Raw genomic sequence first — 69,297 nt, 5'->3', positions numbered from 1 at the left:
CCAAAAATTGGGTTGCGTGGGTAAGGCCACCAGACCTTCATCGCCGCAGTCTTATGGACTATGTAAACACCTTCAAGCTCTCCCCCATCCTTGACCGTGAAGACAATCAAGACTGACCACCTCCTCCATTGGAGCTTCACTTGTAAGTTGTAACCCCACTCCATCCATGCCCCTAGAGGATGCTCTCACTAGAATCTTCTCCTTGTACCAAGCTCAGAACTTGGCTCGCCTTGGCTGCTCACAATTATGTTGCCCTCTTTTGACTGTCTCTCTCTCTCTCTCTCTCTCTCTCTCTCTCTCTCTCTCTCTCTCTCTCTCTCTCTCTCTCTCTCTCTCTCTCTCTCTCTCTCTATTCATTTAATTTCATTGTCCTAACTAATTCAATCGTAAGTCATTAACGACATTCTCTTTAGATTCTCTCTCTCTCTCTCTAGATTCATTTCATTTCATCATCGTAACTAATTCAATCATAAGACATTAACGTGAATCCATTGTGAGCTCCATGTCATGGAGACCTTGCCTCCATAGCCGCGAGCTATTGTCTCGTGCATGTGGCCTTCTTATGTTGCCGTTGCCCCCCCGCCCCGAGTCCCCACCACACACACACACACACACCTTTGATGCCTTGCATACGCTGCCTCACCTAGTGCCTTGTCCAAAACCTGTGTACACTGCTGCAAGCTGCTCGTTCGACCGTGCTGCACCCTCCACAACTGAGGCGCAACCCGAGTGTCAGAGCGGCACCCCATATGCACGGTGCAATCAAAGCATTGTAATTTGTGAGAGGAGTGCGCAGACACGAGAAGAGAGTGTGCACTGTGAAACTACGCAAAGGTGATAAGACTCAGAAGCACCTCTCTCCTACTCTCTCTTTGTCTCTTTCTCGCTGTGTCTCCATATCGCATAGTGCATTGACCGGAGGAAGGAGGTGCAGCCACGTGGCCAGGAAGGGAGCCGGAAACCCTCCCCCTTTCATTAATGACTAGTATGGCCGGCCGCCTCTTGCAGCCTCTCTCTCTCTCTCTCTCTCTCTCTCACACACACACACACACACACACACACAACCATCAGATCGCATGAGGTCCCCCCCCCCCCCCCCCCCCCCCCCAACCGACCCACCCACAAAAATCACAATCTCTCCCTCTCACTGATGAAGGACGCTAATCCTAACCTCGATATATTGTTGTAGACAAATACAACGTTGAAACTATAGGTTTCAAGTCACCTGTAAACACCCAAGTCCCCCTATTCTATAGGCAAAGATCAAGGCACCTCCATGCTCTTAACCTCCTGCAAGCCATGTCGACGACCATTGATTGGATGTAGCTATAGGTTGTCAAACCCCTCGCCAATTAGGCCCTCGTTAATGGGAAATCCTACATCTTTTCGGGTCATCCAATTATGATCATCATCATCATCACCTACGACGACATCAAAGTAGTGTAGGCTATGCATACGGAAGCAGCCACTTTTAGATCCAGATTTGTATGTTTGCAAAATTGATTTTTTCCAAACGCTGCTCTCTCCCTCTCTCTCTCTCTCTCTCTCTCTCTCTCACACACACACACACACACTCGTCAGCAAGAATAGATGGGCTGCTCTCTCTCTCTCTCTCTCTCTCTCTCTCTCTCTCTCTCTCTCTCTCTCTCTCTCTCTCTCTCTCTCAAAAAACGCAGCCATTTTTTGACCTAGTAGACAGCAGTCCACTCTTTTAATCATAACTTCTTCATCCGAACTCCGATTTGGGTGATCTATAGCCTCAATCGAAGAGCACGAAGTCCTCTACGCATTGATGTAAAGACAAAAATTTTCAGAGTTATGGAAGGCATTTCTGTAGCAGCATTTCCGAAGTGAACAGGTTCAACAAAATTGATTCTCATCTCCTATTTTACATACAATGTCTTCCGGCACTTGCAAGGGTTCTTCTTCTTCAACAAGGTCCACAACCATTGTGGAAAATGATCCAAAATCTCCTAAGTGTGGAGATAGCAACACAACCACCCAACCAACGACATCAGAAACCATGATCATGGCGTACTTGGTATCATTGCAAGAGACCGTAAACAAACAAGGCGAAGACTTACGAGCACTTGCAATGGAGAATGGCACACTAAGGGTACTTGTGGTTGAGAATGAGAATCTCAAGAGGACACTTGAGATGCAAACAACACGTTTGATGCAACTTGAAGAGGAAGTCAAGGAATGTAAATGCTCTCTTGTGGACTTGAATGCTTTGAAGGAGCGGATGAGCAAAGTAGAGCATGACCATGTATTGAAAGAGGAGAAATTTGACACTATGAGCCGGGATGTATGCGACATGAAAAATGTATGCACAAACAAGTCTTGGGCTGATGTATGTGGTAGCAATGTGGTTTCTAATTCCTCACTCATGCAAGCTATGGTTCAAACAAAGAATGTTGAGAATGTGGATGTGGAGGAGTTGAAGGAACGGGAGCGACGTTCCAAGAACATTGTTATTCGTGGAATTCCCGAAGAGAAGTTAGAGACACCTCCTTCTCTTGCCATTGTTATTGAAGATTTCTTCAAAACCCACTTTGGCATGTCCGGAGTTATGGTCTATGGAGCACATAGAGTGGGGAAGCAAGGAGCTTCTCGCTGGGGAGAATGGCCAATTGTATGCACCATGCCGGATGAGACCAAGCGAAAGATTATCCTTGATAATGGTTGAATCTATTTGAGGGATACAAAATGTTTTGTATGTGAAGATCGCACTATTAAGCAACAAAATATGCGTCGCAAGGCATATGAGGAAAAGAATAATAAAAACAAGGAGATCTCTCATGAAGAAAATGTGCCCAAGGAGGAGGCAAGTCTCTCAAGCAAATAGGGATGTGTGACCTATGAGACCGAGTTACAATTGAAAATATGCTTTTGGAATTGTAATGGATACCCATGGAATGCGGGGGTTGGCATTGATGAACTAACAAGCAAAGCCGATGTTGTACTTCTTGTTGAAACTTGGGAGCATGATACACAAAGGATTAATGGCTTGGAGCATTACAATGTACATTCATTGATGTGGTCAAAGAATCTCAAGCAAGGAAGAGGACAAGGAGGGTTAGCATGTATGGTTAAGAAAGGATTGGAAGATTTTGTATCAATTGTGAAAGATGACAAGTACAAACGTTATGTATGGCTGAAAATTATGACACCAAAAAGAGCACCCATTTTTGTAGCCGGTTGCTATATTCCTCATCATGATTCTCCCTTTTATGCTTGCATGGATAGAGATCAACCATTTTCTGATTTGGAAGAGGACATTGCTTATTTCAAAGGTGAAGGTGATGTTATTGTATTTGGGGATATGAATGCTCGCACAAAAACATTGCAACATGATACTCAACAATTTGATATGCCATACATTTCAAGGGAGTTGGAGGAAGTTCACTTGTATGATCGTACTTCAATGGATGAGAAAGAGCCGGATCACTATGGAAAGTTACTTTTACACATGTGTAATAGCACGGGTATGCTCATTGCCAATGGTGTATCTTTGTGGAGTGGAACCAATGGATTTACATGTAGGAGACATAATGGGGATAGTGTGATTGACTATATGCTACTCTCTGAAGCCATCATGTATCGCATAAAGAGTTTTATGTTTGGTCAATGGACCCCGGAATCCGACCATCGCACCCTATGTATTGACCTTTCATGTGGAGAAGCAACTAAGCATGATAATCTCAGCCAAAGGAAAGAGAGGTTATCACTATGTATGGATTTCAAACGGGCACCAATGTACATTGAAATGGTTGAGCAAAAATTATGGATGACAAAGCTTCAATGTGATGCACCATTGGAAACTAAATGGGAAGCTTTCAAGAAAGCTATTTTTTCTTGTGCGGAAGAATGCTTTGCCATAAAGCATCTCCATGGTATCAACAAAGATAGATCACGCAAAAGGTGGTTTGATAAAGAATGTCAAGATGCTCGAAAGTCCTTGATAAAGCTTGATGCAACTATGGACAAAGACAACTATCAAAGTCATTTGCATACATACAAGGCATTGATTCAAAAGAAGAGAAGAAGATGGGAAGTAAAGCAACAAGAATTTCAAGTCCAAGAAAAGGCACATGCATGTGGAAGATTTTGGAGAAACTTGAGAGGCAAGCGGGTTGAGAATTTTGGTAACTTGAGTCTAGTGGATATGTACACACATTGTAGGCAATTATATGAGCAAGCAAATACTTAAAAAATGCCATTTTATGGTTCACTCCCATGTATGCCGTCTTTTTTTACTATTGAGGATGTATGCGGTGGGCTTGAAAAGTTGGCCACTCGCAAAGCGGGAGATCTTCAAGGTATCAAGCCAGAGATGATCAAATGGACGGGAGATTTTACCCATGAGTGGATGTGTGATATGTTCAACCTTGCACTTCAACATGGTATGCCTTATGATTGGAGTACTAATTGGGTTAAGCCTTTGCATAAAGGAGGGGATGTAAAGAATGTAAGCAACTACCGGACTATAATGATTGGGTCTCTTATGGAAAAGTTGTTTGGGTGCATAATGGAGATGAAATTGAGTGATTGGGCTGAAGAGAATGACAAACGTGCAAAGGGACAAGCGGGTTTTCGTCGATGCCATAGCACCATTGATCATCTTGTCACTCTTCGTGTTCTCATGGAGGAAAGTCGGTTGAAAGGCAAGCGATTGTATTGTTGTTTTGTGGACTTTAAGAAAGCCTTTGATATGATTCCACGTAACAATTTGTGGAGAAGGATGGAAGAACTCCAAGTGCCAAGTGAGTTTATGCTTGCGGTTTCTCGAATCTATGAGAAGGTGATTTGTCAATTGCGCATGGGAAGAGAAATTTCAGAAATTTTTGTAAGCACTATTGGGGTTAAACAAGGATGTCCATTGTCACCAACTCTCTTTGGTCTATGCATCGATCAATTGGAACAAATGGTACTTGACTTTATGCAAGAAGAAGGCATTGAAGAGGTCACTATTTGCAATGCGGTAATCATGCTTTTGTTGTATGCGGATGATGTAGTGCTTCTAGCACACACTTTAGAAGATGCACAAAAGCTTATGGTTGTCCTTGAGAACTTTTGCTTGCATAGTGGGCTGATTGTAAATGAATCCAAAACAAAGGTTATGCTTGTGAAAACCAACCATAAGGAGAAGCCATGCATTGTGTACAACAACGAGACACTTGAAGTTGTTGAGAGCTTTAAGTACCTTGGCCTTGAGGTTCCATCCAATCACAAGTGGCATGAATGTGCTATGCGTCGTTTGGAAGCGGGAAAGAGAGCATATTATGCATTTGAGAACATGTGTAATGCGGGAAACATCAAGTGTTGGGTTCTCAAGAAGTATCTTTTTGATGCATTGGTGACACCGGTTCTTCTTTATGGATATTTGACCTCCGAGGACGATAATAAAATCTATCTATCTCTCTCTCTCTCTCTCTCTCTCTCTCTCTCTCAAAGCACTAGAAACAATGCTTGGGAAAAATGTGTCTCAGCTTAATATCGTGCCGTTTTCAATTTCAAAAATGCCGGTTGAGGGCAAGGGGAAAGGGAGAAATTCCGCCCCAAAATACAAAAATAGTGTAAAAACGAGAAGAAATTACCTAATTTTAAAACTTTTTCTCTCGACAAAATCAAGGAAAGGAATTTTGCATGTTTGAAAAAATGATTTTTCCTGAGCACTGACTGAAAGTCGTCTCTCTCTCTCTCATGCGCAGATACCAATGCAGACAGCTGAAAGTCGTCACCGACAAGAACAAATGGGTTGCTTTCTCTCTCTCTCTCTCTCTCTCTCTCTCTCTCTCTCTCTCTCTCTCTCTCTCTCTCTCTCTCTCTCTCTCTCTCTATCCCTCCATCAAAGCACTGGAAGCAGTGTTCAAGAAAAATGTGTCTCAACTTAATATCGTGCCGTTTTCAATTTCAAAAATGTTGGTCGAGAGCAAGGGGAAGGGAGAAATTCCGCCCCAAAATAGAGAAAATAGTATAAAAACGCGAAGAAATTACCTAATTTACTTTTTCTCTTGACAAAATCGAGGAAAGGAATTTTGCATGTTTGAAAAAATGATTTCTCCCGAGCACTGACTGAAAGTCGTCTCTCTCTCTCTCTCTCTCTCTCTCTCTCACATCGACTTCCTACAATTGCATGGGAAGCAAGCAAAAAAGTTCAAAAGACGCATAAAAGCAAGATCTTGAGCACGGGATGGATGCAAGACATAAAGAAGTGGTTTGGGAGATGGGATGCATTACACTTGCTACATGATGCTTCAATTGACTCTCAAGTGAATGAAGCTTTTCTACAACGCCAATGTATTACGGCTTGGGAGAAATCCGGTGGGTCACGCTTCATACATTACACCACCTATATTGCCCCCAACTACAAAACCATGTTCTTCGCTGAGAGAGGAAACCGTACTCACACTTACATTCTTGAGCCTATTCCCTTGTCCGCGATACGCACTATCGCAGCAATTCGGCTTAGCTCCCATTTCCTTCGATGCGAGATAGGGCGTTGGGGCAATGGAGAAGAGTCAAATCGATTGTGCACATTATGCTCACTGCAAGTTCGAGAGTCTGAGTACCACACACTACTAGAGTGCTCAGCTTTTGATCACATCCGAACTTGCTTCTCTCACATTTTCAGCCATAACTTAGACCTACACACTTTCCTCTCCCAGCTAAAGTGTGGGCTCTCCATTGCGACTCTCATCACTACAATTTTGGAACATCGAGAGTCACTCATCAGCCATACACATACTACATCACATGTAACTTTGGTCCCATAGGTCATATTTGACCTCCGAGGACGATAATAAAATCTATCTATCTATCTCTCTCTCTCTCTCTCTCTCTCTCTCTCTCTCTCTCTCTCTCTCTCTCTCTCTCTCTCTCTCTCTCTCTCTCTCTCATGCGTAGATACGAACGCAGATAGCTGAAAGTCGTCGCCGACAAGAACAGACGGGTTGCTTTCTCTCTCTCTCTCTCTCTCTCTCTCTCTCTCTCTCTCTCTCTCTCTCTCTCTCTCTCTCTCTCTCCCCCCCCTCTCTCTATCTCTCTATCAAAGCAATGGATCATTCCGCAGTCTGGAAGTCGTTTCTCTCTCTCTCTCTCTCTCTCTCTCATGTGCAGATACCAACGCATAGCTGGAAGTCTCTTTCTCTTCTCATGCGTAGATACCAACGCATAGCTGGAAGTCGTCTCTCTCTCTCATGCGCAACATTCTCTCTCTCTCTCTCTCTCTCTCTCTCTCTCTCTCTCTCTCTCTCTCTCTCTCTCTCTCTCTCTCTCTGTGTGCAAATGTCCGTTGATCACAGATGCACACCGGGTACACCAACCGGACAGACAGGTGGTGCCTCTACAGATCTCTCTCTCTCTCTCTCTCTCTCTCTCTCTCTCTCTCTCTCTCTCTCTCTCTCTCTCTCTCACACACACACACACACACACACACACACACACACAAATGCCGAGTCTTCAACGGGCAGCACCGGCTACAATCTGCAACTTTTTGAGCAAGGACGCTGTTAACCCTCACGGCTCACGGACACCCATCACCTACGATGGACGCGTATTATGTATTTGGTAGAGTCAGGTACCGGGCTTGTCGGACCAATAGGAAAAGGGTAAGAGTGATCGTCGATGAGAGGCGCACTCTAACTTGGACATGCTAGGGTTAGTTGGCTAAGCATGGGCGCCCAAGTGTGAATGGGGTGAGCTCCTATAAAAGCCAACTAAACCTAATTTTTACTCATTCTCTCATTTGTGCAATTGAAGAGTGCTCTTGCTCCATCTCCATCTTCTTCTTCTTCACCTCCTTGTGTGTGTGTGTGTGAGAGAGAGAGAGAGGGAGAGTGTGTGTGCGATCGAGCATTACGAAGGCACGACGGCGGCGAAGCGGTTGAGCGCGGCACGACTGCAGCTTCTTCTTCATCGCGGCGAGGAATCCACCACGAAGGCGAGCGTAGAGCTGTGAGTGACACACCCTTTGTTTTCTTGAGCTTGCTAGTTTAGGCTTGTTGTGTGCTTGGAGCCGTTTGTGGCTCGCATACGGTGTATTGGCAAGTCCCTTGCTTCGACAGTGCGGCAAGGAGCGCACATTTTTGGCGCCGTTGCCGGGGATATGCCCTACACTAAGCTCGGTTAGCACTTTACGCTTCCTTGTGGTGCAATTTCTATCATAGGAAAGGTAGGGAAGGAGTGTGTGGAGATTTCTGTTTTTTGCGTTTTCTGCATTTGCTGTCAAGTTTCAATTTCTGCTATTGTCTGCGTTTTTTCAATTTCCGCAATTTCTGCATTTTCAAGTTCGGCGTTTTCAATTTCTGCAATTTTTTGCATTTCTGCGTTTTTTTAATTTTCTGCAATTTCTGCAATTTCTGTTTTTTCAATTTCTGCGTTTTCTGAAATTTCTGCATATCTGCGTTTTCTGCAATTTCTGCATATCTGCGTTTTCAATTTCTGCAATTTTCTGCATTTCTGCGTTTTTTTAATTTTCTGCAATTTCTGCGTTTTTTCTGCAATTTCTGCAATTTCTTGCAATTCCTGCATTTCTGCATTTTTCAATTTTCTGCATATCTGGGTTTACTGCAATTTTTGCATATCTGCGTTTTCAATTTCTGTATTTTTTGCACCAAAAAGAAAAAAAATTTTAAAAAAAAAATTTCTCCAAAAAAAAAAAAATCTGGGAAAAAAAATATTTTCAAAAAAAAAAATCGGAAATAAAAAACGCGAGTGAGTGGGCGGCGAAATTTTTCGAAAATAAAAAACGTGACTCTTAAAACGGACGGGTTGGTTTGTATAAAAGATAGATCGGGATCGGGATCATTTCCCTGAGCCCGAGCCTAGGCCCAGGCCTCAATCTTATGATATATACTAGACTCACTCTTATATATATACCCTACTCCCTCAAGAGGGAATGAGAGGATGTGGGACAAGTCCTCCACTCTCCTCCTTTCTCTTCCCACTTGCACCCTTAGACTTTCTAGTTTGGGCCTAGTTCCCTACTGGAAATTGACAGTTTTAGGGATTCCGAGGGCATAGAGTGACCAAACGGAGGGCTGTAAAGCACGGCACGACCCTCTGACCGATACGCTCGTTTCGAGCTATCACACGGCCCATTCCACGACACGCTCTAAAAAATCTAGCAAAAAAACAAACAAAAAACACGCTAAAAACTAGTCACAAGACCTCCTAGAGCAGCTTTTTGACACCTTAGGGTATCAAAAGCACATGCACTTACGCTCTGGGCGGGTGCTAGAACACGAGCATATTGAGGGTGCCTCTGTTCATACGGACACCCATTACCCATCCACGATAAGCTCTAGACCCTCAGCGGGGACACAAGGTAGCACCACCCAAGACCCTAAAATAGCCGCTAGTGATTCCTCCTCCGACTCAGAAATCATGGAAGCATACCCTACCCAAAACACTGAGAGAGAAGGCCATGCACCTCCCGAAGCTCCACAGCCTAGTACTAGTATGTTTAGCCGTTTCATGGAAACATTAGGTAGAGCTACTCGCTCGGAACCTGATGCAAATGAAGCACACGAAGGGGGTGGGGAAGTGGACTCTCCTTTCACATCGCACGTGGACCCCACACCCCCAAAGAGTGTCCATGTGGATATCCTGCCAACTTCTTACCAAGAAGGCCCTGTTGAGCTGCCTCCTTCAGAAGTTCCCTCTAGAGTACCGTTGGTGACAAGTAAAACCACGGGGAGCAACATTGCTTCTACCTCACAAGAAACCGTTAACACGTCGACTCTAGAAGGATTGTTCATTAATGATCATTGGACATACGACCTCCACACTGAGGTGTTGACGGATCTACACTCTGGCCACGCCTACCATGTAGGATGGATAGAGATTGTACAATCCACCTCTAGTGCCACGAGCATCGAAGATCAACAGAAAATGATCTGTAATGTTATCCATGGCATTATTCAATCAGAAAGGCAAAACCGAGGGGTAAATATACTCTCAACTGGCCCCATGAGATTTTTGGATACGAGCAAGGCTCAACAGCCTACTCTATCACAAATGGAGACTCCTCTAATGAGCCCCATGGACCCATCTTACGTCATTTCACCTGGGGTCTCTATGCAATCTGAGCCTCCGAGCGAAAACTTTAGCTTCCCTAACTTGGCTCAACCCTCTATCAAGGAAAACACAGTGCTCACTCCAGGGATAAGCCTGACAGAGAATGTACCGATGACATCTATGGTTAGCGCAGTGCCACTACCTAGTGTCGTAGTACCTAATATGGGGCCTCGACCGTATGTGCCTCTAGCCCCTTATGCACACATGGCCCCCACACCTCCAATTGTACCACTTGCTTATGCTCCTCGAGTGCCGCTCCCTAGCTCTTATCCGAGTGGACCTATGCCCGGTTATGTTCCATATCCTACATCATCCACACATATGCCAACACCGGTACCCGTTCCTCTCCCACATATGATTCCAAGAGTACCTCCACCGGCCCTGCCTCCTCACATAGGTGACTTGGCAGCGTTTGCTCAAACCATAGGTCGATCTATCGCGGAAAATATGCGTCATGCATATGATAGAGAGCCTAGAAGTAAGGCAGTACAAATTGCCAAACTCATGCAAAAATTCAATGGGGATGAAGATGCTAGGAAACACATTGAAGTGTTTGAACAAGTATGTGATTCCTTAAGGGAACGCAACGAACTACATAAGTGCAATGCCTTAAGCTTGACATTAAGTGGGAAGGCTGGAGATTGGTATAGAACCCTAAGGGTGGACGAGAAAACAATCTACCCTACCCTTCGAAGGTTGTTTCTAAAGGAGTACATACGAGAAGGTGTGCTTTGGGGTGTAGCATCTCAGCTACAGAAGACCGAACATAAGGAAGGAGAGTCAGTAAGGGACTTCATTAGTCGTCTAAAGCACTTAAACTCTCGCTGCCCTGTAAATGAGCGCTTCAACAATAACCAACTACTTGATCGATTCATTCGAGGGTTGAGGAATGAAGGAATCTATAATGGACTAGTGATTAGAGGTATCACAACCTGGGAAGATGTCACTGCCAATGCAATCCAATTAGAGGACAACTTGATGATAGCAGGCATGAGGGTGTCTACCGACACGAGATCCACTAGCTCACAAGCCATTGAGTATGAACCCATGACTGCAAAGCCCATTGCCAATGAGCCAAAGGTATTTGAGACATTCTTGACAGACCTCACCAAGGCAATCCAAGAGTCTCTTAAGGATAATCGACCCCCTCAAAATAGTCACATGTATCCAAGAAGGGAGCAACAATGGTGTTCCATTTGCTTAGGTCCACATAGCACTAGTGAGTGCCCTACGTTTAGAGTAAAATTTAATGGAACTTGCAACGCATGTGGTAGGTATGGTCACCAAGCTAAGGATTGTTTAATGATCAAACGTATGATGGCAAATAGACCACCTGTAGCCTGGACGGATGCACCTCGAGCTCCTGTATTGATGCCTACTCCACCTGTTGAGCAACTACCGCAACACATGGTCCCTAGATCTCAAAATGTTGTACAAACTACACCGCTACCACCTCCTGTGCTAGGACCGCAGCCCCCGCATCCAAGAGTCGCCCCTATGAACCAAGTGGGTTGCGAGCCATCTAATGCTTATGCAGATGGCTGTGAGGAGGAAATAGACACTAGTATTGCCTATGGACTTGATACATTGGAAGAGTGTCCTATATACTACATGGAAGATTGTTGGGGGCAAGTCAAGCCGGTTTATCAAGCTGCTGCTCTCGCATCCAGAGGTCAAAATATCAACACCCAGGCTAGGAGGCCACCTCTTCAATGCTACGAGTGTGGTGGACCACATCGAGTAGCGGAATGCCCTATTAGGCTGCAAAAGAATGCTGCACAGATGCAAATGAATCAAGGGAGCACGTCTGCAATGCCAATACTCACATGTAATCGTTGTGGCATAGATCACTTGATTGCCCAATGCCCCTATAACCCAAATGCGCCTAAAATCACACCCCTAAATTTGGTCGAAATTGCTAGTGTGACGCCGCCAATACCACCCGTCGCACCCGCTTATGCGATTACACGGTCCATGCTCCAAGGGCCAGGACATATCCTCGAAGAGAGAGATACCGTGTCAGTTATCCAAGCAAAGAAAAATAAGACACGAAGGAAGAAGTCGCAGAATATGGAAAATTCAAAGCCAAGTTCCAAAACAAACATAGGAACAGGAGATGACCCCGTGTATATGAATGACCTCGAGGATGATTCAGATTCAGTCGAGACAATGGAAACTAGAACCAATACCACAAAGGGAAAGACCGACAAAGAAAACCGTAACATGGAACCAAATGAAAACCGAATAAGAGAAAACCATAAAGAGCCTCTGAAAACACCACAAGTGTTTCCAAATCCAATCCAAGATCCCCAAGATAAACCGCAGGGGCAAAAAGGGAAGAATCATAAAAAGAAGATTGGGACGTACCCAAACCCAGTAGACGAGATTAAGCAGGTGAAACATCTAAGAGGTTTAGTGGAGGAGACTCAAAGGAAACTAGAACCAGAACCCATGCATATCAAAATTCATGACACAATGTTTCCCACGCAAGTTCATCCACCCCACATGAACCATAGACCGTTAGCCATATCTAGTATCATCCAAGAAGGGAGTGAGGACGGGACATCAGAAAGTGAGCATACACCTTTCTTGTTGGAAAGGATGTTTAACAAAGGAATACCTGATCCCATTGAGGAATATGAGATTCCATCCTCACCAGTTCCTAGTCAAGGACCTACACCCTGCAAAACACCAATGAATGTTGCCAAACTAGTGGACTTCATGTCTTCTGAGGTCCGAACCACGATCATAGCAAAGCTGTATGGAGATCCTGAGTTATTCCTTGCACTTCGAGCATTCCTTAACGGAGAGCTACGAACGGGATTACCGCAGTTTGCGCAACCAAATAGGCCTGACTCGATTATGATTGATGAGGAAAATCATGTGCAATCACTTGACTTAGATGGACACGAGTCTGTGATTGAGGTACCCATTAACGAATTAGGGCAGTATTTTGAAGGCGACGAGTCTAATGCAACCCTACCCATCACTACCAAGGGATTAACTATAAAGGGAATTCTTGATGGTGGTGCGGGAGTTAGCATCGTTACAAAAGATTGTTGGGAATCCATGGGAAAACCCCGCCTCAGTGTTACTAACATTGTGGTAAAGATGGCAAATGGTACCATAGCCAAACCTATGGGGATGCTCAAGGATCTTAAGATCAAAGTTCTAGGACACAAGGTACGACATACGTTCATTGTAATGGATTTCTCTAAACACCTTATGTCATATGAAATGATTTTAGGACGACCATTCATGAGGGAAGCACAAATGGTTCACGATTGGTCTAAAAATCATGTCTATTTGCAATTCCAAGACTCTGTCCTTAGAGTGGATTTGGTGACTGGTAAGGTACACCCCTTAGGGAGTAAAACCATTATTGATCATCTCTTTGACACCACAGTTCACTCGGCCCCACTACAATATTGTTACACTTGTAAGAAGGATACAGACATTGGCCAAGATTCTCCTTACATGGATGTGTTACCGGGTATGACGGAATCAGACAATGTGGATTGGGTCCACCTAGCATCAACCATAGACACTTGGGGAAATAGGGGGACGACCTGGGTAACACCTGAGGGGGATGAAATGCCTATACCCTTAAATATGCTACAAGCAATGCATATCGCTTCCGACAAGACTCATCCTAATGTAACGAAGAAAACATACAAGTGGGTCCCTAAAGCTTCTTTCGTGACCATAGCTAGTGCTAAAAAACAGAAGCCTTGTAAGAAACGTACCACTCGCTCCAAGAAAAGTAAGAAAATGTTGCGATGGATCCCTAAACGACTATTGGAAGCCCAAGGCTACTATCAAGGAAATGATCAAATCTGGGTGCCGAAACGTAGATTGTGCTCTTACCGATCACCTGACCCAAGTGAGCCCAATCCCGTAGCTCCAAAACGAATCAATGATTGTGGAAAGAAAAAAATCACAGAATGCTACACACCTGCTCCCGAGCTAGTTTGGGTACCAAAGAAAGAACGATTTGTTCCACCTAGCTCAGGAAGGGGGGAGTCCCATGAAGATTCTAGCTCCTCATGTAATACATCCATAGAGGTAAAAGCTTCTACACCGCCTCCATCTATAGTAGTGGACCTCAATGAAGCTACAAAAGAATCCACACCTCTCAGTGTTCAAGAATCACCTGATGAACCACTTCAAGTTCGATCCTGGGAGAGTACCTTACCACCCTTGCAACTTGACAAGGCACCTAGGGTAATAGAAAACTACTGGCAAAAATCCTCACCTATTACCAACTGGAACAATTGGTTTCAAAGAGTGACAAACTCATTTCAAACGGTATGATCTACCCAAGGAAGGGGGGAGTGTTTGCTGACTGTCATCATTCACTTGCTTCCCTCTCAACCTTTTTCCCTGACCTCTATATCTCCAATCTTAGGGAATGTACATATAAAGCTTTATACTCACAAAAAAAAAAAAAAAAAAGAGCAAGAGCAATTAGCAAACGAGTATGCACATTAAAGTCAAAACATTGACTCAGACCTACACATGTCACATCTGGTACAGTGAAACAGAAACCTATGCCATAAAAAACCTTTGATCCTCATCACTTGAATGATGGAGGTTAGGTAAGATTAGTACGATAGGAGTGTTTCTGTTTTAGAGTTGAGAGATTAGCAAAGTTCTCTTTTCCCACTAATGTGCCTCCTGGAGGTATTCCTTTTGTTTCCTAGTGTGTACAGGAGCGTGTTGCTATTGATAGGATTTGGACCTTCATGGAACCTTCAAATCAAGCGCGACCATCAACACAAACAGGTGTTTCTTGTCCATTAGCATTGCCGTTATCTTTTTGCATCTATGATTGTCTGCTTTGATTGTGATTGGTAGCATAATATTCAGTGCATTTGCTTAGTATCAAACATTTAATTCAATGTAATGTTTTGTCATAATCACTTGTTAGGTTTAAAAATCAAGCAGTCCGACTAAGCTAGTTTGACCAAGTTAGGTGTTAGAAATCTTCTCTTAATACCATGGGGAATGCCTTCCTAATAAGCAATGGTTACTTAGGTTCTTAATCCGATTTAAGCAGCATTGTGTGAAATGTACTAGGGCTTTCTAGTGGACTTAACCCTAGTGACCTTTAGCTTAAGTATTATAAAGGGAGTTTACTAATGTGATGAGCCTGGGGAGGGTAACAATGTTATATGACCCCCCAAAGTTACAAAATTAAAATGTTGAAAATGAACAAGCAAAAAATCAAAGTGCCACAATGTAAAATTTTAAGCTGGAAGAGAAATCTCAGCTTAATTTGGTACTTCACTCACATGTATTGCCTATGGTACTAGAGCCCTAGAGGTTCCCAGTGTGGGCGCTTTTCCTTGAAAAGCAAAAAACCCAAGGCATACAAAATAAGCACCCACTTCATAATTGAATCAATGTGAAAAGACTTTGGGGGGTCAAAGAAAAAGTAATCAGACAGGCGATGATTTCATGAGAAATTCCTTTTATGGTAGCTTAACTACAAGGTTTTCTAGATATAGCCTCTAGTCAGCCCTCGAACATAAATACTTGGCTCTCGCGATTAAACAACTTAATTGACCACAGAAAATTAAGAAGCTTACCCATGGTATTAATATTCGATCTCTAGTGCCTTTCGACCGTCAAATTAGCGATCCCAGACTTGTTTAATTTTCTACCTTTACATCTGTTTATGCATTTGATTACATTGCAATTTAATGTTCATTGCTGCCAAATTGTTTGAAATTCTTTTACCAATCAATTTGTCTACCTAAACTGCATATGCTTTTTAAGAGAATGCAATTACTGTGCCAATGTTGTTTGATTTTGCAGTGACTGAAGAAGGCTAAGGACATTCATCTCAAATGCTCTTCCACCTCGACGAACTAGCTTCAACTCAATAGCTTCCGAGGACGGAATCTACATCAGGAAGGGGGGCATGTTAACCCTCACGGCTCACGGACACCCATCACCTACGATGGACGCGTATTATGTATTTGGTAGAGTCAGGTACCGGGCTTGTCGGACCAATAGGAAAAGGGTAAGAGTGATCGTCGATGAGAGGCGCACTCTAACTTGGACATGCTAGGGTTAGTTGGCTAAGCATGGGCGCCCAAGTGTGAATGGGGTGAGCTCCTATAAAAGCTAACTAAACCTAATTTTTACTCATTCTCTCATTTGTGCAATTGAAGAGTGCTCTTGCTCCATCTCCATCTTCTTCTTCTTCACCTCCTTGTGTGTGTGTGTGAGAGAGAGAGAGAGAGAGGGAGAGTGTGTGTGCGATCGAGCATTACGAAGGCACGACGGCGGCGAAGCGGTTGAGCGCGGCACGACTGCAGCTTCTTCTTCATCGCGGCGAGGAATCCACCACGAAGGCGAGCGTAGAGCGGTGAGTGACACACCCTTTGTTTTCTTGAGCTTGCTAGTTTAGGCTTGTTGTGTGCTTGGAGCCGTTTGTGGCTCGCATACGGTGTATTGGCAAGTCCCTTGCTTCGACAGTGCGGCAAGGAGCGCACAGACGCGCACACACCCGGGCCTTAGCACATTACTCCAACTCCAATGATCGTACCTGGAGCCTTTGACGTCCCGCAAGGAACAGCCGCGTAGACTGCAGTCTCTCTCTCTCTCTCTCTCTCTCTCTCTCTCTCTTTCTCTCTCTGAGCACGCTGGACATAGGCCCAATTGCAGGCCACACTCGTCGGACTCAAGAGCAAGCAACACGTGTGAGGAGGGGGGGGGGATCGCTCCCCCTTTTATTATAGTATAGACGAGTACGGTTAGCCGCCGAAGGCGGCCTCTCTCTGTCTCTTTCGCTTCCCCTCTTTATCCCGTGCACGTGAGCTTCTCTTACTTTGGCATTTAGCCTTCAGCTCGCAGACGTTGACACGTGTAAAGGGTACTCAGATTGCTGTTATAGACTCTATATGTATTCTATAAAGGCAGTGAGAGTGCCCTTTACATGTGTTGAGAGCTGCGAGCTGAAGGCTACAGTCAAAAGTCCTTTGCGCACGATAAAGAGGGAGAGAGAAAGAGAGAGAGAGAGAGGCCGCCTTCCCCGTACTAGTACATATAGATGATGAGGGTGGAGAATGAGGCTGGGCATTCATCGAGGGTCCACTATAAGTTGAGAGGTCCATTTAGAAAGCAATAGTTTAAAGAAAGCTTGGAAGGTAAGAGAAGAGGTAGGATTTTGATGTTGATTTTGGCATGTGGCAGAGAATATTCTGTGGGCATTGTGCTTGAGAATGTGCCCATTAACGTCGACATCCTGAAGAATATGCTTGTGGGTACCTCTCTTTTTCTTCAGCGCCACGGTTCTACGCTGTTCTCAGTTTTACTGCCTTGCCCCCGCGTCACACCTCTTCACCGTCTTGTACATGCAGAATCACCATAGCTCAGCTGCAGTCACTCAAGCTTTCCGTCACAGTCCTAGATCGGAGATTCTTCGTTGTCGGCCAGCTCGCCTTTCTGATGGGAAGCTTGAACTCCGTACACATGGCTGATCAGAACACCCTCCAGCAGGCCTAGCATCCTCAGGGTTCAACCTCCATATCTGTACTTCCAAGTTCCGCAAAGATTACTCCCATTTGAGGGGTAATGAAGTTCGGAAAGCGCCTGCAGAGTCAGCTGGAAGAAACCCTGCCGGAATGGAGGGACAAGTACTTGTCATACAAGCAACTCAAGAAGCGATTGAAACAATTGTCTGCACCTGAATGCTTCACTGAGGCTGCATTTTCAAGCCCTGAGCGCGAAGGAGGTGCGAGGATTCTACAGGATGAAGCTTCCATAACCACGAGCAGGGCTGCAGATAATGGCAGCCCACCTGGTAATGTGCCTGTCTTGTCTGAGGGCCAAGATTCTTCTGTTAATGGTGGCTCCGTCACTGGTGCAAAGAGTAGCTCTGGCAGTGCTGGTGGAGCGGTCTCTGAGTGCCTGCACCCTGATTTAGCTTCCATGGACCTCAGTGCGGAAGAGGCAGATTTCATCCATCTTCTGAATGCAGAGCTGGAAAAGTTCAACACGTTCTTCATTGAGAAAGAGGAGGAGTATGTGATTCGATTGCAGGTAGTTCTTGAACCTCTAAGCTGTTGCAAAGTAGTCCTGTTGTGACTAGGCTGATGGTAGTTCTTGAATCAGTGGTCCTTTGCTAAGCAGAAGTACATCGTTTTGGTTTTGAGTGAGCCAGAAATGGCATGCGTTCTGCACGCTCTTCCCAAACATCATGTGCATGTGAGAGAGTGACCAGTGCGCCATGTGAGAAAGTGATCAGTGGTCCAAGTTCTTTATTACTTTCTGGTAATGAAGTATTGCACATTTGTGGTACTTGAAGGCTCTCTTTTGTGTCACTTCATTACAAGTGACTGCTAATTTGAAGCTAACTGCAGGTTAATGTTTTCGCGGGCCATATACTCGTAGCCAGACCACCTTGGTTGTGAAGTTTGAGTGAGGGGAAATTCCAAGAGTGTATCTTCTTCACGATGACTGATCTTTATTGCTTTCATTTACTGGTTCTGACCTTTTCCTCATGGAATCAAAGCTCTCGTCTTATTTTCATGTGTAGTGAAGGAAAGTATGTTGAGGGATTGTACTGACACTGATGCATCCTAAGCTTAATAGCCTACTCATGTGCATTGCCTGGCATTTCAATGTTGAGGGATTTTTACTGACACCGATGCATCCTAAGCTTAATATCCTACTCATGTCCATTGCCTGGCATTTCAATTTCACCGTGGGAGGAAAACTCTCTAAAAATTTGGCTAGTGATGCACAGTTAAACAGGAAACAACTTTACTATGGTGTTACAAAGATGTTCTTGAAAACAGGATAGAATTGAAAAGAAATGCTTTTATGGATAGGGATTTTTCCTTCTTGCTAGCCAGAATTTTGTGATGTGTAAGAATGTGTGGTAGCCTTCCTGATTAAGACACTTCAGTTAAGCAGTCCTAATTTAGTGTTGCTTGGAAGGTCTTCTCATGGATGGAAGACTCTTGTTCTAGTTGCTCCCTGCATCAGAGAGTTGAGTCTCCAGCATCCTTCCCTAGCGTCGGATTTTGTATGTTACTGTAAATTGATTTCACCTAAAATTTGCAGAGAGTTTTTGGGCTTCCTTCTAGTGGTCAAACTTAATTGTTGTATAAGCTCCTGTTGTAGAGTGTTTCCATAGCAGCCCTTTTTCTTGAAGGGGCAATGAGACATGCTGTCTAGTTTAAACATTTTTGTCGTATCAGCTCCTCCTGTAGAGTGTTTTCACTGTAGTCCTCTTTCTTGATGTGGCAATGAGACATGCTATCCTAGCTTTTGAAGTGTGGCTTGAGGAGTAGTCGCGCAAACGAGATATTTGAGATCATAGTAGTCAGAGAGATAGAAAGAAGTTTGGCTATTCATGCATGAGTATAGGGTCTCTTGACTTTGAATGTTGCAATGAGTTCTCAGCATCCCTTGGTGTCAAAATATCACTTGGCAGATTCATTAGATGATCCACGGCAAGAACGTTTCCATTCCTCCCTCTTGCCTGTTGATTGTGGCATTATTTTTGTTTTTGGAAAGAATTCCCCATGTTATTGTCCATTAATGTAGGTGCTTCTCTTCCTTCGTCTCTTTAATTTTGATTGTTCGGGTCACTATAGTGGAGGAGGGGTTTAACCCCCCCCCCCCCAAAAGAAAAGAAAAGAAACAGGTTGACGATGCAGAAGTGTAGAGAAATTGATGATTTAGAAGTGTAGAGACCAAGGAGAGTGAGCATGAGAGATTCTCTGAACCAATCAACTTTGGCAATGAATAATTGTATGATGGTACAATGAGGGTAATAAGGTTACATGTATACCCCACCTTAGTAAATTGCATTGTCGAGATGTTGACAAATATGTAAAGTAAATACCTGAAATCCAGAGCAAATAATAGGATGACTTTGTCAAGTCAATTGAGATTCCAACCCTCTCTCCAGCTCATAGTGGACATAAGTAGTGAGACCAAGTCGATGAAGAAGCGACCATGGATACTCGAGCAGTAGCTCCTTACTGGATACAGCTCGGAATTGCTACACTTAACTTTGTACTTTAGAAGAATGTCATCTCGAGCATGGTTGCCTTTATGAAAATTTGAATTGTAGACCATACTACTTCCAAGAATCTCCATTCATGAGTTGTGAATACATTCACGTCCTAAAAATATATCAAGATAATGAACCATGAAGCACATCCTATCCATTAGCCAACCAATAACAATGGAGTGGTACACTCATTCATAGTGTTATAGATATGCCTGATTGGTTTCCTACCAGATGCATGTGCCTTGAACTACTCGCATGTTTAAACATCGATAACTTGAACTCCAACATAAGGGTCCTAATTAATTATAGGGAATTGCTCTCCCTTCTCTACCACTCACAAGCCTCTCCCTAGTTGAAGCTGGTAGCGGCACTTGTCTCCGTGTGACTTGGAAGGTTGTAGTGTTTACCAGTGTAGACTCCACTACACCAACAACCTCTTTGTTGTTTTTCCCTTATCTTTGCTTCTCTCATGATGCTTGTTTTTGCCTTTGTCCATTGTAGAACTTTGTCTTTGCTTTTGGATTGTAATCGTTGGAGTAATGACCACGTTTTCCACAATTGTAACAATGGTTCTTGGTATTCTTTCCGCAATCCCAAGGAGCAAGTGCTTTCACACCTTTCTCAAAAATGTGAATTTTGCATTGAGTTATCAACACGTCTTCCTCCTAGCCAAAGTGTCCTAGACATCGTTTCATACGCGCTCCAGGCAATTTCGTGAGAACTAAAGCATCTAAATGGTTCTTGGTATTCTTTCTGCAATCCGAATCAGCAAGTGCTTTCACACCTTTCTCAAAAATGTGAATTTTGCTTTGAGTTATCAACACGTCTTCCTCCTAGCCAAAGTGTCCTAAACATCATCTCATATGCGCTCCATGCAATTTCGTGAGAACTAAAGCATCTAAATGGAACTTTTGGGTGGAAATTGGATGGCAAATAATTGTCCAAGAAGGATGTTGCTCACATTGTAGAATTCCGATTAAACATTCCAACGAGCTTGAACCACATTTCATTGGCAATCTTCAAAGGTTGAATGGCTGGAGAAATTTCCTTTGTAACAGATTTTGCAATGGTCGACATTGTCTTTGCATTGACAGCATCCCAATCCACGGACGATTTTAGATACTCGTCATCTTGAAGGTGGTTGTACCTATAGTTGGGATCCCTTGTTGGATGGGGCTTCGAGCCGTCGACAATGTCCCATTGACCTATTCGTGAGAATCAGAGTCGCATGATCAAATTCCAATGGGCGTAGTTATTGCCGTTCAATTTGTCGTTGGCGCTCGAGCAAAGGGGGCCTATATTGAGGTTGCAAGACCTGAAGAAATTTGACCTTCTCGCACTCCGAAGAGTGGCCAGCAAGGTGAGTGAAGGCGGTTCTCTTAAAGAGTCTTCTCATGGTTGCTCCTCCTCACCAAGACTCTTCAAGCACACAGCTTTGATACCATGTCAAAGTATGATGTGGAAGCGAAGAGACGAAGGGGAGAGAGAGCGAGAGAGAGTCTTCTGGACTAATCAATCTTGGCAATGAAGAACTGCATAATGATACAATGGGGGCTAAAGGGTCAACCGTCACATATGTATCCACCTCAAAAAATTTCCCTACCAGAATTCGACAAATAAGTAAAATAAATACCTAAAGGCCAAAATATATAATGGGATCACTTTGCGCAGTTCACTGGAGATGCCAAAACTCTAAACCCCCCCCCCCCCCCCCCCCCCCCCCATTCTATTGCACCATTCTATTGCACCACAGAAGTGACAAGCATATAAAGACAAAAAGATGAATCTAATTCCTAAAGATGCTGAAGTGCATTATTTACTGTTTGCATTGCAATACATAAAATCCAAATTGGGTGTTCTGAAAGTAATGGTTGTTTGTCAATCGGCTTTTCTTGGATTCATTTTGGTAGTTGATGGTATGGAGCTGAGCTAAGTTCTTTTGGTGGCAAGAGGATTCCATTAAGGGCACGCCTAGATTCATGTTTTCTTGCAACTGTTAATGGTTAGCTTTTGATACATGCTTAACTTCCCCCCCCCCCCCCCCCCCACCTATTCTAGCTAGTAATATATATCAAACAAGACAGCTGAATTTGAAAGTTAGAGAACATGCAAGTTTTTTTTTTTTCTTAGAACCAGTAGTCAGTGCAGCAGTGCAGCCTTGTCTGCTGGGGTTGGGTTAAACACATTCCTTTTTTTGCAGGAGTTGAAAGAAAGATGTGAGAAGCTGAAAGACAGAAGTGCATTAAAAGACTCCGATAGCAATTTAGATGAAGAAATGATCAACATCAGGAAAGAAATTGTGAATTTTCATGGAGAAATGGTGTTACTTGAGAATTACAGCTCCTTAAACTACACAGGTACATAGAGCTCTTTCTTATGTTGAGGGCAACATGAGTTTGTTTGTTTTATTCAATGGTCACATTTCGCTAATAGTTCCAGTTTAAATGTTTTCTGATATTCATGATGGTTTTAACGAAAAGGGCTCGTCAAGATCCTGAAAAAGCATGACAAGCGGACTGGAGCTCTGTTGCGAATGCCATTTATTCGAAATGTTCTACACCAACCCTTCTTTACTACGGAGCTGCTTTCCAAGCTTGTACGAGAATGCGAAACAAATTTACAGTCCCTCTTCCCACCTTTGTCAGAGGCAGGGGAAGTACCCGCAGCTCCAGCTATGGTTACAAAAGATGCTGAAAACTCAGCTAATGGGACTATGGCCGAGAACCAGAGGAAAGGAGCCCTAGAAAGATATGAAGGTGATGCCAATGTGTTACCTGCTTCGGCTACTCCTTCGACTATTGAGCAGGCCCATTACCAAGGAGAGGATGTGGATAACATTTATCGGAGTACCCTAGCTGCTTTGAGAACTATTAAGGAGCTCAGGAGGGGCAGCTCTACGTACAGTATATTCTCTTTACCGCCTTTCAACAAAGGTGAGGATGAAGATTCTCTTGATGCCGCCATTGTGCTATCTTCGAACACTCATGTATGCAGTGAGAAGTAGATCTGTGGTTTCCTTCTACCTATTGAGGAAATCATTCTGTAGTGTTACTGCCATAGCAAGTTAGCTCTGACCTTGACCAAGTAACTGTCAATGATTCTTGTATGGATGTCTATGGAATCCCTCTCCAAGATGTTGAGGAGATTAAAGCACATCTCTCTCTTGTCATTTTGCCTACATGCAGTCCTTGCCCCTTGTATTTCATTGCTGTCTACTCATCTCAGGAACTTGCTTCTAGAGCCGTCAGTTGTGCTCCCCGCTTTGGTGACAGATGGTTTCTTTTTGAAGCAATGGTGGCCTAGTGTGCTCCAAATATGGTGAGAGACTATGTCGCACTTTTGCTGTGTGATCAATTAGAACGAAGTCTTGGATGATAGGTCCATGGTACATTCAAGCACACTGGCAATCCTCATAGGAGGTATTGTGGTAGTGTTAAAGCTTTGAGAGACTACTTCATCTTTGTGGTCGTCTGTTGATGTAGCTTATTGGCGACTCTCCTTTGGCTTGAGTATGGAACCTGGGCACATTTGGCAATGATTGCACTTGCATTGTCATTGGATTGGTTTGAAAGTATCAGTCGGCACGGGTCTGGTTTTGTTGCTCATCTGACACAGGCGTGATTATTGCATCCTGTCCATGACTTTGGGATGAGTTGAGGGAAAGCAATGCTGTTATTCAATACTCCTGTCATTAACTTGTGTTAGGAAATAGGTCCAGGTAGTGATATGGCGGTCACATCATTGGCTGGTTTATGGCCGTTTCAAGGTATTGTAATTTTTGATTCTTGCCCGCGCATGGGTGTGCATATCAAGTACTTCTTGAGCACCACTCATGTTGTGTAGGTCGGAATATTTTGAGCACATTTTGCGATGTTTTCATGTAGATGCTGAATAGGAAAGGGACTTTGCTCCGTGCAGGGATTGTTGATCTTAGTTGATGAACGCCACGGGTAAAAGTCGGATCTACGACGGATTAAAACATCTGTCGATCCCTTAAATAAAAAAATTGGTTCCCGGCCGTCGCGGATGCACCTTGAGCCTGGGACCTCGCAGCGAACACTTTAATGCCTTATGCAACCCACCTATCGCGCATCCGTGCAGGGATCATTAATTTGAGTTGATTATATCAGTTTTGGAGAGAATTTTTATTACTTTTAGAAATAATTGTCCTTTTCTACAAGGTAATTGGTAACAAACTACGGTCTAAGCACTCAAAAACGGATTTCGTGTCCATGCTAGGCCAAGTGTTCACGTAAAAAACTGCTTTGTGTTCGCGTCCATGCTAGGCCAAGTGTCCACGTAAAAAACTTGTGAGTATCAATAATTCTTGTGAATAGAGCTCTTGATACCATAGAGGAAAAAAACCCCCTAAAAATTTGAGTGTACGGTCAGAGAAGAAGATTTGGTGGTTGGATGACTTTGAGGTTGATGGTTAGGATTTTAATGTGTTACAACATGTGCGACAAGTACTTGAACTTCTACGTCGTAAACAACTTTATACTAAGCATAGTAAATACACTTTCTTCATCGACAAAGTGGATTTATTGTATCCAACGATGGTGTTTCTATTAATTTAAATAGATTGAAGCTGTTGTAGCTTGGTCTACACCGAAATCATTAAAAGAAGTACGTGTCTTTCTTAGTTTAACAAGACGGTATCGTACTTTTATTGAAGGTTATGCTAACATTACGTCTCCATTGACTAATACACTTAAGAAGACTGAAGTGTTTGGGTGTTCCATCACACTAGTATCTCTGCAATAAGCAAAGCCCTTAACACACTGGGGAGGAGTTCGATGTTGAGGATTTTGGTAGGTACGAGATGGAATGGCACATGGGGAGAGAAGACCTAAAGACATTAAAGTGTGTGTACAATGTGTCAAAGGATGTCAATGCCAAAAATCCTTGTATCTACTGCATGGGTGTAACAAAATTGGAGCAAAGCCTCACATAGACGCTCTAAAGATCCAAACTTTCAAGCTTTTTTTAATATTCTCATTTCAAATGTCTCCTCTGGCCTAAGCATACCCATGAATGAATGAATCACGACTGAATTCTTCGGGCTCAAGTCATCCATATCCGTCATCGCATCCATGTATGATAAGCCTTGCTACATAATTGGTTCAATATGCTCACCAACTAGAGTATCATGCAGTCTATCCGCAAAGGAGACACCTAGTCTGCACGGTTGTGTACTCTCAAAGATTCTGCTATCTTGAATGTGACATACTTGCATTGCATGAATCATGCCAGCACTAACACCACTTGCTATGACTAGCTGTCCATGTTGCAATCTGAAAAAGTGCTCGTCCAATAGTACACCTGGTATCCATTGTTTCGTAACTGACTCACAAAGATCAAGCTTTATGTCACACGGCGTACATCTTGCAAATGTATGGTGCACCCCTTGGAAATGATAGTGTGGCATCTCCTAATGGTATTCTGACATCCCCTACACCAACTATGTCATGCACTAAATCATTAGCTAGATGCACATAGGAGAATACCATCTCCTAATGGTATTCTGACATCCCCTACACCACCTATATCATGCACTGAATCATTAGCTAGATGCACATGTCCAAGCATACCACTAGTATATGTGCTAAACCACTCACGACTCGATGTGACATTAAAGCTAGCACTCACATCTAGTATCCAATACAAAGGTAATGTCGTCAACTGACATACAAAAGAGTAGACATAGAAGCAAACTCGACGTCTCTGTCATGTGTATCCTTATATGCTACAACTGCTTGCACATCAGTCAAAATGATAGTATATGTCGTGTGCTATCTCCTATGCTATCTCATCTATTGAAAACAACACCTACATACATGCCTTGTATGACCACAATGCCAACACACAACTTTTTTTTGTCTACAAGTTTGTCCTCTGATTGTAGGCATCTCTCTCAAATCATCTATGAAAAAAGCATGACACAATCTCTGCCATAAATCTCTAGCTGTACACGCATTCAAATCAATGTGATAGACAGACTCACCAAGGTGCAACATGATTGTCAAACATGCAAGATAATCCAAGTCCTCCCACTCATCGTCAATCATAGACCAGCCTAGCATCCATACCCTATAGTGGCAACACCTGGCCCAACCGAGTCAATGCATCATGTATACTTGCTATCTAATGCTTGAATTCCAAGCCATCAAACCTTGTATGGAAAGGCATAAACTTTGAAAATGATGTACTTTCTAAATCCATGGTAAACAAGATCAAGCACAAATTGATCTACTAACAATATCCAAATCCTAGCTAACTGATACACCAAGCACTATCAAACTACAACATATGTTTTGGCATAAGCTATCCAAGAGAATTGTCGCCAAATATGGAAATCAATGTAATGAGACAAGTGAGCAAAGCTGCTCAAATGATGCCAAAACCACTGTAAGCTAAGAGCCTATGTAACCAAGAACACTATGCGGTAACCAATGAATCTATCATCAATAATCTCCCACTTGAAGAGAGTACCACATACATGTCAATGCCTATAAAACACTCTGCAAATATAAGCACCACACTCTTCGAAATCAGATCAATTATACAAGTCAATGCACATAGCTTATGATGATTCCGTTCTCGAATTCTGAGTCCACAAGAGTGCATACATCAATCAAATGTTCTCAACTTACGCATATAAATTTGCTGAGATTTTCAACCCACACTCTTCACTGAAAGAAAACCATGAATGCACAAAACAAGAGAACAACCAAGCTCAATTCAAGAGAACAACCAAGCTCAATTCAAGCTCTTTGGACGCAGGAAATCAGCTCCAAAAGCACTCTAAATCACCACAATGGTCTGTATATCCACCTGCAAGTGTATCTTTGTGTATGAATACATATACACATGCCAAATACTCATGCCAAATACTCATGCAATGCAAAAAACTTGTATGCAAAAGAACCCGCAAAAGTAGGCCACCCTATTGTCTAAAGTAGATAACTCCCAAATTGTGCTGAATTTGCAAAAAAATTCTTTACAAAGTTGCAGAGCATGCAAGAACAATAAGGGATAGATGGAATTGACTTGAAACGTTGATGATTTACAAAAAATTGCAGCCTATCCTACATGACCTTCAGGCAACCTGAGCAATGCAACTCAGACTTGGTGAGAATTTTGAGAAAACTTTCTTTTGCGAAGTCAAAGAGACAAAAACCGGTCAGCAATGGTGGTCATTGGCCTGAATGGACGCCTTTTGAATGACAAAAATAGATCTATAAAAATGTGTGAAAGGTTTTGTTGTGTTTTGTTTGCATCCCGCCTACTTCCTTGCTAATCTCCAATGGTGCTATCCAATCCTCAAGCTCTCATCCCAGTTGAACTACATGAGGGAGAGTGTGCATGTGTGTGTGTCCAATTGAACTACACGAGGGAGAGTGTGCATGTGTGTGTGTGTGTGTGTGTGGCAATAGAGAATAGATAAGAAGGGGAGACCTATATTTGGAAGGGCAAAAAATCACCTTTTATATGTGAGCCCCTTATTCTAATATGCATGTGGCCTAATCAGCCACATGGGGCTTTACCCCAACACTTATTTACGTGACAAATTATCTTCCTAAGGCTAAAGCCGATTGACCAAAATTAAATTTGTCAAATATTAAAGCCGGTTGTTCTTATGCGATCTAGCCATATGTTGTTACTTACAGAAAAATCGGCTACCTGTGTGGCCAATGTAACTAGAGAAGCAACCAACAAGGACAACAATGATGCTTGCCGTGTAGAAAACTACAGTTTGCCTTAATTTGGGAGGGAAGGAAGGAGAAGAGAGAGAGAGGGAGAGAGAGAGAGAGAGAGAGAGTATTTTTATATACACTATACCCTCAACTTTCCTACACTTGACTTTCCAAATTCTCCACGTTATACATTCCAATTTCTCTGCAATATGATAATACTTTACATTTGATTTTGAATTTTGGATGATTTTGCACAAATATTTTCCTTTTTCCATAAGGGGGATCATCATGGAATCATTAGAATAACGGAAAGAAAAGAAATAAAATCATTAGTTACCCCCCCCCCCCCCCCCCCCCCCCCCCCCAAAAAAAAAAAAAAAAGGGTCACAATACCTTTCCATACCAGTCTGCGTCTAGCAAGCTTGATGTGAATTCTCCCCCAATAGCCCCTACACTTTGCCGATGGCTCTCTCATGACACCCCTTAATGAGCAATAGTCCTTAATGAGTAGCAGCCATGGCTATGTGCTGCGTAAGGCCATAGGCTATCAACAAGTAGTTGGAGGCTAGTTGTTCATACCCTCGACACAATTTCTTTCCTCTAGAAAAATGATAGCTACCACAATGAGAGGAATAAAAAGTGAGTGTGAGAGAGCATTGCAAAGATTTTGGACTAATTTCAATTCTCCTGGAAAAACGGCAGCTACCAATATGGGAGGAATAAAAAGTGTGTGTATGTGTGCGTGTGCGTGTGTGTGTGTGTGTATGTGTGTGTGTGTGTGTGTGTGTGTGTGTGTGTGTGTGTGTGAGAGAGAGAGAGAGAGAGAGAGAGAGAGAGAGAGAGAGAGAGAGAGAGAGAGAGAGAGAGAGCGAAGGTTGCTGGAGACTCATCATATTGGATTCCAGAGAAATAAAACTATTAGTTACTCTGCATGAGGAAACTTTGAGTAGAAAATGGACTTCAAGAAAGTATTGAGGAATCACTTATGACAATGATGCGTATTGCACCGAACATGCTGCCCTTGCTACCCCAAAATATGTGTACCACTAATAGGTTTTCCTTGGTGCTACGGTCACCCTCACCCTCACCCTCACCCTCACCCTTGCCCTCAATGCTAACCATCAAGGCCTTGAACACCCCTCTTGATCATAACACTGCTCCACCACGTCTTACAAATTTTCCTTGATGTTGTCTCTAGCTGCCACCTTCACCTAGCTTTGCTCACAACCCTACCACATTTGGCCACCCTTTGTCCACAACAAACCCATTGTCTCACCCCTCCTATCTATAGTCCATTCATGGCCCTTGAATATTAGTAAGTGACAAGGATTCATGTTCTTGAGATGAGCCCATCAGTTGCAACCAGCTCTTACTTAATATAAAGAGGTGCCAAGAATCATAGAGGGCACGCTCAGTTTATTCTATTCTATCTCTTGCAACTAGCACATAACATGGAGGAGATGATGGGCATCTAGTTGGCATTTAGGGAAGCATTCCTTGTTTTCTTAGCCGTACAAAATTTTGAATTGGAGACCAACTAGCAAAAGATTTTCTATTTGCAGTAGTAGTAATGGTGTTTCACCCGCAACATCCCCACCTTTATGCTATCCTTTGCAATCAGTATCATTGTAGATACCATTTGCTTGAGCCTCTTTGTTGTAGCTGGAGTGGCCTATATATTCCCTCTTGCCCAATTCAACACCTCCTTCTTTTCTTTCTCGTTGGTTACTCCCATGGTTAGCCTCATCTTCTTGCATTTTGTTTCCTCTATCTTCAACAAACAGTAGGAATTTTTTTATGGGTCTCATCGTGAGGCTCTACTACATAGTTGGTAGCCATACTATCCATGCACAATGAAGGTCATCTTACAAGTCAAGCATAGAGTCCCTACATGCTTTATTTAATAAGATGCTCTTATGTTGACTAATGGATTGCAATGATGACTAGGGTTCAACTACATGCTTTATTTAATAAGATGCTCCTATGTTGACTAATAGATTGCAATACTGACTAGGATTCAACTGTCTATGCGAAAGGGTTTCATAGTAGACAATGTAAGTAGCATCAATTAAGGAATTTGAGAGCATGTGATTTTGAGAGCAGTGTAAGCATCGTGTATCACACATAACCTGCACCTTATAAAACACTCTAAATTTGTCGTGCTAGACTTTTACAACAGTCAATGTCACACACAATAGCCAACATCTACCAAAAAATCTAATATCTAATCAACCCAAAGGATTTTCTCATATTAAACTGATCATTTAATGTGGGAGAATAAATGGGAGCAAGTGTTAGAATATAGACATGTGCTTAGGGATTTGTCTCAACATGGGTCCAAGGTTAAAGGGGTCCAAATGAGAGATGGTATGTTAAAGAGCAATGCTACCTAATGGAGCTTAAAGACCTTAAGGTTAGCTTCATTAAAAACCTCCCATTAGGAAAGAAATGGACTCATTTTTGGGCCTTTTAGCTCTAATGAGAGAATGCTCCTTAGCCAATAGGAAGAAGGCTAACGTTATGTTGAAAAGCATTTTGTCTCACTTTTGAAAATATCCATGAAAAACATTTTGGTGAAATTATCATTTTCATGAGAAAAGTGAGGCGCTTGATAGTGACATCTTGCACAAGCACCGAGCACCTTTTTATGACCAGCCGTTGCTATCTCGCACAAGCATCAATCACCTTTTTATGAGGTACTCGCAATTCAAATTCGAATGGGTTGTGCTTAATAGCAATTGATAGGTACTATTTAAGACTATGAAGGGGTCAGAACCAAGCGAATAAAGGCTCATGAGGGGTCTTGGGGACCTCTATTCGCTTGGTTCTAACCTCATGAGACCCTAGGCTTAAAACAGTTGTATCTTGAGCTACAGACGTCGGATTTCAGTGTTTTAAAGTGCTATCCTAAGGTTTTTGGACGTTCCAGATGCATCCATGGTGTTCTTTTTGTATTTTGAAAACATCTCTTATGTGTTTTCTCTCATTGCACATCACATCACTCATTAAGATCCACGGACATGGATTTTGGTGCACACTTAAGTTGAACTCTCAAAAAGCATTTTGTACGAACATACATTTAAGTGATTGAACAAACTTTTACATATGTACTATGAGAAATAGAATTCCAAAAAACTACTTTGTATTTTTCAGGATTACTTCTCTCTATGTTGAGTTGGTGTTTCTTACAGGGCCCAAAATTGAGTCCAACTTTCTCCTAATGAAAAGTTAGTGTTAAAAAGTCCTTTGACCTTAGGCAAGCTAGGGCTGACTTTGAGGTGGGAACCTTACCCAAGCATGAGGTGCTTGTCGGCTTGCTAACTAAAGTGCTTAAAATGTTTGTGAGAACCTTGCCCAAAGCTTGAGGTGATTTTTATGCTTAAAATGACTAAGGTTCTTGAAGTGTTCAATTCAAAAATAAACTCTCAAGAGGCATCAACGGTTTCCATGCTTGATTGACTAAGTGCTAGAAGTATTCAATTCAACCAAAATGACTTAAGAAGCATAAAAGACACATGTTCAAATGATCCTCCACATGTGGCCCTCATGATGTGCTTGAATCCTATTGGATAGGTTTCAAAGGGGTCCAATAAGAATTTAGATGCATAAAAATAAATAATTAAGTTCTTTCTCTCAAAGAGGAAAAAGAGGACACATGTCCAAATGAAATAATTAAATAATACGAGAGAGAGAGAGAGAGAGAGAGAGAGAGAGAGAGAGAGAGAGAGAGAGGTGGACTAAGCATGAGAGGGGGGTTTACTCTCCCACACACACACACACACATTCTCTCATTGTGTGGAGTGCAAAGTGCAAGAGCTACATCTCCTTCTCCAAGCTTGTTAAGAAGTGGAGAGCCTACACGAACACTCTTGGCTATGGAATGCAAATCCAACCAAGAGCCATGCTTCAATGCTTAAGCTTGCCATCTTCTTCATCTTCATTACTATGATATTATGCTATGCTAATCAAGAAGAGTGATGATAAGTGAGGAACTATTTCTTTCTCCTATGGATGATTCTTCTTCCTCTTCCCTACCCTCATTCCCCGCTAGCTCTCTCCACCTTCGAAGGTGTTTGAGGCCTTGGGACTGAGGCTTGGGATAGTTAATGATTTTTGCAATGTTTATGGTATACTTGTGATGCATGAAGCTTTTGATCTTCATTGCATCACCTAGGTCACAAGGAACACAAAGATTGTATTGTATCAAGTCTCTCTTGATGGGAGAATCTATAATACAAATACCTTTTGTAGGGGGAACCGGCTCCGAGTAAATCCGATCCTCAATTATTGTCATGTTCTCTAATACTCTCTCTCTTGCAAAAGTATTGTTCATGCCAAGTTAATTAGGTACTATGTTTATGTTGCTACTATCAATTAAGTTCACCCTCTATGTTCTCAACGTAGTCTCACAAAAATGCTCACTCGAATTCTCTTAATTCTGCTATTCTCAAAGTTCATAGGCCATTTCCATTACATTGGTATTAGAGCATTTGATTTCTCTTTTCTTACTTAAGAAAAGAGTTCCTTAAGTAGCCTATTAATGGTTGGTTTTGTTAATCATATTATGGTAAGTGGGATTGGGATCTATTATCGGTTTTGTGAAGCCCACTATGTGGGATATGGTGCACACCTCGGGAGCTTTGGTACTAATAATGGGGTCTTTTTAGACTTGCCTACGGCTTTACCATTATTGAGTCATAAGAAGTCCGAAAGGAGCTAACCCTCGGCATTCTACTATGTTAGACCCACCCTGCTACTCTATAATTAACCAATTCGAGCCGTGGGTGTAGATACTTAAGTGCTTATTTTCAAAGGCTAAGAGGAGTAGCAACTAAGGTTTTGAATTGCCAAAGAATACACTAAGTGAAAACATAAGTATAATTAGCTTGGCTGACAATAACCAAGAGAGTAGAATGAAATTTGATAATTTTGATTTTGCACATGAAGGTGCTAATGATGATGCCCCCATGTTTATCAATTATCTTGTTACTGGGTTGCATCCAGCTATGGGCAGCCCTACTTTGCAAGCCGAAGTTACTCAACAACTTCGTGCTTATGGGATTTGCCTTCCTCTCAAGAGGAGAGAGAGCTTAGGAGGCCTCTTGATGAGACCCCAAAAAGAAGACTCTCTCCCATACAAGAGGAGGAATCCAAAGAGCAAGAAAGCAATGAATCCCTAAGTTTCTCTGAAGATGTGGCTCCACAAAGACGACGGTTTAGACGATCGTCAACTCCTCCCATGAGGAAATGGTCAACACACAGTCGTTCTCCTCGTCACTCCGAAAGGGAAGAGAGGAAACAAAGGAAGAAAAGGTCAAGAAAGAGGTCACCCTCTTATCCTTCTTCTTCACCTTCCTCCTCTCCCGACGAAAGATATGACTATTCTCCTAGAGTATACAAGAGGGGAGGACATCACAAATCATACCTGCATGGGGAAGATCATAAAAGCTCAAGAAGTTCAAAGAGGGAGGAAAGAGTATCTCTTTTCTCACCTATGATGGCACCTTTGGTGCCACCAACAAAGTATTGGCCTTCACCAACAACTTGATGCGGCCTTTGGAAACGAGGGCTTCACGGAGTCCTCCAAGCTACACCATGTAGCTATTCACTTCTAGAAATCGGCTCGTCAATGGTTGGCTAGCCTTCGTGGCAACGGTGAAGCCGCAAAGACATGGAAAACTGTACGAGTTTCCATCATGAAGTAATTCTTTGCAAGCGATTCAAAGGACAAAGTACTTACCGAATGGCGCACTTTGAAGCTTCTCTCACATGAATCTATTCACAAATATGTGGACAAGTTTTGGGATTTACATCTCAAGGCTACTGTCTTCAAAAGGATAGACTTCGCCAAGCAAAAGCAACAATTTTGTGTGGGATTACCTGAAGAAATGGCCGAGTATGTCAACTCCCAATGGCCTGGTTCTATCACCGACGTAATCCACAACACCATGGTTGCTTCCCGCATCAATTTCCAACAAGGGGCTAGACGGAATGTCAAACCCATGGAAAACAAAGACAAAAATGATGCAAAGGGGAAGAGCAATGCTCAAAATTCTTCACAAGGCACTTCCTACAACAACAACAACAACAACAACAACAACAACAACAACAATAGGTCCAAGGAGAAGAGAGTTTACAAAGTTAAAAACAAACTCTCTCATGAAGATCTTGCAGCTTTTCACAAGGACCATAAGTGTTTTAAGTGTGGGGAGCAAGGACATGGCTATCATTCTTGCCCCAAGAAAAATGCTCGCAATGAAACTCCTAGGGCTTCCATCATCGAAGCTCCAAAAAAGGATACTCATTGTAAAGTATCATCTCTCTCCTATGCTTGGGAAAAGGTAAGGGAGCATGGTGCCTTCATCTTGTTTGACCCTGGCTCTACTCACAACTTCATATCAACGGAGTTGGTCACCAAGTTGGGCATTCAAGCTTTCAAGATAGGAAATATTATAACGGCTAACACAGCTTTCAAGGGACATCAAGCCTTCGTTACTCCCTTGATTGGGAATTTGAGGCTTCATGTCCAAAGCTATGTTGACAAAGATGAATTTTTCATCTCTCCTCTCCAGCATGAGGATGCTATCCTAGGGGCGCCATGGTTTGATCGCATGGCTGCCAACATGGAGTTCCCTGAAAGGAGAATCTACCTCACCTACAGGGGAAAGAACATGTATATAGATGCTAATGAGTCTCGTCGTACTATACTACTTGTAAATTCACCAGCTTTTGATAAGTCAATGAAAAGCTCGATTTTTGCATACATGATTTTTGTCAAAGAATCCACTAATGACGCTAATGATTTATCAAATGAAAATGGTAGGAATCAAGAAGAGTTACACTTGTCTACTTTTCTAAATGGATTCCAAGATGTTTTCATTGATGATTTCCCTATGGACTTACCTCCAAAACAAGGGGATGATGACCATCGAATTGAGCTCCTACCAAGAAGCTCACCAGCTAACAAGCCTCCTTATCAAGTTTCCCAAGCTCAACAAGAGGATATCCTGAGGAAAGTACAAGAATTGGTAGACAAGGAATGGTGGGCCTAGCTCCTCTCCCTTTTGTTCTCCAGTCCTTTTAGTGCAAAAGAAAGATGGTACATATAGTATGTGTGTGGATTATCAAGCACTACACCATAACACTATCAAAAACATATTTCTCATGCCTCGGTTAGAAGATCTCTTTGATAATCTACAAGGCTCTACTTACTTCAGTAGGATTGACCTTAAAAGTAGCTATCATCAAATAAGGATAGTGGATGAAGATATCCTAAAGACCACGCTTCGTACAACATTTGGTCTTTATGAATATCTAGTCATGCCTTTTGCCTTGACCAATGCACCTGCCACATTCAATCGTTTGATGGAGAAAATATTTAGACCCTATCGCAAGTTCACTGGAGTGTTCTTTGATGATATCATCATCTACTCCAAGTCCTTGGAGGAACACAAGCAACATCTCCAAGTGATTTTTCAAGCATTGAGGGAGAACAAGCTTTTCTCAACCAAAAGAAAAGTGAATTTTTCCTTCAAGAGATTCAATACTTAGGTCATATTATTTCTCAAGATAGTATCCGCATGGATCCATCAAAGTTAGGGTTAATAAAAGCATGGCCTAGTCCAAGGAATCTACATGAACTAAGGAGCTTTATTGGCGTGTGTGCATACTATAGACGCTTCATAGCAAAATTTTCTCAAATAGCAAGACCATTACATGACTTAACAAAGAAGAACGTTAAGTATTCATGGACTTCTAAAATGCTTTTGACAAGCTCAAAGAGAAGCTTATCTCTCAACTAGTCCTCATGCTTCCGGATCTCTCAAAGCCATTTGAGGTCCAATGTGATGCTTGTGGTGATTGCCTTGGAGCAGTCTTGCTTCAAGAAGGGCATGCCATAGCATATGAGAGATGAAGGCTCAATACGGATGAACGACTCTTGGGAATTTATGAGAAAGATCTTTCAGTTGTTCTACATGCCCTAGACACATGGAAGCACTATCTATTGGGGACTTCATTTATTTTGCGAAACGATCATCAAAGTCTCAAGTACTTTATGACGCAAACCAAGATTTCAGACAAACAAATGAGGTGGCAAAATTTTCTTTCGCAATATAATTATCATATTGCTCACATTGCTGTTAAGTACAATCAAGTTGCCAATGTACTTTCACGACAACCAAAAGTTAACACGGTGTCTATATCAACTCACAATGATATATCTTCTATGATAGATGAGTATGCTACTGACTCTGATTTTAGAAACATAATTCCCTTGCTTTGCGGAAGAAAGAGGAACCATTCACCTTGCAGGATGGTTATCTTCCCCATGGCAATAGGCTATGTGTTACCCACTCCCTTCTGAGAAAGTCATGTATGAATCCCATGCTCCTCCCTATGCGGGACATAGAGGCAATCAACCTACTCTTCGAGGAGTACATACATACTTCTATTGGCCTACCATGAAAGCCGACATACAAGAGTATGTTTCAAAATGTGTGGTATGCCAAAAGACTAAGTATGATAGAGGGAAGAAACCTGGATTACTCCAGCCATTGCCAATCCCTAATTCACCATGGGAGAGTATATCCATGGATTTTATCTTTGGATTATCCAAGTCTATCCATGGGAATACATGAATATGGACAATAGTCGATAGGTTTAGCAAGCAAGCACACTTTATTTCTGTCAAAAAGACTATTAAGGCACACCAAATGGCAACCATCTTTATATCTCAGATTTTCAATCACCATGGATTACCAACATCCATCGTGGGAGATAGAGATTCTAGAATGACGGGTAATTTTTGAAAAGGTCTCTTTGAAAATCTAGGTACAAGATTGAATTTCTCTTCGTCCTATCACCCACAAACGGATGACCGAAGTGAGATAGCCAATCTTACAATACTCAATCTACTAAAGACTTATGTTATAGAAGTAGATCAATGCTCACAATGGGAGAAGTACTTACCCTTTGTAGAGTATGTGTACAATAACACTGTCCATCTACTACGAGAAAAGCAACTTTTGAGATCGTAGAGGGAAGACCTAAAAGTCCCTTTCTACTTAAAATATATGGGAAGATCTTTGCTGCTGATGAGTATAGCCGTGACCTACAAGAATCTTTTCAAAAGGTTAGGGAGGCTATATCCATCTCTCAACAAAGGCAAAAAGCTACTACTGACAAGCACAAAGGGGCCTTAACATTCAAAGAAAATGATTGGGTCTTACTTAAGTTTCCCAAGGCTCGATTGAGGCAAACGACGGACAAAAATCCTACGGCCATCAAAAGTATTATGCTAAATTAGCAAAAAGATACTATGATCCTTTTCAAATCTTGAAGCCAATCAATAGCTTATCAACTCAAGTTGCCCAGCCATTGGATCATACACAATGCTTTTCATGTGAGCCTACTTAAGCCCTACAAAGGAGAGACACCAAGAGAACCAATTATTGAAGACCCTCTAGAAATCAAAGACCAAGAAGAGGTGCTATATAAGTTGAAAAACTATCCTTTTGAAGACGCTAGATGGATGTAAGGAATACAGCTTAAGGATATTATGAACCTTGTGAATGTTTACAATTTGCACTAGAGTAAACAAATGTAAATGCTTTCTAAATGAACAATGTTTTTGTCTTGTAAGACTAATCCTTTTTTGTGCACAAATTTAAATAGTATGCATGCTTAGAATCATGGTTGTGATGACGACGTCACTCAAACACCAAGTAGAATTTGTCACTCTACTTTGGGAGTATGATATGGACTAAAGAGCAGACATGCTTGCGGCAGCTACGTCTCCCAAGCACCAAATGGACTAGTCATCCATTCTAAAATGATGTCGTAGGTTGAAAGGGATCCTCTACCCGCTACGAAACGTAGACTAATGACTAAGATTTTATCTCTTCTACCTCATAGTCGAGAACGACCATGATTTCAAGAGAGAGGTAATGTAAAAAAATCTAATATCTAACCAACCCAAATGATTTTATCATATTAAACTGATCATTTAATGTGGAACAATAAACGAGAACAAGGGTTAGAATATAGACACGTGCTTATGGATCTGGCTCAACTTAATGGAGGTTAAAGACCTTAGGGTTAGATTCATTAAAGACCTCCAAAAGTTAGTGTTAAAAAGTCCTTTGACCTTAGGCAAACTAGGGCTGACCTTGAGATGGGAACCCTACCCAAGCATGAGGTGCTTGTCGGCTTGCTAACTAAAGTGCTTAAAATGTTTGTGGGAACCTTGTCCAAAGCTTGAGGTGATTTTTATGCTTAAAATGACTAAGGTTCTTGAAGTATTCAATTCAAAGATAAACTCTCAAGAGGCATCCACTATTTCCATGCTTGATTCACTAAGTGCTTGAAGTATTCAATTCAAACCAAATGACTTAAGAAGCATAAAAGACACATGTTTAAATGATCCTCCACATGTGGCCCTCATGATGTGCTTGAATCCTATTGGATAGGTTTTAAAGGGTCCAATGAGAATTTAGATGCATAAAAGTAAATAATTAAGTTTTTTCTCTCAAAGAGGAAAAAGAGGATACATGTTCAAATGAAATAATTAATTATAGAGAGAGAGAGAGAGAGAGAGAGAGAGAGATGGACCAAGCATGAGAGGGGGGTATACTCTCCCCCACACACACACATTCTCTCATTGTGTGGAGTGCAAAGTGCAAGAGCTCCATCTCCTTCTCCAAGCTTGTTGAGAAGTGGAGAGCCTACACCAACACTCTTGGCTATGGAATGCAAATCCAACCAAGATCCATGCTTCAATGCTTAAGCTTGCCCTCTTCTTCATCTTCATTACTATGCTATTATGCTATGCTTAGCAAGAAGAGTGATGATAAGTGAGGAACTATTTCTTTCTCTTATGGATGATTCTTCTTCCTCTTCCCTACCCTCATTCCCCGCTAGCTCTCTCCACCTTCGAAGGTGTTTGAGGCCTTGGGACTGAGGCTTGGGATAGTTAATGCTTTTTGCAATGTTTATGGTATACTTGTGATGCATGAAGCTTTCCATCTTCATTGCATCACCTAGGTCACAAGGAACACAAAGATTGTATTGTATCAAGTCTCTCTTGATGGGAGAATCTATAATACGAACGCCTTTTGGAGGGGGGACCGACTCCAAGTAAATGTGGTCCTCAACTATTGTCATGTTCTCTAATACTCTCTCTCTTGCAAAAGTATTGTTCATGCCAAGTTAATTAAGTACTATGTTGATGTTGCTACCATCAATTAAGTTCACCCTCTATGTTCTCAAAGTGACCTCACAAAAATGCTTACTCGAATTCTTTTAATTCTGCTATTCTCAAAGTTTATAGGCCATTTCCATTACAACAGCTAAGATATTTTCTTGTGCCCCTTGCACCATCATTGTATGCCTTGGGGTCTTAGTTGTTTTACTTGCACCAGCATTGTTTGCCTCATGGTCTCTCCTTGTTTGCCTTGCACCGTCTTTTCTTGTCTGCCTAGGAAACACTTTCATAAGCAACAATAACGATGTGTTCCTCTCCTCATCTAGACCCAAACACCACTTTCTAGTTCCACACTTGGAGCATGTTTAAAAAATGATTTTTTTTTTCCCGGTGGAATGTGGAATATCATTCTTTGTTGCAAAGCAAAGACTTCCATAACTAGGTTACACCACTATAGATCTAGTCATCACTTGCTATGCAAGAAGAGCTACCAAGAATCTTGGCACACACTAAGCAAGCACAACTGCACCTTATTTTGTGACATTTCTTGTGCATGTAATTGAAAGATTCTTTGATGTAAAGCATCTAGGCATGAGAAATACAGATAAAGAAGGCTTCAATCCCTCCTAGCATCTTTGGGAAATTTGTACATGGGTTTAAATTGATTTGAATCTTTTGAAAATCTCTGTTTGCAACAAAGAAGAAATAGCTTTCAGTCATAAGGTGTAACATTTAATGGCCTAAAATCTTATGTGTAGCGGAAATTAGCATGAATATAGTGAGCATTTCATTAGAGTTGATTCCTAATGAGAATTACAAGAGTGCTTGGGTGGAGAGAGCAACAAAAAGCATAACACCTAGTTAGATAGCATCGACAATACTTTCAAAAGAGAGAGCAATTAAGCTATTGACAACAGTTGAGGACCGGATTTGCATGGAGCCGGTCCCCCCTCCAAAAGGCTTTGTATTATGGTTTCTCCCATCAAGAGAGACATTGTACAATACAATTCTTTGTGTTCCTTCAAGACGAGCTAGTGCAATGAAGATGGAAGCTTCATACACCAAGCAAAACACTTAATCAAACACAACTTGAATTATCCCCGTTCTCAGACCCAAGACCTCACACACCTTCGAAGATGGTGAGAGCTAGCAGGGTATGAGAGTAGATTGAGAGGAAAAAGAAGTATCTTACGAGAAAGAAGTACATCTCCTCACATAATCACTCATATTAGCATAGCTTAGCTTAGTAATTAGCTTGGTAGAGAAGATGAGCATGCATTGAAGCTTGGCTCTTGGTTGGATTTGCATCCACATGCCAAGAGAGTGTTGATGTAGGCTTCTATCTCACAAGCTTGGAGTAGGTGATGAGCTCTCCATTAAAGCTTGGGAGGAGATAGAGTATTTTCCCTTCACACATGGTCAAGTGTGAGAGTGTGTGTGTGTCAATGCCAAGCAAAAATCAGCCCTCTCTCTCTCTCTTGGGCGAGCCCTAGCTGCTAAGTTAGTCTGGCTTTTGTCTCATTGGACCTCCCCAGGTCAAGCCAATAGGGATTAAGCAGCATAAGTGATAGCCTTCTGACATGTGTCCCCCTTTCCCCTTTTGTGAGAGCTTTAGATAATTAAATAATTAAACTAAACTCTCATTGGACCCCTTTGCCTCCTGGCCAATAGGAATCAGGCAAGCCATGGGGCTCCTGAATGCTCATTGGACCCCTTGGGAGACTGCCCAATAGTCTTCTAGGACACTTAATTCTTATTGGTTTCTTTTATTAAATGTTTTTAAATTAATTAAACTAGATTTACTCTAGCCTAATTCTCATTGGTCCACTTCAAAGGTCTTCCAATAGGAATTGGGCATACCTTGTGGGCATCTGGCCTAGGGAGCTGACATGTGTCCCTCATTCCCTTTGTGTAAAGGGAGCCTGTGTGTGTGTGTGTGGCTTTCTCTCTCATCCCCTAGCTTTGGGGCTCGCCCCCTCCCATGTAGGGATGTAGAAAGACTTTTTGGGCACACACTAAGCATCCAATTTTCCCTAAGGTTGACCTTTGGACACAACCTTTGAATTTTGGAACCTTAGCATTTTGGAAGTCTTAATGGGCTGAACCTTAGGGTCTTTTTAGCCCGTTGTTTCACATGGCTCTTTTGCAGATGGCCCCCCCTTTGGATCCCTATTTTCCCTCCTTTGGATCCCTACTGTGGCCGGTCTGCTAACTTAACCAATATTCTAGCTTTTTCTCCCTTGGCACTTCCCCACATTAAATGATCAGTTTAATATGAGAAAATCATTTAGGAGAATTAGATATTGATTATTATGACATTACCTCTCTCTTGAAATCATAGTCGTCCTCGACTATGGTGTAGAGAAGATAAAGCATATGCATGAGTCCTTTTCTTAGCGGGTAGAGGATCCCTATGTTACCCTACGACATCATTCCATAATGGATGACTAGTCCATTTGGCGCTTGAGAGCCTGAGGCTGCCGCAAGCATGTCTGCACATTAGTCCTATCAGTCTTCCATAGTAGAGTGACAAGCTCTACTTGGTGTTCGGGAGACGTCGTCTCCGCAAACTTGATCTAAGCATGCATACTACTTCATTTTTGTGCACAAATAAAGAAAAAGAGAGTCTTATAAGACAAAAATTTTTGTTCATTTTTAACATTTTGTACATTTGCTTACTCTTGGGAAGCATTGTAAGCATTGACAAGGTTTAGGTTATCCTTTAATTGTATGCCTTGCATCCATCTAGCATCTTCAAAAGGATAATTCTTAAACTTAATAAGATATCGTCGGATAGTCTTACCGCCTCTTAATACCTTGTCTTCATGTCGGAGAATGGACTCGGGCTGCAGCACCTCCTCGTGGTCCTCGATCTCCGGTGGGTCTTCAATAGTTGGTTCTTGAGGTGGCTCTCCTTTGTAAGGCTTTAAGAGGCTCACATGAAAAGCATTGTGTATGAGCCAATGATTGGGCAACTTAAGTTGATAGGCCATCTCATTGATTGGCCTAAGAATCTGGAAGGGACCATAGTACCTTTTTGCTAGTTTAGCATAGTACTTTTGGTGGCCCGTAGGATTCTTGCCCGTCGTGTGCCTTAATCGAGCCTTGGGAAACTTTAACAAGACCCAATCGTTTTCTTTAAAGGCTTGGGCTCTTCTGTGCTTGTCAGCAGCAGCCTTTTGCCTTTGCTGTGAGATAGAGATAGCATCCTTAATCTTTTGGAAAGATTCTTGTAGGTCTCGGCTATACTCATCTGCAGCGAAGATCTTCCCATGTACCTTAAGTAGCAAGGGACTTTTTGATCTTCCCTCAATTACCTCGAAAGGTGCTTTTCCTGTAGAAGTATGTACAGTGTTATTGTAAGCATACTCTACTAAGGGTAAGTACTTCTCCCATTGGGATCTTTGATCTACTTCCGTTACATAGGCTTTTAGTAGATCGAGAATAGTTAGGTTAGCTATTTCACTTTGGCCATCAGTTTGTGGATGATAGGCCGAAGAGAAGTTTAGCCTTGTTCCTAAATTCTCAAAGAGACCCTTCCAGAAATTACTGGTCATTCTAGGATCTCTATCCGACACTATGGACATTGGCAAGCCATGGTACTTGAAAATTTGTGAAATGAAGAGGGTTGCCATTTGATGGGCTTTGATAGTCTTTTTGACAGGTATAAAATGAGCTTGTTTACTGAACCTGTCTACTATCGTCCATATTCCCGTATTCCCATGGATAGACTTAGGCAATCCAAAGATAAAATCCATGGATATGCTCTCCCATGGTGAATTAGGGATTGGCAAGGGTTGAAGCAATCCAAGTTGCTTCCCTCTATCAAATTTTGTCTTTTGACATACCACACATTTGGAAACATACTCATGTATGTTCACTTTCATGGTAGGCCAATAGAAATATGTTTCAATTCCCTTTAGGGTAGACTGAATCCCTCTATGCCCCGCATATGGGGGAGCATGAGATTCATACATTACTTTCTCACGTAGTGAGTTAGTAACGCATAGTCTATTGCCATAGAGAAGATAACCATCTTGTAAAGTAAATGGTTCTTCTTTCTTCCCTAAGGCAAGGGCTGAAATCACATCTCTAAAATCGGGATCAATAGCATACTCATCTATCATTAAAGATAGATCATTGTGAGTTGCTATGGAAACCGCATTCACTCTCGGTCGTCTTGAGAGTGCATCGGCTACTTGATTATGCTTGCCAGCAATGTGAGCAATATGAAAATGAAATTGCGAAAGGAAATTTGCCCACCTCATTTGTTTGTCGGAGAGCTTGGTCTGCGTCATGAAGTACTTAAGACTTTGGTGATCCGTTCGCAGAATGAAAGGAGTCCCCAATAAATAGTGCTTCCATGAGTCTAAGGCATGTAGAACTGCAAGGAGTTCTTTTTCGTATATGCCTAGAGCTTGCTCAACAGGGTCGAGCCTTCGACTCTCATAGCCTATGGCGTGCCCTTCTTGGAGCAAAACAGCCCAAGGCAATCACCACAAGCATCACATTGGACCTCAAATGGTTTTGAGAGATCCGGTAGTGTAAGCACAGGTTGAGAGATAAGCTTTTCTTTAAGCTTTTCGAAAGCATTGTTCTCCTTAGCAGACCACGTATACCTAACATTTTTCTTTGTTAGGTCATGTAATGGTCCCGCAATTTGTGAGAACTTTTCTATGAAGCGTCTATAGTATGCACACATACCTATAAAGCTTCTTAGTTCATGAAGATTCCTTGGTTTAGGCCATCCTTTTATTACCTCTAACTTGGATGGATCCATTTGGATTCCATCTTGAGAGATAATGTGACCTAAATATTGAATCTCTTGCAAGAAAAATTCACTTTTCTTTCGATTAACATAAAGTTTATTCTCTCTTAAAACTTGAAATATTACCTGGAGGTGTTGCTTATGTTCCTCTAATGAATTAGAGTAGATGATAATATCATCAAAGAACACTCCAGTGAAGGTTCGATGAGGTCTGAACAGCTTCTCCATCAAGCGGTTAAATGTGGCTGGTGCATTAGTCAAGCCAAAAGGCATGACAATGTATTCGTAAAGACCAAATGTAGTACGAAATGCGGTCTTTACAATGTCTTGATCAACTATCCTTATTTGATGATAGCCACTTTTTAGGTCAATCCTACTGAAGTAGGTCGATCCTTGTAGCTTATCAAATAGGTCTTCTACCCGTGGAACGGGAAACCTATTCTTGATAGTGATCCTATTTAGTGCTCTATAGTCGACACACATACGATATGTGCCGTCTTTCTTTTGCACTAATAGCACAGGTGAGCAAAATGGAGATGAGCTAGGCCTAACCATGCCCTTCTCAATTAACTCATGCACTTGCCGCATAATCTCCTCTTGTTGAGCTTGAGAAACTCTATAAGGAGGTTTGTTAGGCGGTGAACTTCCTGGAAGAAGTTCAATTGCATGGTCGTCATTACCTCGTTTAGGAGGTAGCTCACAAGGGATGTCGTCAATAAAGACATCTTGAAACCCCTTGAGAAAATTGGATAACTCTAATTCCTTTTGGTTGCTTTTATTTTCTTTTGCTAAAGCATTAGGTTCATTTTGAGAATCTTTAACAAAAATCATGTACACGGAAATAGAGCTCTTTATTGACTTGTTGAAAGCTGGTGTATGTACAATGGGGATGGTGTTACCCATCTCCCTAGCATCTATATACATGTCCTTTTCCCTGAACTTAAAGGAGATTCTCCTTTCAGGAAATTTAACATGGGCAGCCAGACGGTCAAACCATGGTGCCCCTAGGATTACATCCTCATGCTTGAGAGGAGAGATAAAGAAATCCTCTTTGTCCACATAGCCTTGGACATGAAGCCTCAATTTCCCGATTAAGGGAGTGACTGAAGCTTCTTGCCCCTTGAAGGCACTGTCTGCGGGTAGGATATCTCCCATCTCGTAGGATTGTATGCCTAGCTTGGTGGCTAACTCCATAGATATGAAATTGTGAGTAGAACCAGGGTCAAAGAGAATAAAAGCATCATGTTCTCTTACCTTTCCCCAAGCATGGCATAGAGGAGATCCTTTGTGGTGAGTTTGGTGAATCTCCTCCTCTTGGATTTCAACCAAAGAAGCTCTAGGAGGATCTTGGCGGTTGTTCTTTTGGGGACAAGCGCGGTACGCATGCCCTTGTTCGCCGCACTTGAAACACCGGTTATCTTTACGATAACGCTCAAGCTCTTCAGGAGAGAGTTTATTCTTTCCTTTGTAAACTCCCTTCTCTTTAGCTTTGTTGGAATTGCCCTTAGGAGACTTTTGGACATTGTCCTTCCCCTTAGGCTCATTGGAACCTTTGTTTTCCGGGGGCTTATTATTTCTTCTACCCCCCGTTTGGAAATTGATTCGCGAGGCCACCATAGTATGGTGTATTACCGCCGATATGGTACGTGGCCTTTGGGAGTTGACATACTCCGCCATTTCTTCGGTTAAGCCCGCACAAAATTGTTGCTTTTGCTCTCCAAAATCCAACTTTTTGAAGACAGTGGCTTTGAGTTGTAGGTCCCAAAACTTGTCTACATATTTGTGGATGGATTCATTGGGAGAGAGCTTTAAGCTTCGCCATTCGGTGAGTACTTTGTCTTTGGCATCGGTGGCCAAAAATAGCTTCATAATGGAAGCTCTTAAAGCCTTCCATGTTCGTGGAGCTTCACCGTTGGCTCGTAGGCTAGACCACCATTGTCTGGCGGACTTTTGAAAGTGCATAGCTACATGGAGTAGCTTAGAGGACTCCGTGAAGCCCTCATCTCCAAACGCCGCATCGAATTGCTGGATAAAGGCCAAAACTTTGTCTGTAGCACCGAAGGTGCCATCATAGGTAAGGAAAGAGATGCTCTTCCCTCCCTCTTTGAATTTCTTCAGCTTGGACGACCTCTTCCATGCGGCATAGGATTTCCTATGGCCTCTTCTTTTTGATGGTTCAAAAGTTGCACCATCACTTTCTTCAGAAGATGAAGAATTTGAAGAAGGTGGAGAAGAGGGTGACCTCTTTCTCGCCTTTTTCTTGTCTTGATCTTTGTCGTCTTCACCATAGCTTTCATAAGAGGAAGAGGATAAAGAAGATGGAGAAGAGGGTGTCCTCTTTCTCGCCTTTTTCTTCTCTTGCTTTTTATCATCCCTCTTTGAATTATGGCGTGGAGAAGAGTGTGATGGTCTTCTCCGCTTTGGTGGTGATGGAGAGCGTTTAGCCCGCCGTCTTCGTGGAGCCATCTCCGCCGAGGTGGCGGGAGACTCGCTTCTTTCTCGTTCCTTCGGTGGAGGCTCTTGAGTTCTCCTTTGGGAAGGAGATGCATCATCAAGAAGTAAGTTCTTGAGCCCTTCATATGGATTCTCTTCTTCTTCCCGAATCGGAGAGAGACCTCTTTTGGTAGTCTCACAAGGAGGCTTCCTAGGTGTTCTCTCGTCATGGTGATGAGCTTGGAGAATCCCGTGAGCACGGAGCTGCCGTTGCACTTCACTTTGGAGAGATGGATTGCCCATGGCTTGTTGAAGCCTAGAAACAAGATAATTAACAAGCATTGAAGCATCATTAGTAGCTTGCTCATGAGCAAAATCAAAGTTATCAACATTAATTTCACTCTCTTTTATATTGTCAGCCATTCTAACAACTTTTAGGTGTAAACTTTTTAGGTGTACTTTGGCACTTCAAGCCCTAGTTGCTACTCCTCTTTACCCCTTTAGAAAAAGCACTCAAGCTACTGTACCCGCGGCTCGAATACCATTAATTGCAAGGAATAGAAGAGAGGGTCTTTCGACACCAAAACAGCACCGGCTCCTGTCAAGCTTCTAATAGCTCAATAGTGGTTAAGCCGTAGGCAAGCCCCGTAGGACTCCACTATTAAGACCATAGCTCTCGACGGTGATGCCCCGTTAACTGCACAAAGGCAAGCGCACTGCAAGGCTGAAAAATCCCTATTCTACTTACTCACAGGCAATTAATAATACCAACCATTTGTAGCTAGCTTGAGGACCTCCCTTCTTGAGCAAGAAAAGAGAAACCTTGAGCTCTGATACCAATGTAACATTTAATGGCCTAAAATCTTATGTGTAGCGGAAATTAGCATGAACATAGTGGCATTTCATTAGAGTTGATTCCTAATGAGAATTACAAGAGTGCTTGGGTGGAGAGAGCAACAAAAAGCATAACACCTAGTTAGATAGCATCGACAATACTTTCAAAAGAGAGAGCAATTAAGCTATTGACAACAGTTGAGGACCGGATTTGCATGGAGCCGGTCCCCCCTCCAAAAGGCTTTGTATTATGGTTTCTCCCATCAAGAGAGACATTGTACAATACAATTCTTTGTGTTCCTTCAAGACTAGCTAGTGCAATGAAGATGGAAGCTTCATACACCAAGCAAAACACTTAATCAAACACAACTTGAATTATCCCCGTTCTCAGACCCAAGACCTCACACACCTTCGAAGATGGTGAGAGCTAGCAGGGTATGAGAGTAGATTGAGAGGAAAAAGAAGTATCTTACGAGAAAGAAGTACATCTCCTCACATAATCACTCATATTAGCATAGCTTAGCTTAGTAATTAGCTTGGTAGAGAAGATGAGCATGCATTGAAGCTTGGCTCTTGGTTGGATTTGCATCCACATGCCAAGAGAGTGTTGATGTAGGCTTCTATCTCACAAGCTTGGAGTAGGTGATGAGCTCTCCATTAAAGCTTGGGAGGAGATAGAGTATTTTCCCTTCACACATGGTCAAGTGTGAGAGTGTGTGTGTGTCAATGCCAAGCAAAAATCAGCCCTCTCTCTCTCTTGGGCGAGCCCTAGCTGCTAAGTTAGTCTGACTTTTGTCTCATTGGACCTCCCCAGGTCAAGCCAATAGGGATTAAGCAGCATAAGTGATAGCCTTCTGACATGTATCCCCCTTTCCCCTTTTGTGAGAGCTTTAGATAATTAAATAATTAAACTAAACTCTCATTGGACCCCTTTGTCTCCTGGCCAATAGGAATCAGGCAAGCCATGGGGCTCCTGAATGCTCATTGGACCCCTTGGGAGACTGCCCAATAGTCTTCTAGGACACTTAATTCTTATTGGTTTTTTTTATTAAATGTTTTTAAATTAATTAAACTAGATTTACTCTAGCCTAATTCTCATTGGTCCACTTCAAAGGTCTTCCAATAGGAATTGGGCATACCTTGTGGGCATCTGGCCTAGGGAGCTGACATGTGTCCCTCATTCCCTTTGTGTAAAGGGAGCCTGTGTGTGTGTGTGTGGCTTTCTCTCTCATCCCCTAGCTTTGGGGCTCGCCCCCTCCCATGTAGGGATGTAGAAAGACTTTTTGGGCACACACTAAACATCCAATTTTCCCTAAGGTTGACCTTTGGACACAACCTTTGAATTTTGGAACCTTAGCATTTTGGAAGTCTTAATGGGCTGAACCTTAGGGTCTTTTTAGCCCGTTGTTTCACATGGCTCTTTTGCAGATGGCCCCCCCTTTGGATCCCTATTTTCCCTCCTTTGGATCCCTACTGTGGCCGGTCTGCTAACTTAACCAATATTCTAGCTTTTTCTCCCTTGGCACTTCCCCACATTAAATGATCAGTTTAATATGAGAAAATCATTTAGGAGAATTAGATATTGATTATTATGACATAAGGATTTTTTTTTCATTTAACAACAAAAAGTGATATCTTCAACACAAACAACTTTCCTTTTAAAAAAGTACTTGGCCTTTCACAAATCAATTTAAAGTGAATGTTCAGTGCAAGCAATCTTTAAAGTGCTTTTCCCATTAAAAAGTGTTATGCCTTTCAAAAAGCTACTTCGTATTAGGAGAAAGTGCTAATGCAAAGTGAATGTATAATACAAGTAATCCTCAATATGAGTTCTATATGCCATGCCTTTTCAAAAAGAACTTTTAATAAGAAAACATTGCTAATACAAAGTGAATGTATAGTACACGTAATCCTCAAAGCGCTTTCCAAAAAAACATTTTTTATGAGCAAAAAGTGTTAATATAAAGTGAATGTAATACAAGACCAAAAAGTGTTTGTGCCTACGGAAAAAACACTTTGTATGATTTTAATGAGCAAAAAGAGCTGAATTTATAGTAGAATTTTCTACTCTCTGTGCGTGCAAAGTTTTATGGCCTTCGGTTACCGTCTCATATGTGTGGCCCTGCACAATCGTCAAATTTTTTGACACAAGACTCGCTAAGGGCTTTATGGCAAAACATTGGTGTTTGCGTAGCTTGAGATAGGTGAGACAGGAAGCGATGGGCACAAACCTTTTCATGAGCAAGGATTAGGGTGAATTCCCTACCCTTGCAAAGTTTCATGGCCATGGCTTACCGTCTTGTTGGTGTGGCACTGCACAATCATCAATTTTTGGCCATAGGACTTGCTGAGAGCCTTATGGAAAAAGATGTGAATTTTCACAGCTCTAAGCCAGCAAGACAACAAGCAATGGCCATGAAACTTTGTAGAGGTAGGGAGTAGGGTGCATCCCCCCCCCCCCCCCCCCCCCCCCCATAATAAAAAAAATTCATGGCCTTCCCTTATCGTCTTGCTTGTTTGGGATTGCGCAAATGCCATTTTTTTGCCATGGGGTCCTCATTAGCAAGCCTTATGGCGGTGTAATCTTATCATGATTTATCTTCATTAGATAACTTTACATAACAAATGTATATAAATCCTTTTTTTTGGAGTCCACATCATTTGTGTGTGTGAGTTTTAGAGCTCTCCATACCTTATTGATTAAATCACTAGCTATTCTAATATCCTTAACTAAGCATGTATTCATTGTTGTGAAGGTCTTCAAAGCACAATAGGTATCATAAGGATCCCATCCACAAAGTTCAGAACGTGGAAGAGAATGTGCTTGTAAAAGAAAATAGGTAGAAAACTCAGGAGTGCAAGCAATGCTCAAGAAAAAAGTTTTGTACAAATATGGTGGAGTCGTCCATTAGCCTCCTGCGATTGAGGCTTTATAGGATGTTCCCATCTAAACATCACTATCCAATCATGGTACTTCTTCTGTCCCTCTTTTGCCTACACATCCTCCTTCATTCCCTTCCTCAGTCCATAGAGAGAGAGAGAGAGAGAGAGAGAGAGAGAGAGAGAGAGAGAGAGAGAGAGAGAGAGAGATTGAAGAATTGAGAGAAGAAGAAGAAGTCTATTGAGAGAAGTTTAGACCAAGATAGAAGAAATGAATAGAGAGAGTTATTAAGAGATAAGACAAAATAGAGAGAGAGAGAGAGAGAGAGAGAGAGAGAGAGAGAGAGAGAGAGATTTTTCAATATCATCCTAGAAGGCCTACTATAATCCATAGGACCAAAAGAAACATATCATATGGGATGTGTGTTGAGCTCATAAGTGACTCTCAATGCACAAGCATGTGAAAATGAGTGTTGCAATAAAGAGTCTATATCATAGTTGTAAGAGGAATCTATGTAGGGAAAGCTCATGTCGGAAATGTGAAAAAAATTGATCAAAATTTGATCACTCAAGTAGGAGGTGATGCTTTGACTCACGCACTTTGTGGGGGCATAGTGAGAGATTACTCCTTGGTACCCCAATGCCCTGTTGCATTGTAGAAGGTGAGAGCTAAGTCGAATGGAGGCAATGGGGCAAAAAACATCAAGGGAATAATCTTGAACATTTAAGGGTAGGTGTGGTTCCCTCGTTTAGAGAAGAAGATGGTTTTGTAGTCGAAGGCAACATACATGGGGTAATGTATGAAGCGTACCTCTAGATCCCTATATTTCTCCCAAGCCGTGATATACTGACATTGTAGAAAATCCTCATTTACTTGGGAATATATGGAGGCATCATGAAGCAAGTGTATTGCATCCCATCTTCCAAACCACTTCCTAATGTCTTGTATCCATCCCAAACTTAAGATTTTTCTTTTGTGGATCCTAGGGACTTTTTACTTATTTCCCATCTATGCTCGAGGACTCTCTCCATACCCATAACTTCAATGGGAAGTGATTGAGACTCAAGAAGTAAGAGCATGTATGGTGTTTGTGTCTTGACCTAAAGAAAGTTCATAAGAAAATGCTTTTCAAATTTGGACATTTTGAATCTCTTTCCAAGTACATTTAGAAATGCTATCACCCCATATCTCAACTTCCATAAAAAAAGCAATGGTGTCACCAAGGTGCCAAAGAGGTATATCTTGAGCACCCAACATTTAATCTCTCCTGCATTGCACATGTTCTCAAATGCATGGTAAACTCTCGGCTTCCAAGCATCACCAACCACAAACATTCCATTTATGATTGAAACCTCAACGTTAAGGTACTTCAATCTCTCTACCACTTCAAGAGCTATTTATTGTACACAATACATGGAAATCTACTTGTTAAGAGTTTTCATGAGGAGAAATCAATAACAACCAATCCTCTATGCTCCAAGCTCTTTACATGGTTGGCGTAAGGCTGTTTTGTCGAATGAGCCAACAAGTTGTTTTTATCAGATGAGCCAACAGGTTGCTCCACGTTGTTGAATCTCAGTCGTCAACCAGGTAGCAAGATCCTACACTACTTGTGAGCGTAATTTTCATGCATTATTGCACAAAGCATTAGTGATGATCTGCTTTTAGAAACACTTTTCAAAGGCTATAATAATTACTTTGGTAGTGCTTTCTAAGGCAACTCTCCATAATCCAACGATGCGTGCATTCTATGACTTGACATGCTGCCTGCCAAACATCAGCCTCTACTCGGAGAACAACATTGCACCTACTTCTCATCATTGTGAACAAGTAAACACATACCTCTCTCTCTCTCTCTCTCTCTCTCTCTCTCTCTCTCTCTCTCTCTCAAGTGTGGTAGATTGGTTATGCCATTTCCCTCTTGAATAACAGATCTTGAGTTCAACCCTCCTTGTCGGATAGGTCTTTAAGGTCTCTTGCGATAGTTTTCTACGATGTTAAAATACTCTTTTTCTTCTTCTCTAGTGTATTGTGCTGCTCCTCTGTGCTTAACTACTGCTACATGGAAACAATTCAAATACTTTTCTCCTTCTTCTTCTCTAGTGTATCGTGTTGCTCCTCTGTGCTTAGCTGTTGCTACATGGATACAATTCAAATAGCCTCTATGACCAACCAGCCTCACTTTCTTTGCCTAACTCCATGTCTTGATCAGCTCAATGTGGCGCCTTATGGCCTTATGTTGCAAGAACTTCACATGGGCAGAGAGACTTCATGATAAGATTGGGAAAAATGTGCAATGCTTGGCAATTCTTCAGCCCATATTTACGTAGAATGTGGTTCCCTTATGAAGGCAGATAAATTTGTCATGAGCTTTCTGTGCACAATGTCATCTCTTGGAACAATTTTTTGATTGCAAAATATACCCAACATGGCTATGGAAAGGGAGCTCTAGCCTGCTTTAACCCCATGGGAAGGCAAGGTTTTCACCAAATGCAATCACATATGGTGTCAAGCTGAAGGCATGTGGCCATATGGAAGATCTTAACATGGGTATTCACGATGAGATGAAGGGCTATAGGAGAAATACGTTATGTTTGGAAATGCTTTGGTTGATATGTAGGTCAAATGTGGTGCCCTTACGAAAGCACATAAAATCCTTTATGGGCTCTTTTTCCAAAATGTAGTCTCTTGGAATTTGTTGATTGTAGGATATGCCCAGCATGTCTATGACAAGGAAGCTCTAGGGTGTTTTAACCAAATGAAAACGAAAGGACTTTCACCAATGAAATTGTTATTCTTGCACTGTGAAGGCATGTGGCCTTCTGCAAGACCTTTACATTGGTGATCAGGGGTTCTTAAAGAAACATATTGTGCTTGACAATGCTTTGTTTGATATGTATTGTAAGTAAGCATAGAGGCAATTGTAAATAGGGAAGGTTGGTCATGGCTACCATCGATGGAGATGATGATGCTTGCATTAGGGAATTTGGGAGGTCATTTGGAGGACCTTATTGAGGAGAGAGAAAAGGAGGCGATCCAATGAATAGCAAGCCAACATAACGTACAAATAGGAAGAAATAAATCAAAAAATGCAAAAGAAAGAGAAGAAACATGAGGTAAAACCTCATTTTTACGACGTTTGAGGTATCTACATGTGGGCCCAGGTTCTGAATGTAGTTAAGGTATTGAAAGAAAGCTACGATAATGTATCATACTCCCGCCACCAAAAGATCTTGCTCCATTAACCAAGCGTTCGAAACTAATTTCCCTCCATTGAAAGAAAGTTCATGCTTTCTTCTACCACTCAGAAAGAGCCATGGTTTCTTCTTCTTCTTCTTTCCGCCCTGATAGCTCTAGGGGTTGTTGTGCTCTATCCCCAGCCAAGTAGCACCATAAGCTCTATCACTATCTCAAACTCCATCAATACACATAGTCAATGGCAACAATAGATAGTATACAAAGGTTCTTGGGTTCTTATGCAACCAAGAAGGAGGAAAATATCCTCAACAAAAAAATCTATTTCGTTCAGCATGGAAAGCACGAGTGTTAGATTTGAAAGTGGAGGTGGGCAAGAAAATTGTTAAGGAGGTTTTGGTACATCATGTCTATAGTCACTCCGATGTGATTGCTAATGGTGGAGATGTCTCATTGGCTTATCATCCTCGATGCAATTGTAAGTGTTTTCATAGCCTTCCATCTCTATTCTTTCTTTCAGACCTTTCTGTTCTCTTAATTTAGTTTTTCTTTTTAAAGAGGTAGAACAATATTAATAGAGGTAGATCAAGTTCTCATAAGTTCTAAATTCTATTCAGTAGTTAGACTAGGTGGTCTATTACATTTTGTTGTTGCAATTATAGATGTCTACCCTTCATCATGCGAGGAATGAGATCTAGTGGAGTGTATTATAGGTCTCATCTCTGTAATCCACGCTGTCATTGGTGTTTTACAGTATGATGGAAGAACTAGCAAGAGTCTTGCAGATGAGGGAATTTTCTTCTACGAGCATTTCTCCAGCTCAACCAAAAAAATAAAAAAGATACTCTAGTTAAACTCCCTCTCCCTACCAATTGGAGCTGTATTGACTGGCCAGTCCCCGACACCATAGTGTGTGAAGCTCTCATAAGCAATCTATTTATGGATGTGCACAGGTCCCTACAAAATTCAGTGCCCAATAAATTGGTAAAGATTGCTAATTTTTGTCTTATAAGTTTATATGTGGAACTATTTCACACATGCCACATACATGCTGCAAAGACAATGTTGGTATGTAAATCTCTAGATGCTTGCTTCTGTGTGACAAGCTTCTTGATAGAGGGTGGTATGTTAAAAAAGTGGATGGCATACATTGTGAGGTTGCACTGGACACTTTGGTGGCCAAGTATATCATAGGTACACAATCCCTTCTCATCTCCTTCTGGTACCAACACTCTCAAATTGTTGCAGGCTACTCTAAGTTTATTCCTATTGATCAAGAGTGGAGAACAATGGTGTCATAGATATGGAGGTATTCAACAAAGAGCTCAACCTTGTAACAGTGGTCACAATAAGAGAGCAATGCAACCTCCTTTAACTTTGGCACGACATTGTGGGGACGAGACCGTGGAGAATGAGCCCTCGCAATTCTATTTCTTAATTGGTGGATACAAAGTAATGCAACAAAAAGAAAAAGAGATTGTCTATAGAGAACTAACTGGCCAAGTCCAAATCGTTCCAATGTAACTTGAATGAATCTATATTCATGACTTCCATTCCAATGTTTCTTCCAATTTAAATCTTTTGTTTCAATTGTGAGATGATACCCACAATTTGATTATATCTTTATTTTAATTGTAAGATGAAACTTTCTCACTACCTCTGTCCCTTTGTTAGGTGGACGTGTGATTATTGTGTACTTTGAACAACATATGCAGAGTTTGATGTATAATCTCTCTCTCTCTCTCTCTCTCTCTCACACACACACACACACACACACACACACACATTTTGATGGCACCACATACAAAGAATCATATTAATGTAGATAGTTAGCATTTTGGAGCGTATTTGTAGGTACAAATTCTGAAACAATCAATGGGTTGAAATACAAATTATCGACAAGGAATCAAAATTTCCTCTAGATAAAAGTCATGCTCATGATTTTCAAATGAGGGTGGGGAGAGAGTGGTGCCGGTGGATTTAGCAAGCCCTTATGGGGTGTGCCATCTATCAACAAAGTGTTGATATCATCATATGGGACATGGATTTGAAAAAAAGGTTTATAGTATAGGAATAAATCTGGTTTGGTAGGGTGGTAGTGGCCGTGAAAACACACTCCTTTTGCAAATGCAAAAAATCAAATTGCGACCGTTCGATTCCCGCTACATTGCAAACCACATTTACAAGGGAATTGAGGTTTCTCTGTAGCATAGAGGACCATATTGCAACTTGGAACCTTGGAAGTAGAAAATGTATAAATTCCTTGGTTCTTGAACGCACAATGGCTCTGCAATCGCCTATTTTGAAGGTGTGCAGGCTGACAAGTTCTACGTGGGGATCATACGGCTCTCGAAACAACAACAATCTGTTGACATCCAAAATAATTTGTCTCTGCAAACATTTTGTAAAACAAACAAGTAGGACAATAGGTTGACTTTAATATTCTTTTACATTGGTTATTACTAGAACAATCATGTCAATGTCTAGCAAAGGTCCATATTGGGTTTGCCTAATGTGGAGGTTGTCTTGTCTAGTGCTGACATCCTCGAGCTTCTTCTCTTGTTCTTTTGCTGCTCGAGACTCTTGTGTCTCCCGTGTTGAGGGCTCCATTGCACCTAAATTACCTTCTAAGGTGCTATGATTTGTTTGTGTGTCAGGCATAAAGGACTCTTGATTTTCAAGCTCAACAGGTGGCATTGTGTTAGGGCGTGCTCTGCTTGAGGGTTAAAGTGTTCTTTCTCAGCCCCTCCCTCTGCATAAACTTCCTCCTTTTGAGACCCTCCAAGCGCATAGGGAGTTTCAAAATTTATTTCTTCGCCAGCCCCTTGATATGTGTGATGTTGCTCCTATGTGGGCTTCCCCTCATTTGGAATTTTCTCCTTGTCAAACTCTCCCTCTGCAACATTTCTCTTCTCAGATGTTCCTCCCTCCTCTTGCTCCTATCCTTTCTCACATGTCCTTATGAAATCTGTTTGCTGATGTCCCTCATCAGTCATCGTTAACTGTACATTGTGGTTATCCAATAGGGTCTATTCTGCATCCATGCTCATGGGATGTGAAATTGCAAGTAGATTCTTGATCAGGGTGGCACAATATCGGTGCAAATACTGTATGGTGTACTTTTCCAATGCACTCTGCAAAAGATAAAACAAAACAAAAAGGAATTGAGACACATTTTTGTCCAACCTATCACAATGTTATAGTAATGCTATACAAAATGCATATCTTTGACATGATAGTGCAAAAAATCTCTGTAGTATATACTCAGCATGGAGGAGGCACCTCCATCCACACGAGTTATCATCCGTCTGTAAAGGCACCGTGAATTCCTTAATTTTTGACTTGTACAGCTCTAAATTTCCACATAGCGTTTCGTATACATGCAATAATCTTTTTATGCATCTGCAAGTAGCAGGAATTGGTATGAACCCAACACAATAACTGAATCCATACTTTATCCAAAATAAAACCAATTTAAAATTCTCAATATTCACAGTCTTAATTTTGGATGTGTTCCTCAAATTGAGTTTAGTGTTTAGACAACTGGCTGGTCAAGTTCAATGCAAACGAGGCTCCAATGATGGTTGCTCTCATATGGAAAAATTATGGTTATTACTTGCAGCATTGGACAATGGGCAAGCCACTTCTTGAATGTGCCGATAGGGGTGTTTTTCATTTTGAGAAAGATAGAAATCTAGGAATCCAAAATATATATTTCTGCATGGCTTTGTGCAAGTAGCCGACTCTTGATCTAACTACAAGATAGTTACTAGTTGTTAGTCACTAGCCTCAAGGGTGAATAAAAATATGATGAAGCTGGTGAAAGCATCTTACTTCAGGAAGGCATATACAATTGAATCTGTGATTTAAGCATCTAGATCCCACAATATATTGATATCCACGGAATCTAATGCAAGTCTTCTTATACCATCTTCTAGATATATATCTACTATTAATCCTTCCTCCATAGATGATAAAATTTTGTTGTTCTTGACATCAATTTTGTGTGTAACAATGTGGTAGCTGTTAATATCTTCTTCTATAGCATTTGCCTTCTTTTCCTTCTCCTTTAGTTTATTCATCTCCTCTACACATAGATTTTCCTGATCAGCCTTGGCCCTGGTATTCACATCATGGGTGACTTCTACAATCTTCACCACCTGTAGCTTTGATGGAGGAATAAGCAAAATTTCCTTCATTTTATTGTCTATAAATTCATTGGGCTGGACCAGTTTATCATATCTCCACCTTACTCTTTTCAAAGTTTCATTGTCCTTGTCCATAATCGTTACTCTGTGTGCATGTGTTGCAACAATTATTATCATTGAATATTCTAGAAAAAATCTTATGCTGCCTCTTGTAGTGCACGCAGTGCAATAGGTTGCCACCTTATGGTCCCAAAACATGCTTCCTCACATATTGACCTTCCAGTCTTTGGAATGGAAGCTTTGGTACTAGAAGCTCAATATTTTTTTGAGCCTTCGTGATCTCCTTGAACAACTTCATGTGTCTTTGTAGCCTCTTCATCCTTGGAGCTTTCAAGATTTTCATGGGCTTTCCCGGTCTCTTCTTTTTACTAGTAGATGTTCCTCTTGCTTTACCAGCCAAACCTGGTCCTTTGCCTGCCTTTCTTGTATTCGCCTTTGTTCTTGCCATTTACTTGTAAGCCAATCTCTCTCTCTCTCTCTCTCTCTCTCTCTCTCTCTCTCTCTCTCTCTCGCAGCCGGTTTTTGACCTAGTAGACATGTAACATTTAATGGCCTAAAATCTTATGTGTAGCGGAATTTAGCATGAACATAGTGGGCATTTCATTAGAATAGATTCCTAATGAGAATTACAAGAGTGCTTGGGTGGAGAGAGCAACAAAAAGCATAACACCTAGTTAGATAGCATCGACAATACTTTCAAAAGAGAGAGCAATTAAGCTATTGACAACAGTTGAGGACCGGATTTGCATGGAGCCGGTCCCCCCTCCAAAAGGCTTTGTATTATGGTTTCTCCCATCAAGAGAGACATTGTACAATACAATTCTTTGTGTTCCTTCAAGACTAGCTAGTGCAATGAAGATGGAAGCTTCATACACCAAGCAAAACACTTAATCAAACACAACTTGAATTATCCCCGTTCTCAGACCCAAGACCTCACACACCTTCGAAGATGGTGAGAGCTAGCAGGGTATGAGAGTAGATTGAGAGGAAAAAGAAGTATCTTACGAGAAAGAAGTACATCTCCTCACATAATCACTCATATTAGCATAGCTTAGCTTAGTAATTAGCTTGGTAGAGAAGATGAGCATGCATTGAAGCTTGGCTCTTGGTTGGATTTGCATCCACATGCCAAGAGAGTGTTGATGTAGGCTTCTATCTCACAAGCTTGGAGTAGGTGATGAGCTCTCCATTAAAGCTTGGGAGGAGATAGAGTATTTTTCCCTTCACACATGGTCAAGTGTGAGAGTGTGAGAGTGAATGCCAAGCAAAAATCAGCCCCCCCTCTCTCTTGGGCGAGCCCTAGCTGCTAAGTTAGGCTGGCTTTTTCCTCATTGGACCTCCCCAGGTCAAGCCAATAGGAATTAAGCAGCATAAGTGATAGCCTTCTGACATGTGTCCCCCTTTCCCCTTTTGTGAGAGCTTTAGATAATTAAATAATTAAACTAAACTCTCATTGGACCCCTTTGCCTCCTGGCCAAAAGGGATCAGGCAAGCCATGGGGCTTCTGAATGCTCATTGGACCCCTTGGGAGACTGCCCAATAGTCTTCTAGGACACTTAATTCTTATTGGTTTCTTTTATTAAATGTTTTTAAATTAATTAAACTAGATTTACTCTAGCTTAATTCTCATTGGTCCACTTCAAGGGTCTTCCAATAGGAATTGGGCACACCTTGTGGGCATCTGGCCTAGGGAGCTGACATGTGTCCCTCATTCCCTTTGTGTAAAGGGAGCCTGTGTGTGTGTGTGTGGTTTTCTCTCTCATCCCCTAGCTTTGGGGCTCGCCCCCTCCCATGTAGGGATGCAGAAAGACTTTTTGGGCACACACTAAGCATCCAATTTTCCCTAAGGTTGACCTTTGGACACAACCTTTGAATTTTGGAACCTTAGCATTTTGGAAGTCTTAATGGGCTGAACCTTAGGGTCTTTTTAGCCCGTTGTTTCACATGGCTCTTTTGCAGATGGCCCCCCCTTTGGATCCCTATTTTCCCTCCTTTGGATCCCTACTGTGGCCGGTCTGCTAACTTAACCAATATTCTAGCTTTTTCTCCCTTGGCACTTCCCCACATTAAATGATCAGTTTAATATGAGAAAATCATTTAGGAGAATTAGATATTGATTATTATGACATTACCTCTCTCTTGAAATCATAGTCGTCCTCGACTATGGTGTAGAGAAGATAAAGCATATGCATGAGTCCTTTTCTTAGCGGGTAGAGGATCCCTATGTTACCCTACGACATCATTCCATAATGGATGACTAGTCCATTTGGCGCTTGAGAGCCTGAGGCTGCCGCAAGCATGTCTGCACATTAGTCCTATCAGTCTTCCATAGTAGAGTGACAAGCTCTACTTGGTGTTCGGGAGACGTCGTCTCCGCAAACTTGATCTAAGCATGCATACTACTTCATTTTTGTGCACAAATAAAGAAAAAGAGAGTCTTATAAGACAAAAATTTTTGTTCATTTTTAACATTTTGTACATTTGCTTACTCTTGGGAAGCATTGTAAGCATTGACAAGGTTTAGGTTATCCTTTAATTGTATGCCTTGCATCCATCTAGCATCTTCAAAAGGATAATTCTTAAACTTAATAAGATATCGTCGGATAGTCTTACCGCCTCTTAATACCTTGTCTTCATGTCGGAGAATGGACTCGGGCTGCAGCACCTCCTCGTGGTCCTCGATCTCCGGTGGGTCTTCAATAGTTGGTTCTTGAGGTGGCTCTCCTTTGTAAGGCTTTAAGAGGCTCACATGAAAAGCATTGTGTATGAGCCAATGATTGGGCAACTTAAGTTGATAGGCCATCTCATTGATTGGCCTAAGAATCTGGAAGGGACCATAGTACCTTTTTGCTAGTTTAGCATAGTACTTTTGGTGGCCCGTAGGATTCTTGCCCGTCGTGTGCCTTAATCGAGCCTTAGGAAACTTTAACAAGACCCAATCGTTTTCTTTAAAGGCTTGGGCTCTTCTGTGCTTGTCAGCAGCAGCCTTTTGCCTTTGCTGTGAGATAGAGATAGCCTCCTTAATCTTTTGGAAAGATTCTTGTAGGTCTCGGCTATACTCATCTGCAGCGAAGATCTTCCCATGTACCTTAAGTAGCAAGGGACTTTTTGATCTTCCCTCAATTACCTCGAAAGGTGCTTTTCCTGTAGAAGTATGTACAGTGTTATTGTAAGCATACTCTACTAAGGGTAAGTACTTCTCCCATTGGGATCTTTGATCTACTTCCGTTACATAGGCTTTTAGTAGATCGAGAATAGTTAGGTTAGCTATTTCACTTTGGCCATAGTTTGTGGATGATAGGCCGAAGAGAAGTTTAGCCTTGTTCCTAAATTCTCAAAGAGACCCTTCCAGAAATTACTGGTCATTCTAGGATCTCTATCCGACACTATGGACATTGGCAAGCCATGGTACTTGAAAATTTGCGAAATGAAGAGGGTTGCCATTTGATGGGCTTTGATAGTCTTTTTGACAGGTATAAAATGAGCTTGTTTACTGAACCTGTCTACTATCGTCCATATTCCCGTATTCCCATGGATAGACTTAGGCAATCCAAAGATAAAATCCATGGATATGCTCTCCCAAGGTGAATTAGGGATTGGCAAGGGTTGAAGCAATCCAAGTTGCTTCCCTCTATCAAATTTTGTCTTTTGACATACCACACATTTGGAAACATACTCATGTATGTTCACTTTCATGGTAGGCCAATAGAAATATGTTTCAATTCCCTTTAGGGTAGACTGAATCCCTCTATGCCCCGCATATGGGGGAGCATGAGATTCATACATTACTTTCTCACGTAGTGAGTTAGTAACGCATAGTCTATTGCCATAGAGAAGATAACCATCTTGTAAAGTAAATGGTTCTTCTTTCTTCCCTAATGCAAGGGCTGAAATCACATCTCTAAAATCGGGATCAATAGCATACTCATCTATCATTAAAGATAGATCATTGTGAGTTGCTATGGAAACCGCATTCACTCTCGGTCGTCTTGAGAGTGCATCGGCTACTTGATTATGCTTGCCAGCAATGTGAGCAATATGAAAATGAAATTGCGAAAGGAAATTTGCCCACCTCATTTGTTTGTCGGAGAGCTTGGTCTGCGTCATGAAGTACTTAAGACTTTGGTGATCCGTTCGCAGAATAAAAGGAGTCCCCAATAAATAGTGCTTCCATGAGTCTAAGGCATGTAGAACTGCAAGGAGTTCTTTTTCGTATATGCCTAGAGCTTGCTCAACAAGGTCGAGCCTTCGACTCTCATAGCCTATGGCGTGCCCTTCTTGGAGCAAAACAGCCCCAAGGCAATCACCACAAGTATCACATTGGACCTCAAATGGTTTTGAGAGATCCGGTAGTGTAAGCACAGGTTGAGAGATAAGCTTTTCTTTAAGCTTTTCGAAAGCATTGTTCTCCTTAGCAGACCACGTATACCTAACATTTTTCTTTGTTAGGTCATGTAATGGTCCCGCAATTTGTGAGAACTTTTCTATGAAGCGTCTATAGTATGCACACATACCTATAAAGCTTCTTAGTTCATGAAGATTCCTTGGTTTAGGCCATCCTTTTATTACCTCTAACTTGGATGGATCCATTTGGATTCCATCTTGAGAGATAATGTGACCTAAATATTGAATCTCTTGCAAGAAAAATTCACTTTTCTTTCTATTAACATCAAGTTTATTCTCTCTTAAAACTTGAAATATTACCTGGAGGTGTTGCTTATGTTCCTCTAATGAATTAGAGTAGATGATAATATCATCAAAGAACACTCCAGTGAAGGTTCGATGAGGTCTGAACAGCTTCTCCATCAAGCGGTTAAATGTGGCTGGTGCATTAGTCAAGCCAAAAGGCATGACAATGTATTCGTAAAGACCAAATGTAGTACGAAATGCGGTCTTTACAATGTCTTGATCAACTATCCTTATTTGATGATAGCCACTTTTTAGGTCAATCCTACTGAAGTAGGTCGATCCTTGTAGCTTATCAAATAGGTCTTCTACCCGTGGAACGGGAAACCTATTCTTGATAGTGATCCTATTTAGTGCTCTATAGTCGACACACATACGATATGTGCCGTCTTTCTTTTGCACTAATAGCACAGGTGAGCAAAATGGAGATGAGCTAGGCCTAACCATGCCCTTCTCAATTAACTCATGCACTTGCCGCATAATCTCCTCTTGTTGAGCTTGAGAAACTCTATAAGGAGGTTTGTTAGGCGGTGAACTTCCTGGAAGAAGTTCAATTGCATGGTCGTCATTACCTCGTTTAGGAGGTAGCTCACAAGGGATGTCGTCAATAAAGACATCTTGAAACCCCTTGAGAAAATTGGATAACTCTAATTCCTTTTGGTTGCTTTTATTTTCTTTTGCTAAAGCATTAGGTTCATTTTGAGAATCTTTAACAAAAATCATGTACATGGAAATAGAGCTCTTTATTGACTTGTTGAAAGCTGGTGTATGTACAATGGGGATGGTGTTACCCATCTCCCTAGCATCTATATACATGTCCTTTTCCCTGAACTTAAAGGAGATTCTCCTTTCAGGAAATTTAACATGGGCAGCCAAACGGTCAAACCATGGTGCCCCTAGGATTACATCCTCATGCTTGAGAGGAGAGATAAAGAAATCCTCTTTGTCCATATAGCCTTGGACATGAAGCCTCAATTTCCCGATTAAGGGAGTGACTGAAGCTTCTTGCCCCTTGAAGGCACTGTCTGCGGGTAGGATATCTCCCATCTCGTAGGATTGTATGCCTAGCTTGGTGGCTAACTCCATAGATATGAAATTGTGAGTAGAACCAGGGTCAAAGAGAATAAAAGCATCATGTTCTCTTACCTTTCCCCAAGCATGGCATAGTGGAGATCCTTTGTGGTGAGTTTGGTGAATCTCCTCCTCTTGGATTTCAACCAAAGAAGCTCTAGGAGGATCTTGGCGGTTGTTCTTTTGGGGACAAGCGCGGTACGCATGCCCTTGTTCGCCGCACTTGAAACACCGGTTATCTTTACGATAACGCTCAAGCTCTTCAGGAGAGAGTTTATTCTTTCCTTTGTAAACTCCCTTCTCTTTAGCTTTGTTGGAATTGCCCTTAGGAGACTTTTGGACATTGTCCTTCCCCTTAGGCTCATTGGTACCTTTGTTTTCCGGGGGCTTATTATTTCTTTTACCCCCCGTTTGGAAATTGATTCGAGAGGCCACCATAGTATGGTGTATTACCGCCGATATGGTACGTGGCCTTTGGGAGTTGACATACTCCGCCATTTCTTCGGTTAAGCCCGCACAAAATTGTTGCTTTTGCTCTCCAAAATCCAACTTTTTGAAGACAGTGGCTTTGAGTTGTAGGTCCCAAAACTTGTCTACATATTTGTGGATGGATTCATTGGGAGAGAGCTTTAAGCTTCGCCATTCGGTGAGTACTTTGTCTTTGGCATCGGTGGCCAAAAACTGCTTCATAATGGAAGCTCTTAAAGCCTTCCATGTTCGTGGAGCTTCACCGTTGGCTCGTAGGCTAGACCACCATTGTCTGGCGGACTTTTGAAAGTGCATAGCTACATGGCGTAGCTTAGAGGACTCCGTGAAGCCCTCATCTCCAAACGCCGCATCGAATTGCTGGATAAAGGCCAAAACTTTGTCTGTAGCACCGAAGGTGCCATCATAGGTAAGGAAAGAGATGCTCTTCCCTCCCTCTTTGAATTTCTTCAGCTTGGACGACCTCTTCCATGCGGCATAGGATTTCCTATGGCCTCTTCTTTTTGATGGTTCAAAAGTTGCACCATCACTTTCTTCAGAAGATGAAGAATTTGAAGAAGGTGGAGAAGAGGGTGACCTCTTTCTCGCCTTTTTCTTGTCTTGATCTTTGTCGTCTTCACCATATCTTTCATAAGAGGAAGAGGATAAAGAAGATGGAGAAGAGGGTGTCCTCTTTCTCGCCTTTTTCTTCTCTTGCTTTTTATCATCCCTCTTTGAATTATGGCGTGGAGAAGAGTGTGATGGTCTTCTCCGCTTTGGTGGTGATGGAGAGCGTTTAGCCCGCCGTCTTCGTGGAGCCATCTCCGCCGAGGTGGCGGGAGACTCGCTTCTTTCTCGTTCCTTCGGTGGAGGCTCTTGAGTTCTCCTTTGGGAAGGAGATGCATCATCAAGAAGTAAGTTCTTGAGCCCTTCATATGGATTCTCTTCTTCTTCCCGAATCGGAGAGAGACCTCTTTTGGTAGTCTCACAAGGAGGCTTCCTAGGTGTTCTCTCGTCATGGTGATGAGCTTGGAGAATCCCGTGAGCACGGAGCTGCCGTTGCACTTCACTTTGGAGAGATGGATTGCCCATGGCTTGTTGAAGCCTAGAAACAAGATAATTAACAAGCATTGAAGCATCATTAGTAGCTTGCTCATGAGCAAAATCAAAGTTATCAACATTAATTTCACTCTCTTTAATATTGTCAGCCATTCTAACAATTTGTAGGTGTAAACTTTTTAGGTGTACTTTGGCACTTCAAGCCCTAGTTGCTACTCCTCTTTACCCCTTTAGAAAAAGCACTCAAGCTACTGTACCCGCGGCTCGAATACCATTAATTGCAAGGAATAGAAGAGAGGGTCTTTCGACACCAAAACAGCACCGGCTCCTGTCAAGCTTCTAATAGCTCAATAGTGGTTAAGCCGTAGGCAAGCCCCGTAGGACTCCACTATTAAGACCATAGCTCTCGACGGTGATGCCCCGTTAACTGCACAAAGGCAGGCGCACTGCAAGGCTGAAAAATCCCTATTCTACTTACTCACAGGCAATTAATAATACCAACCATTTGTAGCTAGCTTGAGGACCTCCCTTCTTGAGCAAGAAAAGAGAAACCTTGAGCTCTGATACCAATGTAACATTTAATGGCCTAAAATCTTATGTGTAGCGGAATTTAGCATGAACATAGTGGGCATTTCATTAGAATAGATTCCTAATGAGAATTACAAGAGTGCTTGGGTGGAGAGAGCAACAAAAAGCATAACACCTAGTTAGATAGCATCGACAATACTTTCAAAAGAGAGAGCAATTAAGCTATTGACAACAGTTGAGGACCGGATTTGCATGGAGCCGGTCCCCCCTCCAAAAGGCTTTGTATTATGGTTTCTCCCATCAAGAGAGACATTGTACAATACAATTCTTTGTGTTCCTTCAAGACTAGCTAGTGCAATGAAGATGGAAGCTTCATACACCAAGCAAAACACTTAATCAAACACAACTTGAATTATCCCCGTTCTCAGACCCAAGACCTCACACACCTTCGAAGATGGTGAGAGCTAACAGGGTATGAGAGTAGATTGAGAGGAAAAAGAAGTATCTTACGAGAAAGAAGTACATCTCCTCACATAATCACTCATATTAGCATAGCTTAGCTTAGTAATTAGCTTGGTAGAGAAGATGAGCATGCATTGAAGCTTGGCTCTTGGTTGGATTTGCATCCACATGCCAAGAGAGTGTTGATGTAGGCTTCTATCTCACAAGCTTGGAGTAGGTGATGAGCTCTCCATTAAAGCTTGGGAGGAGATAGAGTATTTTTCCCTTCACACATGGTCAAGTGTGAGAGTGTGAGAGTGAATGCCAAGCAAAAATCAGCCCCCCCTCTCTCTTGGGCGAGCCCTAGCTGCTAAGTTAGGCTGGCTTTTTCCTCATTGGACCTCCCCAGGTCAAGCCAATAGGAATTAAGCAGCATAAGTGATAGCCTTCTGACATGTGTCCCCCTTTCCCCTTTTGTGAGAGCTTTAGATAATTAAATAATTAAACTAAACTCTCATTGGACCCCTTTGCCTCCTGGCCAATAGGAATCAGGCAAGCCATGGGGCTTCTGAATGCTCATTGGACCCCTTGGGAGACTGCCCAATAGTCTTCTAGGACACTTAATTCTTATTGGTTTCTTTTATTAAATGTTTTTAAATTAATTAAACTAGATTTACTCTAGCTTAATTCTCATTGGTCCACTTCAAGGGTCTTCCAATAGGAATTGGGCACACCTTGTGGGGATCTGGCCTAGGGAGCTGACATGTGTCCCTCATTCCCTTTGTGTAAAGGGAGCCTGTGTGTGTGTGTGTGGTTTTCTCTCTCATCCCCTAGCTTTGGGGCTCGCCCCCTCCCATGTAGGGATGCAGAAAGACTTTTTGGGCACACACTAAGCATCCAATTTTCCCTAAGGTTGACCTTTGGACACAACCTTTGAATTTTGGAACCTTAGCATTTTGGAAGTCTTAATGGGCTGAACCTTAGGGTCTTTTTAGCCCATTGTTTCACATGGCTCTTTTGCAGATGGCCCCCCCTTTGGATCCCTATTTTCCCTCCTTTGGATCCCTACTGTGGCCGGTCTGCTAACTTAACCAATATTCTAGCTTTTTCTCCCTTGGCACTTCCCCACATTAAATGATCAGTTTAATATGAGAAAATCATTTAGGAGAATTAGATATTGATTATTATGACAAGACATCAATTCACTCTTTTGATCATAACTTCTTCCTCAATCAAAGAGCACGACGCCCTCTACGTACTAATGTAAAGATTAAAAATTTCAGAGTTATGGAAGGTGTTTCTATAGCAACATTTCCAAAGTGAAAAGTTTTAGGAAAGTTGACTCTCATCTCTTATTTTACATACAATGTCTTTTGGCACACACAAGGGTTCTTCTTCTTCAACAAGGTCCACAACCATTGTAGAAAATGATCCAAAATCTCCTCAGTGTGGAGATAGCAACACAACTACTCAACCAAGGCCATCGGAAACCATGATCATGACATACTTTGGTATCATCGTAAACAAACAAGGTGAAGACTTACGGGCACTTGCAATGGAGAATGGCACTCTAAGGGTTCTTGTGGTTGAGAATTAGAATCTCAAGAGGACACTTGAGATGCAAACAATACGTTTGATGCAACTTGAAGAGGAAGTCAAGGAATGTAAACGCTTTCTTGTGGGCTTGAATGCTTTGAAGGAGCACATGAGCAAAGTAGAGCATGACCATGTATTGAAAGAGGAGAAATTTAACACCATGAGCCAGGATGTATGCGACATGAAAAATGTATGCACAAACAAGTCTTGGGCCGATGTATGTGGCAGCAATGTGGTTCCTAATTCCTCTCTCATGCAAGCTATGGCTCAAACAAAGAACGTTGAGAATGTGAATGTGGAGGGCTGATGTATGTGGCAGCAATGTGGTTCCTAATTCCTCTCTCATGCAAGCTATGGCTCAAACAAAGAATGTTGAGAATGTGGATGTGGAGGAGTTGAAGGAACGAAAGTGATGTTCCAAGGACATTTTTATTCATGGAATTTCCAAAGAGAAGTTAGAGACACCTCCTTCTCTTGCCATTGTTATCAAAAAAAATTTCAAAACCCACTTTGGCATGTCCGAAGTTATGGTCTATGGAGCACACAGAGTGGGTAAGCAAGGAGCTCCTCACTCGAGAGAACATCCAATTTGAGGGATACAAAATGTTTTGTATGTGAAGATTGCACTACTAAGCAACAAAATATGAGTTGCAAGGCATATGAGGAAAAGAATAAGAAAAACAAGAAGATCTCTCACCAAGAAAATGTGCCCAAGGAGGAGGAAAGTTTCTTGAGCAAATAGGGATGCGCGATCTATGAGGCCGAGTTACAATTGAAAATATGCTTTTGGAATTGTAATGAATACCCATGGAATGTGAGGGTTGGCATCGATGAGCTAACAAGCAAAGCTGATGGAGTACTTCTTGTTGAAACTTGGGAGCATGATACACAAAGCATTGACTGCTTGGAGGATTACAATGTACATTCATTGATGTGGCCTAAGCATCTCAAGCAATGAAGAGGGCAAGGAGGGGTAGCATGTATGGTTACAAAAGGATTGGAAGATTTTGTATCGATTGTGAAAGACAACAAGTACAAACGTTATGTATGGGTGAAAATTATGGCACCAAAACTTGAGCAACCATTTTTGTAGCCGGTTGCTACATTCCTCATCATGATTCCCCCTTTTATGCTTGCATAGATAGAGATCATCCATTTTTTGGATTTAGAAGAGGATGTTGCTTATTTCAAAGGAGAAGGTGATGTTATTGTATTTGGGGATATGAATGCGTGCACAAAAACATTGCAACATGATACTCAACAATTTGATATGCCATACATTTCAAGGGAGTTGGAGGAAGTTCACTTGTATGATCATACTTCAATGGATGAGAAAGAGTTGGCTCACTATGGAAAGTTACTTTTACACATGTTGATAGCCGGCTTCCAAAATCCGTGGCCGTGGGAACTAACCCAAAGAGGGGTGAATTTAAAAAATAAAAATAGAAAACGTTTTTGGTTGCTACAGGTCGCCGCCACCACAAATGTTTTTGGTTGTTGTAGGTCCCCCCCCCCCGCCCTTGCGTTCATAGAGGGGGCCACCCCAGCTTGGCACCACCCTCTCTCTCTCTCTCTCTCTCTCCTCCATTATCAGTAATGGACAACTCTCTCTCTCTCTCTCTCTCTCTCTCTCTCTCTCTCTCTCTCTCTCTCTCTCTCTTTTTGTGTCACTGGCCAATAGAAAAATCTCTCTCTTTCTCTCTCTTTACACACACACACACACACACTCACACACTCTCCTCTCTCTCTCTCTCTCTCTCTCTCTCTCTCTCTCTCTCTCTCACATTCAAAAATTCAGCCCCCTCTCTCTTGCCATACACACACTCACAAACACATACACACACTCTCAACCTCGCACACCTCTCTCACCATCTCTCTCTCTCTCTCTCTCTCTCGTTCTGTGTCAATTCAAGCAAAAAAATTCGGCTCTCTCTCTCTCTCTCTCTCTCCATACACACACAAGCACATACAGTACACACACATACATACATTACATGCATAAGCGCACACACATAATCACATATGCACCAACAATGCAGACACACGGCACGTACAAGAAGGAAGGTAGTAGGAAAAAAGAGAATGGAGATTGACGCATTGACAAACAACACCA

The 69,297-nt window shown here is 42.0% G+C and overlaps 1 protein-coding gene across 1 annotated transcript; it reads left to right on the top strand.

Annotated features, from left to right (window-relative positions):
* Positions 1–17,365: 17,365 nt before the first annotated feature.
* Positions 17,366–24,033, top strand: LOC147461275 (SPX domain-containing protein 4-like). Its single transcript, XM_086508860.1, has 4 exons — positions 17,366–18,135; positions 22,320–22,476; positions 22,600–23,105; positions 23,825–24,033. Exons 1-4 carry the CDS (start codon positions 17,668–17,670, stop codon positions 23,960–23,962), a joined length of 1,269 nt encoding a protein of 422 aa, XP_086364986.1. The 5' UTR covers positions 17,366–17,667; the 3' UTR covers positions 23,963–24,033.
* Positions 24,034–69,297: the final 45,264 nt, after the last annotated feature.

Source organism: Adiantum capillus-veneris, chromosome 3 (assembly GCF_014529385.1).
Source record: "Adiantum capillus-veneris isolate H3 chromosome 3, ASM1452938v2, whole genome shotgun sequence".
Lineage (NCBI taxonomy): Eukaryota > Viridiplantae > Streptophyta > Polypodiopsida > Polypodiales > Pteridaceae > Adiantum > Adiantum capillus-veneris.
The sequence above is the reverse complement of the archived record's forward strand: the minus strand, read 5'-3'. Positions and strand labels throughout refer to the sequence as shown.

What these genes read in the sequence shown, in the direction of transcription:
- LOC147461275 (XM_086508860.1), top strand. Translation starts at nt 17,668, where the DNA reads ATGAAGTTCGGAAAGCGCCTGCAGAGTCAGCTGGAAGAAACCCTGCCG. An exon ending in AGTATGTGATTCGATTGCAG is followed by an intron (nt 18,136 to 22,319) that starts GTAGTTCTTGAA and finishes CTTTTTTTGCAG; the next exon opens with GAGTTGAAAGAAAGATGTGA. An exon ending in CAGCTCCTTAAACTACACAG is followed by an intron (nt 22,477 to 22,599) that starts GTACATAGAGCT and finishes TTTAACGAAAAG; the next exon opens with GGCTCGTCAAGATCCTGAAA.